The following is a 72,089-nucleotide window of genomic DNA, read 5'->3' as shown; positions in this document are numbered from 1 at the left end:
TACCCTGTGATTTGCCTCCTGACCCTGCAGGTTCCTTATAATTGGGTCAATTGCTATGTTAAATAGGAGGCCACTGATGGGGCACCCTTGCTTTATGTCTGTTTCTATACATATGTCACTGGTTGGTTCATTGCCTGTCAATATTCTGGTCTTCGTGTCACGGTACATGCTCTTAATTAAGTTTACAAACTTTGCACCAGCTTTCATCCTGTTGAGGCCCGCAAAGATGGCGTCATGCGGAACGGAGCCAAATGCATTGGAGAAGTCGAGCCAGGTAGCTATAAATTCGCCTTTGTCTGTCCTGGCCTTATCAAACATTCTCCTTAAGGCGTAGTTGTGTTCGAAGACTCCGTCATGTGGCAGGAATCCCTTCTGCGCCGGTGATAGTACCGCGTTACTCTCCAGCCAGGCAGTCAATCTTCTGGCTAGCACGCCTGCGAATAGTTTGTATATGGTTCGCAGTATTGCTATTGGGCGCCAATTGGTGATGTCATTATGGTCGCCCTTCTTATGAATCAAGACTGTGACCGACGTCTTCCAGTCGTCTGGTATGGTCTCGTATTTCATACATATATTGAATATTGTAGCGAGAGCTGTACATGCTGGATCGACCGTCTTCCAGTGTTTATATGTGATGCGGTCGTCACCAGGAGCTGTATTTTCACATTTCTTCAGCTTCCTCGCTACTTCGTCAGGTGTAATCCTGGAGGTCGGTATGCAGTTCCTTTCCTCCGGAGCGTCAACATTCTCATAGAGAGTCTGGTCACAAGTCTTGCGTGCTGCCGTCTCCTTAAAGTGGTTTTCTACCACTTGTCTATCAATTGAGCACCGCCTACCGTCCTCTCCCAGAATGGTCCGGATGGCCTTTCTTCTGTTTCGTTTGTAGAGTTTTTGTATATACTTTGGATCTTCTGGGTTTATATTAAGTATCCTCACTGTGCTGTGATGGACTGGGATCTTCACTATTGCCTTGACCCTTTCTGTTACTTCTCGTAGGGTCTCTTGAAACCTTTCCCAGTTCACATCGGAGGTTCCACTTGTTAGGACGTCTTGTAGCCTTGGGAGGAATTCGTGTATCTTAGATCTATCGTTTACGTCGATACCGATATCCTCCTCTTCGTGCCTCGATGGTGTTTCTATATCCTCGTCTCTCCTTGAGTGTTCTGATATGGAGGCTGAGGAGTCGCCCTCTTGATTTTGTGGAGTGGCGACGTCGGGCACTAAGGCACTTGTACTTGGCGGTGTCACTGTGTGTCTTGTATCGGTGTCAGCTTGGTGTCTGTGGCCTGTATTCTCCAACGATGCAATGGTATGTGGAGTTTGAACTGAACTATCAGGCTCACCTGTTGTAGACACCAAGCTGTCCGTTGCGGGCACAGCTCGAACCTCAGCCCGTTCTGATGCGGGCGCAGCTAGCACGTCAGCCCGATCCGCCACGGCACCGGGGGAGTTGCCTCCGACCGCTGCCGCCGGGACGGGCGAGTCGCCAGCCGTAGCCGCACTTCGTGGTGGTTGGTCTCGTCCTTGTCTCCTACTCCTTCCAGTCTGAGGGCGCGGCAACGTGACAGTGCACTGGGCTCGCCGTGCCTGGTCTCGATGCCACTGCTGATGGTTTTGCAGCCCACGCTTCGTAGGGTAGGTTTCCTCACATTCCTCACACCGGTAGGCGAAGACGACCGGCGCCGCCGGCCGCATCCCCTGCGGTGAGGGATAAGAGCATGCATGGTAAGTAGGTCTCAAGCCCAAAGCGGAGTTGCACTTACAACATATGTTGGCGGTGGCCCGGATCCTGATGTTATGGTCCTTCTCTAGGTGGCGCTCTAGCGATCTCCTCGTTGCTGTCCAGGATGCAGCTCTGAAGGTCGACCTGCAGCCCTGCTCCGTACATTCAAAATGGTCAGCTACCGGAAATCGAACTATCAGCGTCTCTCCCTGCCTCTCCACTGGTGGTCTTAGCGGTCGCTCTTCCGCCATGGACCTGGAACTCAAAGAATATCATTGATTCGCTTGAAATAGAGAAACAATAAAAAAAAATAGTAATAATAAAAAAGTATAAAAAAACAATTAATAAATTAAGCGAAGTTTAATATGCTGGTGCTGCGATGCAGTACGTATCAGATATTAAGCTGATAAGAGAACAGATATTGATCTTAGCCAAAAGGCCGAGAAGCGAGAAGCGGGGCCATACGCCTATCGCTAAATGATAAGGAATAACATATTGTAGATTAAGCTGATAAGAACAGATTAACTTTATTTAGAAAATGCTTAGAAACATAAATAAATACAATAATTGGTAATATCACTTAGGTGGAACATATCTCCACCTTCCTCTAATACATAAATAAATACAATAATTGGGAATATAAATTAGGTGGTACATATCGCCACCTTCCTCTACACACTCTTGAGGGCTCTGAGGGGGAGACTTGCGGTCTCACCTCCGTTGTTCGTAAACACTTACAGTGTGGAGCACGTAATATTTCGCTGGCAGAGCATAGTAGACACAGAACAAGGGGTGGGGGTTACCGCTCCCCGCCAGAGAAGTGCACATCCACATCGTGCGCACCGTCAGGGATGGCTCGGCCTTCGGCGTATTGCCTGACCCCTGTCACGTGCTCGACATAGATGTCCCTACTCCAGCGGATAGCGTCCGTGCACATTAGGCGCCGCATAAGATGGCAGTAGCGGTGCCCAAGGCGCAACTGGCTGATGAGCCGCTCGTTCGCCGGATCCCATCCACCCAGCGTCCCAACAAGGAATGCATCTACGACCACATCGTAGCCCTGCTGACGCAGGTGGCTCGCAATGTGGTCGTATTTGACCTTCTTGCCATTCCGCGCGGCTTCAAATGCGGCGTACCGATTTTCAAACGGCGTAGCCACATCGATTATCGCGGCGGTCTTCTCCGCCTCGTTAAGAATAAAGAGGTCGGACCGAAGACCGTCGTTGAAACCTGGCACGGTCTGGTTCACGCGGACCGTGGTCCCGCTCGAAGGCTTGAGCGCCTTGACGAGCCGACCAAGGACCGCGTTGTGGCGGCGGGTGATGGTGGCGAAGTGTGGCTTGCAGTGGTTCAAGACGTGCGGCAGGGTCTCGTTCTCATACCCACACCTGCGGCACGCCTTCACCCCGTTCCCCAGCGCCGGGACCCGTTCAGGGGCACACAGTCGAGGCGGGCTCGGTGCACGAACCGCCACTCCGCGAAGCGAGTAAAATTCCCGGTCCGCATAAAATGGTTTGGCGGCGTCGAGGCACTCGTCACCGCGTAGACCTTGCCCTGATCAGGTTTGCTCAGCAGGCGCTGCCGGAAATGGCCCCTGATGGCATGCGTCAGGGCGGTCTCCGCATCCTTCACTCGCAGGGCAGAAGCGTTGAGTTGCAGCTGCGGGTGCTGGTCGGCGTCGAGGGTCCACCCCACAGCCATCTTCGGCCTGATGCGCCTGGTGGCGGTTCGAAGGCGCGTCCAGACGTTGGTGACCTCGACACTTTCACTGGCGAAGTCTCCGTCCAGGCGGCCGTTGAGGTAGTCCACCAGGTCGCATGGCTGCACAGCACGGCGCACGCGCCGCCCCACCACGGCCCGCAGCATCGCGCCACAGAGCGGCCGCAGCGTGGCCGACCGCAGCAGGCGGAAGCCGTGGACCAGCTGGCTCACATCAGCGAGGAGACTCGTGGGAAGGAGGTTGACTCCTCCCATTTGGTGGCTGAGGTAGAGGGGTTCGGCTCCCGCGCGTTGCGGGAGGTTCAGCCACCTTTTCCCCACGGCCTTGAGGTGTTTGTCCAGGTCCGCGAGCGACTTCTTCTTCACCACCCCGTTTCTCAGATGGAAGGAGAGGCAGGGCAGGATGAAAGTGTTGACGGCGTCGAACTTCTGCCACGGGGCGAGGAGTGAAGCGTCCACCTTCGTGATGTTGGCCCTCATCTCCGCTATGGCCTCCTCCGCCGATGGGGCAACGTGGTACCCTGTCGGGACCCCGAGATGCTGATACAGGTCGGGCTCGGCCAGGACCTCAGGCGTTTCCCCCTGGATTCGGAAAGTGGATGGGACCGCCTCTTTCTTCTTACCATCGATGTGGAGGGTGGCGCACTTGCGGGCGTTGAACCGCAGCCCCGCCCAGTCGGCCACGTCGAGGAGCCGCTGCAGGTCGACGGGAGTCCGGGCGACGAGTGCCAAGTCGTCCGCGTACGCGAGTGAGTGGACCGCTTTCTGGTGCAGCTGATATCCAGTGTTTAGGTTGGACAGGGCACGAAGGATGGGCTCGAAGGCCAGGTTGAAGATGATGGGGCTCAACGGGCATCCCTGCTTCACCCCCGCCCCGATGTCCACCGCCGGTGTGTAGCCGGCACAGCTGCGGATGGTCGTGGTGTTGCCGGCGTACAGCCTGCGAACGACCTCTATCGCCTCGCTGTCCAGGCCGGCCCACTGCAAGGCGGTAAAGATGGTCTCATGCGGTACTGAGTTGAATGCATTGGTCAGGTCCAGCCACGCAATGCAACACTGCTTGCGGTTCTGGCGGGCGTCCGTGACGACCGACTGCAGCACGAAGTTGTGTTCAGCACACCCGTCCATCGGCAGGAACCCCTTCTGACTGGAACTGATGCGCTGGTTGCGGGCCGCCCAGGCGCCCAATCGCTCCGCCAACACTGATGCATACACCTTCGCGCTGGTGTTGCTTAGGGCGATCGGCCGCCAGTTGGTGATGTCGGTCTTGTCCCCCTTTTTATACAAGAGGATCGTTTGTGAGGTCGTCCACGTCCGCGGAATGTGAGCCAGCCGCGTTACACCGTTGAAGACGCAGTACGTATCAGATATTAAGCTGATAAGAGAACAGATATTGATCTTAGCCAAAAGGCCGAGAAGCGAGGCCATACGCCTATCGCTAAATGATAAGGAATAACATATTGTAGATTAAGCTGATAAGAACACTTTGATCTTAGCCAAAAGGCCGAGAAGCGATGCACTAATCAGGCGTCGCGACGCTGAAATACATTATCTGACGCATGGCGTCCGCGAGTACCGCGAGATATACTTGTAACTTCAAAAACATTTTTGCTGTCATCCGGCATTTTGACGCTACGGAACGCAAGGCAAGGGCTAGTTGTACCGTTCTGAGAGGGATGCGACTCAATAATATCTTATTTTTATCAATTATGTAAATATTCTTAATCCTAGTATACACTTTCACCCGTTCTGCCATCTAGTAGGGATTCGTGTACTTCTCTCTCTCTCTCTCTCTCTGTCGCACACCAGCTCCGCCGCGTGACAACAGAACTCCAAGGTTCAATAACAGATGGTACAACTAAAGCTGAAAGAAAGAGAAAACCTCATCCACACAATTATTACGCTAATACACGTACTTAAGATCGTTCTGCCATCGTCACCACAGACATTTAGCAGGTCAGTACAGTGGCAACGGTTGGCAGTTGGCGGATTCCAACCATCATCAGGCTATCATCACTCAGCGGTTTTCCTCAGTAACTACAGAGTGCCTCTCTATCTCGTCATCTACTTCATCACCGAGCGTCGTTTAATAACTTAATAACTAGACTCGTATTTTGGATGTTCCAGAAGCTGCACATTTTTCTTGGTGCCCTCGTCGGAGGTGCAAACCCATTCCATTGTAACTTCCTAGTTGTAAAAACGGCGAAATTTCCCTACACTCTGTTGTCCACTTAATCTAATCATCGCATCTGTCCACACTAAATACCTAATCACGCAGCGGGAGATTGGGTAACATCATAGAAGGCTTATATCTTAATTGCATCCTGCTTGTGTTCCTCAATACAATACTTTTATTTTCCGTCGTTTCACAAGCTTATTGTTAAAATCACATAAAATTTCACATAAAATTGTTACATTTTTAAAATTGACGACATGTTTCGATATACAATTCTATCATCGTCAGGTCTATCAAAATTAAAATTAAAATCTGGTGTATCTGTTGCTCTGCTTATATTGATTTTGTTTTTACCCGTTTTTGATTTTATTACATCTCCATTCAATAACAACGGACACGCACATCACACACAACCCGGTATGTTATAATACTTTATATTTTGTGATTGCATTTCTTTTGCTTGTAATACGATATATTTGAGTAATTCCTTAAAATAAATATAAAATTAGAGTAAAATTATTCCATTTCCTATGTCGGTAGCCAGAATCACGATATGAAAATTAAAATTGATTTTACAGATATAGGCACCCAGGCGCAGTCTCCAAAATTAAATGGAAGAAGCCTGGAGATGTAATAAAATCAAAAACGGGTAAAAACAAAATCAATATAAGCAGAGCAACAGATACACCAGATTTTAATTTTAATTTTGATAGACCTGACGATGATAGAATTGTATATCGAAACATGTCGTCAATTTTAAAAATGTAACAATTTTATGTGAAATTTTATGTGATTTTAACAATAAGCTTGTGAAACGACGGAAAATAAAAGTATTGTATCATAGAAGGCATTGTTAAAAATTGTCACATTTAAGAAGTGTAGTGTAACAGTCCAAATTACATCTTCTGCTGATGTAGACTTAATCATACTGTTTAATTTCTTATTATTCATTAACCTGAATTTATTTTAGTTTCCTTTTCAAAATTGTAACTTTGTGTGGTGTTTGGAGTGTTGTACTGGGACAGATACTTCCATTTCGTGGCATCTACCCAAGTGATTAAGACACAGATGTGCGAGGACCTTCGAGGCCTGGAAGTTTTGGTTTTGACTTTAATGGATAGTAATTTATCGTGACTTTGGTGTAGCCCCATGTGTCACACTCTGACATTTATGGTTTCAGTATGCCAAAAGTCAGTTTGGACATAAAAGTTCATTGTCACTCACCGGACTGTGCATTTTAAGGAGTGTCAATGAGGCAATTTGAAAGAACCGATTAGACGCAAGAGTTGCATGTAAGGTTTGAATGTTTCGAACCAGGGACATGCCGCTTCCATCAGCGCGTCGGTTTGGCATTTGGCTACAAATTTTGAACATGGTCACACGCGTAACATTTGAGTCTATAACAATTTAGCAAGAAACTTTAAATCTACATAACATCCATAGTTACTCTAACGCTGTAACAAGTTACCATTATACCAAAGTCATAAATCTTCTCTATTCATGTTAGTAAGTACTATTCTAGAAGGCTGGCGTCATCCGCCTACAGGATGTACTTAAATTAAACCACTTACTTAATTGATTAATTTCAATCAGAGGTATACAACATCTAGGAATACACGTGACATGGTGTTTGATACCTTCAATCGACCTCTGCATGTTTGGAGTCGTTTGTTAAGTTTACCAATTTCGCCTTGCGACATGTTCAGGATATGAGTACGGTAACCAGCTCTACTCTTGCATCCGAGCACTCACTTCTGGTATAGTCCTCGTCCTAGTCAGTTCGGGTGCACTCATATGTCACACTTCGTATGGTTGGCTCACCCACACACGTCACAAAAGGCGCTCCATCTGTCCTTTGAATGAGTTTATCCACCTGACTGATCTCCTTCAACGTTTACCTGTCTTTTGCTAGATCCTCGGCAATTACATCATAGAATTCGTGCAGACTCATCCATTGACAAACCACACACACAATCTCTACAACTTACGTACTATGCTCTGTGCCCTTAATTTACAAGGAGTTCACCGATTGAACCAGCGATGCCACTCATAACAGGGAAAGCGAAAATAGTTCGCGAGATGGCGACAAAGAAAAGCATTTATTTAACCAAAAAAGTACCATGATCCTAAGATCGTCACCGCCTCTCAATCATCATTCGTAAGCGAAGACTCCGTTTATGGTTTCTCTTACAACAATTTATGTCATCTTTAATTTGTCAACAAATCGTAGTACTTCTTCAGTTAACACCTTCCCGGTTGTGTAGTAAAAGAATTCTTGTACTTTATCAGCATCCTAAACTACCTCTCCCTTTCGTCCTTACACAGACCTGCAGCAGTTCCTGGACCGAAACAGATCTAGCATCGCCCTGCTCTGTATCCCAACCGTGGTCGCTTTCCTGAAGCGCCGAGCCATAACTCGAAGTCTCATCACAATTATGACGCTGGACTACAGCATCTGATCCTTCCTCAGGACTCTCGTAATTCCTACTAATATTTAAAGTGTCAGGGAACCACGCCCCACTATCTTCAACATTTACGTCTTCACGACGAACTCCAAGCAACAAAGGGTTTACTGTCCACAGACCAGGAGAAAAGCCCTGCGGGGAGAAGTCGTTCCTGGGGCGGTGCAGGAGGAATGTTTACTATCAAGTGGACTAGAGCAGTGGTTTTCAACCTGGGGTACGCGTACCCCCGGGGGTACGTGAAATTTAACAAAATATATATATTGTTTTGTGATAAACACTGAATAATCAGGGCCAGAATTAGGGTTAGCCACAGGAGAACAGGACCTAAGGACATTCGATTTGGGAGGGCCATTTTTTTCTCGCTCTCTCCTTAATGTAATTCTTATCTGGGCGGCAGAAACAAGCTCAATCATCTCATTAACAGGTCTGAACCGCATAATTAATAATTGATAAAATATTTAAACATATTATTTTGCTTTGCTAAAATACCTTTGTTCCTTTATTAATTTTTATATGATAGACAATAATGTATTTGTTGTTTAATAGCATGATTTTCCTTTTTTTAAAAAACTTATTATTTAATACATTATTTTGGATGTAATTTATTTAATTTATTTTGGATGTAGATTATATACTATGTATAACTTGAATTATACAAATTATACTTTAGGGGTACAATGTTGAAGAGAAATTATATCTGGGGGTACGCGAACAAAAAAGGTTGAATATCACTGCCCTTGGTGGGAAGTGTGACACGCCAGAGTTTTACACTACTACACACAAACTGAAAACATCGAGCAGTTAAGAGTAGCGTGTAGTGAGTCCACCTGTAATGTGTTCTGTGGGTGTTGTCATAATATTATAGATTAAATCACTGTGCCAGTGAGAGGCAATCTTAAGGGTGGCCACACACGCTACGGCTTACCGGAAGGCCTACGTCTGTGAAGGCAAACCGGAGCGTGTGTGGTGAATTTGGCCGGAAACCGAGCCTCCGATAAATCTGCAGTCTCTTGATTTTTTGCCTCTAGACTTACTGATGTTTACAAGTCGCAACGTGTGTGGGCAGAGACGAGGGTAAAGGCAAGGCTTGTAGCATTTAGTCATCTCAACCAGCCACCGAGAACTTCAAATCCTAAGTTTAACAGTTCCAAATATGTGTCCTCATCCATTCCAGTCCGTCGGCTCTAATCGAGTTTCATTCAACAAATTTAAGTGAGAATGTTTTGATCCATCTAACCAACTTAGAACGTTTCAACTTTCTTTTATTTTTCAACATTAAAGTAACAGCAAGACCGATTAAAAATGGCATCGTCTTCACTGAACATTTTGTAGCACCGACTGAAGAATAAAAAGACTGAGCACAAAGTCTGTACGTGTGTGGACTCTCAGAGGTTTGAGGCTTACCTTCTGACTTTAACTTGGAAGGCAGGCCTTCCGGCAAGCCGGAGCGTGTGTGGCCACCCTAAAGCTATACACATCAGAACACATGAAAGCCTGTTGTCTGTTGTTCGTTCAGTGGTTGTGGAACGAATGCTTTTAGGATGGGTCGTCGTCACTCACCGCGAAATCTTGCGCATGCGCGTATATCGCATTCCTAGTTGGGCTTTTCTTCTTGTCTGTGGACTGTACCTCCCCCTGCTCATCATACGATTCATCACAAACTTCACTACTACGTCGCCTCTGGTCGCCTCGGCTATCGGGAATATCAGAATCCCGAACGTCAGTGCCTTTAACACTCACGCCAGGTTGAGATCGGTCTTGATCTAATGTTTACAGCGACTGAGGAAAATCTGCTAAGTTGTTCGGGTTCGATACCGCCCTCCCCCTGCCATCGCATTGACAAAGAATTTGTGTCTGGTTACAATACCCTCTTTCTTCATTGAAAAACTTCTATTAGCAAAATCCATTATCACCTGGAACTCATCCTAAAAATTTGATCCCGATATTGCTTCTGTCGTCATGAAGTCCAGCTCAAATAGGTCACGCCCTAATCCGAATTCAAGCCAAGCTTGCTCTTGACCTTGATTGCCATGCCGATGACAACACACAATTTGCTAAGAATAAACAGGAACTTTAAGCCTCTCTCTCTCTCAGACATCACGCCTACTTCTGTTCTGCTGTCAATCAGAAAACTTTTTCTCTACTTCCTATCTTTATCTTTACGTGAGGACAACCTTGAAGATTTCCCTCATTAATGTAATATACAGTGACGTTATCTGCGTCTCCTCCAAACTCCAAATTAAAATTTTCACTTGCGCGATTCACGTCAGGCACTCCCAATTTTTCATCTCTTAGCCTCAGAACGTGGGTGCCTACCCTCATAACTGGATAATGTTTGGCCCTCTACATCATCCTGCGGTCGTTTCCGAATGATTTCGGCCGTTGTTTTGATCATTGTCCGGCCTCCGCCCTCCGCCGGGGTCGAAAGTGTGGTCAGAGTCTGTCGAGACCTCGTACACTGGGGTCAACCACTGCCTAGAATACAAATCACTAATCGCCTTTACCGCGACTTGTAACTTCAATGATTCTGGGGCGGACATCAAACGACAGTAATCATCCAGCTCCTGCAAGAGTTGCACCACGTTCTGTTTATGGCAATCGAAAAATTTTGCTAACACAATGTCGTTCAAAACGTGGCTGGGGCATTGGGGATGGGTTAGCTCGGCAAGTTCACGCGGTCTGTGCGCCTCACCGTCAGCGTTGCCAATAGTGACTGACACAACTGGCATCATGGTCGCTACCGCTATTAACCTCTCACTCTCTGGCCGGGTTTCATCATTCGCTACAGGGGTAGAAGACAATCTCTGAACTGAGCTACTGCTCGAATCACCATGTCCTAGTATTACTTTCTGCCTCTGACATGTGTGATGTTAACCTCTCACTCACATTCCCATTCACGCTCTCTGTTACATCAACTAATTTCTCATTCATTCTCTCAATTTCTTGCCGCTGGGCAGCCACAGACTCCTTAAACTTACTGGTTTCATCTCTCATTTTTGTAAAAACCTGCTCGCTATTTGGGACCTGAACTGTTTCGACAACTGCTCTGGAATTTGTGCAATGTCATTTTGCAATTTATCTCGTCTTTCTCTATTTTCCTTCCTTTCCTGCTTTCTTCTCTTTCGAGTTTTTCCCTTTCCTCCTTCTCCCGTTTCCTAATTTCCTCAGTTTTTCTTTCGTTTTCTAATATCATTCTATCACTTTCCTCTTTGTCTCTTTTCCTTTCTGCCCTGTTTCTTGGATGGCCTGCCAAATAAGGGATAACAAGTGGCTACCTAAGTGGTCTCCAATAGGTTTAGCACTGACTGTACTAGCAATTACAGTCACTTCTGAGGGGGACTTGCATTACTTTACCGCGCATATATTCTCAATAGAAAGCGTCGTCTCGTCCTCTTCGAAATTCCTGTCAAGCAAGTGTTGGGCGCACTGTAAAGGTACAATTTGGTTGCACGCGACAGAGACAAGCGACCGAGGCAGGCGACAGAGACGGGAGACGGACACATCGCAGCTTGTCGCCGCACACTTTTGAGGTGACGACCGAGACATGCGGCAAAGTGTTTGTTTTCTTTGTTTTGTTGAGACATACGTGCACATATTCTGTAAAAAATGACTACCAAAATGCTTCTAAAAAGGTTACTCGAAGAAGAAGAAGAAAATGATGTGTTGCTGTGTTATTTGTTGCGAAAGAAACAAAGAAAACCTATGAGTTCAATATTCAAAACCAGACGCGAAGAAGGATCTTTCTGTCGGTGGTCAGTGGTCGGTTTTCTGCTACTAATTCTACCAATTGCTCATCTTGGTCACCAGTAAATTTAATTTCTGCCATTATTTTACTCAACAACACACATGCTGCCTGAGCCCGTCGCGAGACACTACTGGTCCGAGAGCGGTCTCCTGTGCTTTGTCTCTGTCGCCTGTCTTTGTCTCGCGCTCGTAATAGTACTTCATACGATTGTACAGAGAGCAGACAGGAAGCGACCAGTCTCGGTCTCGTAACTCTGTCGCCTGCCTCGGTCGCTTGTCTCTGTCGCGTGCAGCCAAATTGTACCTTCAGGCTGGGCGCAGACCAATGTAGCAAAGCGCGTGTGCTCTATGCAGAAGCGTTCTTGCTTCCACTGAAAGCAATTTGCTACATCTTGCTTCTAGTCAAAGCAAAAGCATTTCTGCTCATTGTACTTCAGTCGTCGTCATGGCTGAAGATGACGATCCGATTCGTCCCTCAACAGTCACCTCATGACGTCGGAAAGGCGCCGGAAAGCCCCATTCCTTTTTCATAGGTGCCCGTCTGCGAGGCAACGGTTGTCGGGTTATTCCCACATCTTAAATGGGCCTAGGTTTTCCCCGCGTAACGACCTTTGCGAGCGCAAAAGCTTTGTTTACGTCTCGTTCCCGTTAGACGCAATGTCGGTAGGAGATACTTTTACACGACTGAGCGTCGCCACTCTTTACCAATTTAATACATTTAAAATTGCCAAAATTAATAAAATGACTTAAATTTGGATGAAGTAAGGCGCACTAAAATATCATATAATCACACCTTTTTCGTTTATATAAACCAGATTAATATGCCAAATCCTGGTTTACCCTTCATCTCAAGATTCAGCCCGTTCGGGAATTGAACCACGGACCTGGACTGGCACAAATTACAGCCCTCTGCGCTAACAAAAGATCGGTTCCCGTTACCAGGCCGGTGACGACACACTGCAGTTACCTGTTCCTGAATTTTGTCTAACCTGCTCGAAGATTCTCCTAATTTCTTTACGCTGTCCCTGCTAGCAGCCTTCACTTGCTCCCGAAACAGGTTTATTTTTTCCTCCGTCACTCCCTCCTTAAGACTCGAAATTTGCTTATGAATATTCCTCATATTCGGCCCTGAGTTCCTTTCCTACCTTTCGTGGTTCGCCTTGGCTTCGGACACTTGCGTTCTTAATTTTTCATTCATACTTTCATTCACTTGGTCCACTTTATCATTCATACTGTTAATTTGTTGCTGAGTGTCCTTTCTCAGAGAGATTACAGCTCGCTTTAATCTATTATTTGCATCTGCTATTCTCTTATTAATACTTTCATTTAGTTTACTAATCTCGGTCTTCAATTTTTCAGATAACAGATAATACTATCCTGCAATGTCCCTAAAGTTTCCTTCCTGATCCTTTCACATTCTTCTTTGTCCTGTTTTCTGTTTTCTCTGTCTACCTGCAGAGGCTGCCATATAACGTTTATTAGATTTGTCTGCACATTTTGATCTGCTGCTCCCCCTTCTTGCTATTCACATCAACTGAACCTACAGATCTTACGTTTTCTCCTCCTGTTGTATTACATTCTAATACTTCCTCAACCTCAGCTACTGGATTCCCCACTAATTGTTCGTCTTCGGTTTCGCCGCACGCCCTCTCACTTCGTGGCACCCTAGAAGCCATGTTGCTTCTCACTAACCTGAATAGGTAAGTCGTCGAAGATTGTAGTCCTCGCTTCGAACGTCTGTCGCTGCGAAAGTTGTAGCAACTTGTTCACAGCTCCACCGCTTCTTCGGGCCCCACGTTGTACGCGCCACTTCCGCACACGTCGCCGAACTGAAGTAGCCGCGGGTTCAAACCCAGTAGCGGGCCCTGTTCGCGTGCGGTTACAACTTGAGACATATTTTTGGGTATGCGGAAGGACGTAAAAGAATATCTGGTGCGGGGTTTGTCGGTGAGCGAGGGCCTCCGAGTCTCAGGGAATGTACGGGGAAGCCGATGGTTGGAGCGGCATTTGCGCGAAGGAACCGAAATCTCTGGGCTTGAGCAACTGAAGACGACACTGACTTTATCTTCGAGATGTCCACTTTTATTGAGTCTTGAGACACACTGATGTACAACCAATTACACTTACTGCGAGGCAGCGCGATGATTCGGCTGTTTGTCTTTGTACTGAAATTTAAAGGTACAAGCAGAACGTGTGTGCGCGATTTGATGAACCAAAACTTAACAAGTCCAACCAACCAACCGAAAAGCTAACTAAGGGCGGAGTCCTGCGCAAGCGCAAGACATCGTCCCTTGCTAGATAACATCATTCCTGCGTACGAAACGCATTGCTGGAAATGGGAATAGTCCAACATCACAAGCGAGGCCAAAAATACCCCCGCAACCGGTAGTTGTTCAGAATTTTGAATTGAATACGGCGATCCGATTCGTCCCCCAAAAGGCAAACCCCTGACGTCGGAAAAGCGCCGAAAAGCCATATTCGAATTTCATTGGTCCCAGTCACCTCACCGCGACTTTCCTAGGCAACCGTCATTCCACATCTGGAAGGGCTTAACTTTTACGAGTGCGAAATCTTTGTATAAAGCCTTGTATCGACTGCGCGCGGCTGCCTCGCGAGGCAATGTTCTTTGCTTTGCCTCGCAAAGTCGATACCATGTTGCCACGCGTGGCAGAACGAACAATGCCGCGCTCGAACTTGGCGCGGGTCGAGCCAAATCTGAGCGGTTCTTTGTCCCGCGGCAAAGGGATTTCACTGTGCTGTATTCATGGTGATCTTGCGAGAACTGACGAACAGCGTCGATCACAGCCGAACACGGCTGCCGCGCTCGATGCTGGTAACCACGAGCACAATGAGCGAACGAACGAGTTTGCCGCGCACGAACAGGTGCGCGAGGCAGCCGCGCGCAGTCGATACAAGGCTTTAGTCACGTCGCCGCTAGACGGAAAGTCTGGAAGAAACGACTGAGTGTCGCCTCTCTCTTCAAATTTAATACATTAAACAATGCCAAAATTAAAGAAATCAATCAAATTTGGATCAAGTAAGGCGGACCAAATACTATCTAATCACGCCTCCTTCTTTTGTATAACTGGGATACTGGGAACGACCCGTTCTTCAAGTGGCTGAGCACTGCGGGTCCCAACTTTTCGTTGGCTTGATCTATAGACATTTCGTAGGACTCCTTGGACGAGGGATCGGCCCGTCGCAAGGCCTCTGCCTGTACACAGGACAGCACAACACAGAAAAACATTCATGGTTTGAGTGGGATTTTGGATGGAACACACCATTTATTTAGGACCTACGTGATCGTTGATCTAAATATGCTGATCCCACGTCACGCAGTCCAATTCTTCATATTTTACACTTCGTTAAATTTCACAATTCTCTCAAATGCACCGCTACCTCCGCACAGTCGTACCACTCTCCGCAGCTCACAGCTCGGTCCCCCTTCACACACACTGACTTCTCAATCACCTCCTTTCTTAATACTGTAACTTTTAATGCAATGTAATCTTGTAAAAATCCTCTGCGTTCCCATGTACTTCACTCAGAATCGGCTGTCCAATTCGGATCGCAAGCTTACAATATTCCAGAATATAAAGGAATACAAAGAAATCATAAACTAACAAAGGAAAGCAGGACAATAAGTGACGAATACAAATCCTTATGACCTTGCAAAGAAAAGTTGGGTTTCTTACACTGTAGCATACACCAGTACAGGGATTGATGAGCGGTTACAGTGAGCCTTTCGGCCAATGAATGTGAAATGTCAATGCTACAAGCAATCCGGTTGGTCGTCAAAACCAGCACTCAAAGGATCGCAGAATTAAAGGAAACACTATGGACACCCCTCAAAGAAAATTCTTGGATTTACGCTGCACCCTCGTTGAACCTGATGACTGTATTGTGTCCTGACCAAGGGTAGCGGAATATTAACATTCCTGATTGATTGCACTGGTTACAGCGATAAAATGATGATGATGATGAGATCAATTACATCTCACTGTGTAAATCGCACGCAGTGGGACATCATTCCACCGCTACACTTACCCTTCGACTGCTGTGAAAAGCGTAGAAACAAAATTACTTTAGACGAGTTCCATTAGAAGTGCTCCTCAAGAACATACTCGCCCACAACGACGAATTATTATTGGCAATCCATAAAGTTAAGGATGCCCAGAAGCTTATCGAAGAACAAGAATGGAAATTGAAACAGGCAAATAACAAGCACCAACCTTCAGGGCTGTCCTCTGTAGGCGCAGCCACATTAGCTGCCGTTGTTCCAGAAACTGATGGCCTAAATTTGTGAATTGGAAATAAATGCAGTTCTGTCGTGTTCAGGCCTAGGATAACAAACAACATTCACACGTTAAGTGACGGCTTGCACGGGCAACAGAAATGGCCCCAGTGAATGGGTCTCCCGGAACAAGGTCCACCAGTAAGAGTTTAGCAGTCGGAAGAAGGTAACCTGATCGGTTGTGCTTCTGGAAACTACAAATGAAGTTAGTGTTGAGCCAAGGCAGATCTGTCGTTTTCGAGACGGCAGAACTGTTTTTAGGAATAAATAAGATAGATGAATTACAAACCGACCTGAGGGAAGCTGCCAGGAGGGTTTCGAGGTCCATCTCTGTCCTCGTCCTCAGGGTACTGAAGTGGTGGTCATCCACCAGTCACACGGGGCTGGAGCAAGTATATATAAGTTACGGCGGAGAGCCCCAACCACTTCAGTACCCTGAAGACGAGGACAGAGATGGACCTCGAAACGTTGGTCTCCTCATGTTTTAAACACTTGACACGGCTGATAGCCCGAGAAGATTTTATTGTACGTAGTCGACGTGAAGGCTCAAGATCATACATTCATTTTCCTACTTTACGGTTTTAGTCAATAATATGTAACAGACACGCTCGTCCTCTTAAGCGCACAGGGTATGTCTGATTTGTATATACAATTCCTAAAAGTCTGTCCATCGTAGTCCTTTTATCTCAAATGAAGTATTCTAGAGAAGTTTTATACTGGGCAAATGTGTTGATCTTTTTGTAGTCCAGGAAACATTTCGGCACTGAACAAGTTAAAAGATGTTTATTTCAACATCTTAAGAGGGACTCGAACCCAGGATATGTGTCGGGTCTGTGACCTTAGATCCTGTAATTTGCTCGGCGAAATGAAAGCATTTTGCTTTGGCGTCGATATTTTATCGCGGTTACGTTCCTGTCGACAGAAACAATCCTCGTCAGGGACTCCAATTTAGTGTCGAGGCTTTTGCTTCTGTAATCTTCGAAGCAAAACACTTTGATCCTCGCGCCGTTGTTCTATCTCGCTTAATTTTGCGGTTAAAGGAAGCGCCCTTGCCGACAATCGAACTCAGGACAATTTTCCCTGTGTCCTGACCTTCCTGTATTCTCTTATTTGACTTGACGAATAATCACGCCAGGGTAGGAGCATGCCAGGTTTCTCGTTCACGAGCCGTAGAATCACATTAACTAAGGGGAAATACAACAGTTTCTTGCAAATTTATCGTATGGAACACAGGGCAGTTTTCTGTAAAGTGACCACGCTCACTGTGACAAATCCTATGAGAGGTAAAGTTGTCTCTGGTGCTTAATAAGCATCACGCCATGAAGACTGATGGCAGTAGATCCAGAGCGTGGGCAATGGATGAGAGGCTGGGTGGGATACATTACTGGTCTGGCCGCAGTGGCGAGGAGGGAAATGTGTATTCCAGCTGCCAAGAATTGAACCATGGTTGTCCAGTCTATAGTGTAGCCACTGCCCTGCAGTGACTGAGCTACTCTTTAATCTCTTTTAGGACATACACAGAATTTTACTGGCATTTGGTTTCCTGTATTTGATAATGTTGTAGTAAACATATTCTATTTAGTCTCTGATATGTGAATCTACAGAAAACCGTATACATTCACTGTTATCATTAGGACATAACACATCCGCACACTACATTCAGGTTTATTTTTTTAAGCTTCTTTTGCGTATGTTGGAGGCCTCATAACCTTGACATTGCTTTGACACCGAGGTGATTAAAGTGCTGCTGTGTCTACGTCCATACTCACATTTCATTAATTAAGTTGTGAATTAAAAATTAAACCGCTATTACAAATGCTCAGTGTAAACAAACGTTACACATCGAATATGCAAGGTCACAGTACAAGCAAATCATTCTCCCAATGTCCGTACTTCATTCCTAACATTACCATACAATGTTTCTGTGACATGCGATTAATAATGCAAAGATGACAATATGGCGACCAAAAAGTAACTAAGCATAATGTGATTGCACAGAATCAAATCATTATTCAAGGCTAAAATACATTTCTATAGGTACAAGAAAACAAAGGACTTGCGTATTTTTGATTTTGTTTTTGAATTTAATTTGTACAGATCTTAAAATTAATATGGGCTCCTGTCTAACACATGTGACTGCCATGAAACTAACCAAACTAATTCCTCATTTCGCCACAAGAGGACTCGGCTTTTTTCACATTGTTTGGCGCAATAATAGTGTAGACTTTTTGACATTGTTGTTGAGTGTAATACACGTCAGACGTTTTGGCCTCTCGTCCGCACAGACGAGGAGTCAGTCTCTCGTTTCTGAGGCTGAGTGAGAATCTCGTACTTGACGAGAAGACGGAGTCCGGAGGTTTCTGACTCGTACTTTATTAAATGAAAGGCGTCTGGACATCAGTTAATTTAATATATATATATATATATATATATATATATATATATATATATATATATATATATATATATATCAAGCTTAAGCTTGGAATTAGTAAATTTGTGATGGTTCCAGGAACTAGCTTCTTTTCACTCGTCCTCTAGTCCTCGTCACACTGAGTACATTTTCGGTGTACAAACTAGGTGACTCTCCTTGCCACCGCGCGCAGATTGGTTCTGAAGTCAACCCACCGTTCAATCCACTGGGTACCCGAGACGCTTTCCAGGTGGTAAAGCGGATGGAACGTGTATCTTTTGCTACTGACATTCGTCTAATGCCGGGATTAATAATATGCGAAGGTATACCTCCGCTTTCCATACGCCGCAATGTCTTTGTGCTTAATTAATTACAGAGAGAATTTCACCTTCGCGTACAGCGTGCTGGCTACCATTGTTAGTAGAAACATTCGTTAAGAGTAAGACAAACGTAAGAAAGTCTCTAAACTTACTGTAGCGAGCCAACAAGACTTCGAGAGAAGTGACCCCTGCAATCAGAGGCACAGCTGCAAATTTTCCAGAGTCCAGCATTTCTCCCGGACTCGGTGTCGGTCGTGGGCAGGGACGGGAATCCGAACAGCAACGGCTTTGACACCAACAGACGCAAATGTGACCGACTTTTGCACGAACGGACAACAATGATCGTGAATTACCTTGAAGAAAGTGCACGTCAAACGTCTGTTCAAAAGCACGAGAGAACAAGCTCTAATAAATGTACACGTTTTAACGCTCTCTTAATTACTTAATTATTATCGCGGATAATATAAAACTCTTCGTCCATTTTAAGAAATATCAACGCAATTAAATCATACTTAAGGCTCACACAATCTGCTACCTGTAAAACTGACTGTGTCGTAGCCGTTCATGAAAACTGGCGTGGCCCTGTGTAGCGCGTAACCTCCTCTCTAGGAATGAATGTTTCAAAAGCAAAATTGCGTAAAATTTGGTTTAATATTTCCCCTTAATTCTCGAACATTTTTACGTTCACATTGGCGTGCAATTTAAATGGGCCGCGCCGTAGCTCAGGCGGTTAGTTGTCGTGTGGGATCTGCGGCGGACAAATTGACACTGGGACGCGTTCTCCTACGAGTCCGTCAGTTTTTCCCTGTTAATGTCAATCCGCCACTGTTCGTCCGTTTTCTCTGACGTATCATAAACGGAACGGGCAATGAACGTAGAAAGGGGCCAAGTTTTACAGACAGACTTACTCTACTGTAGCAATGGCATTACAGATACGATAAGAAGGCAAAAATTTGACGATAGTTACTTTATTTTCTTAAATGTTATGACTAAAGGCGGATATTATTGCTTTGTAATTATCCCTCGACTTGGACTTCAAGGTAATAAACACGGTATTTGCCGCTGCTGATCAGACTTCACTCGACCGCATTCCCTATTAATTGCTGTGTATGTAAGACACGTGACTACTCACAGATCACAGATTTGAATTGAGCGCGCTCTGTTCGCGTTGACATCTCTGGTGAGAGCATACAAACAGTCTAGAGCTATTATGGCGGCTATAGTGGCGTTGTTCATTTATGTTGAAGAAATATTTCGTTGTAGGCGCTTATCTTCGAAGTTTTAAAGTTAGCAGATTGCACGGTAAGTATAACTGAGTGTTCGTTATTCATAATACAACAGATAAGATTTGAAAGTACAAATATATATGTGTATCCTGAATCTGCAGTCTTGTAACATACTGGGTACAGGCGGGAATAAATAATGTGTTATCAATAAAATCTCGGGCAATTAGCCGCGTTAAATGGTTACCGTAGTAATTTGTTATGTTAAGCACGGCTGAAGTAAATGTATTTTCTGGTGCTGCATTGGCCAGGTAACAGGCAGTGTGACGGCAGAAACTCTTCATTCAGCCCTGCTTATGGTTTATTAAGCAGTTTCTGTAGGTGATCTTATCTGGGAAATATGCTGTGAGTTCCCCATGTTATCAGAGCTAGCATATTTTTCTTTTTCTCTGTACGTAATAAATGCAAGTTCCTAGTTACGCGTATTTTGTGGTTTTGTTTTTTACTTACACATTAAAATACTTAAAATTACCATACAAAATATGGCGAATAAATAAATGCATCTGTTAAGTAAAAGCTGCTTATACAGTACAGTACAGTACAGTACAGTATTAGCTGTAATTTTTTTATGTTGGCTCCATTATTCTTCAAAACATAGAGGAAGATATTAATATCTAAGACACAAATTGAAATTTAAATGTTAAATATAGTGTGACATTCACCTCTTGTATTAAAGTATACAACAAAATTTGCAACAACTTCTTTTGATAAGAAATGTAATTAAGCTTGCAGCAATGGAATAAGTACATACCAGAGTCATCAATCATAGCACGTCAACAACTCAAATTTTAAAAAATACTCCTGTTAGCTCTTTTGTTTGTGTTACTTGGCCGTCTGTCCGACCTCATTGAAGAACCCTGGATCGGATTTTCATTATATTTGTTTATTAATGCGGTCTCATTTGCTGAGGGCATCAATGTCAAATGTAAATACAGAATGATTTTGTAATATTAATTAAAAAGTAAAGTTAAGAAAGCGACTTTTAAGTTACAAATAAAAAGATTTACAAGGAAAACCATAAAAAACTCAGCATGGTTTATGTCTGGCTACAATTACAATGTCATCTTGATTTACGAAGAAAGCAACTGTTTGTTCTTAGAAATGTTCCACTTAAAATCGGATGCACGAAATAAACAACTCTGTTTGTTCATATTCTTAATTTTTCTGTTTCTGGAGGCCATTGTGAGCGTCTGCGATGGAAGGAGTGAAGAAATAAAAATGACTAATTTCAGCTGTTGTCCTAATTTGAATTCTTGCAGGCAACTGATTGGTGGAGCTGCGCGGTTTTGACGCACAAGATGCTGTCAAGAGCTATGCCTTTTGGAGCAGAAGGAGAGATCAACCAGCAGATGATATTTGAGTGAGTCTTGGCATTTAGAAACAGAATGGATATCCATGTTCCGTGTGAACTGCAAGTTTTTTAAACAAGTTCTAAACAAATTAGTTTGCCCCTAACAAAGACTCTGTTAATATATATTGTCTGTTGTAATGCCACTGAAGTAGGTGCATTTACAAAATCCAGGCAGAAAACTACCTGATGGCCAGCAGGAAATAAGTAATTATGTTTTTAAGGGAATAAACAATGTGAAGGACAGGGAAGGAAATTATTCCCAAAGCGAAAAACACTAAGATTTTATTGTAGGAGAACAATATTTGCTAATCCAGAAACCTAAATTAAAATAGCCATTTATCATAAAAGTTTCAAAAATGAGAAACATTCTTTGGAATATAATTTGAGATGTAACTTTCTAATGGGAGAGAAATGAATTAAATCTTCTCTTGCAGTCTAATTCTGAAAACAGATGTGATTGTGCTCGAACACTTCCTACCAGGAGTGCCAAATCTCGTAGTGAGTGACACCAAATTACGTTCAGACGAGGGAAAAACGTGCAGAACCCCACATTTTGACATTATGAAGCATGATATATTTCATGCTGAGAGCCAAATTAAGCGCCTTATATATAGAAAATAAACAGAGCATATTAGTTTAATTGTAATCATAGGATAGAGACAGGAATACATGTACAGTTTAAGTAAAGTAAAACTTACAGATGTTGATCTTATGGAATGGACTCACAGAGACTGCTTTACCCAGGCCCTGTGCCCCTCTGGGAATGGCTGCTCCTAATGAAACATCTCATGTGCAATAATTCTGGAAGCATTGGCAGTAGTTACATAATAAAATATATTAACAGGCTTAGGAAGATACTGCAAAACTTGCTGGGAGGTCAGAATTTCAGAAGAAACCTCACAGTACATGAGCAGACAACTTGAAACTTCCGTCCCAGTAAATGCGACATTGCAAAACACTTACAAAGAGCACAGTTTGTATTTACACAGAAGACTTCATTTCATGATCCTTGTACATGCTCGCTTGATAATTGAAGGGTCTTTTAAACTGAGGTGCTCTCGTGTCTGCTTTGTCAGGCTTCAGTCTGCAATAAGCTCGCTGTTCCATACCATTAAAGCTTGTGATTTGTACTACAGGACACCATGTGGGATGACATCAGGGCAAAGGCGGTACTTCTGCCGTTCTTCCTGCTTCTCGATGATAACATTGTCGATGATCATGAAGAACAGTTTGGTGTGGATGCTCACCCTCAGTTACTAGGCACTCAGCCTCACTTTCAAGGTCAGTACAAAAATTTGCAACATTTTAGTTTGTGTTGCATGGGAATAATGTTTAATTTTTTACGTTCTATTACTTTTAGAAAAGGTGCTGAACCTGAGGGCCATGTTGCCTTCAAATAACATAATAATATAAGTGTTGCTGTTTTGATTAGGCCTTCGCTGATATTTGTGCACTGTAACTCTGGTATGATTCAACATTCACATTGCCTTATTCTTTAACTTGTTTAATGCTTGCTAAATGGCAGGTATTAGTAAAATAATGGTCATGACTGTGAACTGCAGACTGATATCAGTAACATAATGGGTTGTTAACTTCTTGAAGTACAGTCTCTTCTAGAAGCTGAGTATTTACTCAGCTAGTCCAGACATTAGCCACGTGTGACATTTTGTAACGTACTAGAACTTTTCCAGTGAGGCGCTTCTAGCACCCCACCTGCCTTCCAATATATTTCCAGCTATTTGATGTCTGGACATCCTTTCATTCTGCAGGGGACGGGCCACTTAAACTGTTGAAAATTTTTAAAGTACCATTTAAAAAGGTGGCTGTCCTGTGGGGACGTAATGCCATCATATGGTGGAAGATTACAGATGTTTCAGAGGTGCATGGTACCTCCATTATCAGGGAGATTATGATGTAGCAGCAAGCACCTCTGAAATGTGGGTAAACTTCCACCACATGATGGCATGACAGCCCACAAGAAACACATCTTCATATTCATCACTGTGAGGTCCTGAAATTATACATTAATAAATTTATGTTGATAATGTGGATTACGCCGAGTTGAGTGACGTCTGATGATGGACACTGAGATAGGCTGTACAGTCAAACCTCGGTTCACGAACGCCCCGGATCGCTAACAATTCAGTTTACGAACAAATTTTCCGAACACGAAGCGTCTCGGATGACGTACTGTGTCTCGAGTTACAAACACGCAAGCCGTCAACATCATGGAGCGATAAGCTCGGAATATCAGCGTCGGCAGTATTCGTAGAAGAATGATCCAGCATGGGGCCAAAGAAAGACAATGATAGCAGCAAAGTGAAAAGAAAAAATACCAATATCATGATGGATCTTAAGAAAGAAATCATAGCCAAACATGAAAGTGTTCGTGTAGCAGTAGCAATTTGCAGCATAAACATTTTCAATGATAATGCCATGTGCCACTTTAGAAACATTTTAAAACGTAGACAAAAACAAATCACACTGGACAACTTTTTAGTGAGACAAAGGCCCAGTGAGTCTGATGCAGAGTCGAGTGGTGCCAAGAGACAGAAAAAAGAAAAAGAATCCCCTTCCAAACAATAACATTTCACTTCCTCACCACCTTCCACTTACGCCGTCAACTCTCCTCCATACAGGTACGGTAAAACTAAATTAAGTTTTCGTCTATATTTGATGTGCTTAGTGTTGTGTTTATCTTTTTTGTGATAGATTTAATGGTTTCCATTGATTTTGTGTTAAGAACTTGTGCACAAAGTACTGTTGTAAAATTTTAAATTAGCAATTATCTGGGATCCAGGAACGGATTAATCCATTTTACATTAATTCTTATGGGGAAAATAGTTTCGGTTTACGAACGACCTTCAGGAACGAATTAAGTTCGTGAACCGAGGTTTGACTGTATTGAACATTCAGAGTCAGACACAACACAAAGAGCTGTTTAATTTTCTTGAGCTTAGTCTTTGTTTTACAGTGAAGGTACAATTTTATTATCATGTTTTCAGAGAGAACATTTGTCTTGCCTTATAAACACTGCAGTAAGGGCATATCGGTACATATTAATTTGCCTGCTTGCATGTGACTTCTGTAATATGTATTGCAATTTCTCATTTGTTTCACCTCCTCTGGACGAAATCCACAAGTAGCGCCCAACCAAAGTGATAACAACCTCCATTGGTTTTTAAGCTTGTATCTGATAGATGCATTGCAAATTATAAAGTTAAGGATTGGTGCTTTTTGTTTTTGCCTCACACAATCAGTGATATTTTATTACTAGTGTTTGAAAAATTGACAAGAAAATAACAAGCTACTTAGTAGACAAATGGCTACAGGCGTCAACCTTATTTAACCAGTTTTAGGCTCTCCCAAAAAAATATTATTGTGGAATGGATTATGTGTTGTCTGTCACAATAATATACATCAATGAACAAAATTATGTGATGTTAAATATATTACATTACAATAAAATCCTGTCGGGCTGTCAGCCGCATCAAGTGGCACTTGACGTGGCTGATAGCCCGAGAGGATTTTATTGTACACAGCCACCATGAAAGCTCAAGATCATATATATATTACATTACATTTACAGATTGAGATTAAAGATACACTTGGGTCATATTTGCAACCTTGAATTTATTCCCAAAAGTATAATTCCATCATGGCAGGCTGTATTCATCAACTGACCTTCGACAAAGTCCACAGCTTGTGGTTAGTTGCCGGGGTTGAAACCCAAGGCAGTCCATGTAGGATTTATGATGGGCAAAATGACACTCTCATCTCAGAGATCTTTGGTTCACTCAGACACTAGATTAATATTGTCCATTGCTTCGCATCATTTGTGGGCTGTAATATCAGGTTTCTATTGGACGCATTTTCAGACAGGCAGTTGCTTCCCTTCACGAAAATAACAGTAATGCGGAATGTTGCTCTAGTTAAAATAAAAACGATACACAATTAAAATCAATAATTTAAAATATAGAATGGTCTGTGGATTGTATAAAATCTATTGTTGCTGTGTTAAATGTGGTTCTGCTGTTTCACCTTTATCAATGCTAAAAGAAAACTTGGGACCAGCTGTACATGGAGAATTAAACTTTTATTATTATGGGGTGGCCATTTATTATTTCTTAACGTAATATGTGTTTAGTGTTTGCTCATATAATCTTGTACCACTGGTCCAGTATGTGATGTGATCATCAGTGGTGTACCGATATCCTAGTTTTGTGTTAATGACAGTTGTATTCTGTGATAACGGGCCAGTTCCTGGTTTCCTGACTTACGTTCTACCATAATCCTATAAAATTATTGCAATAATCATTTGACGGTGTCCATAACAGAATATTAACCAACCATGTGGAGGGTCACACCAGTGCACTGATAAATATAATTCTGCAAACCCTCCCTCACTGGGAGAGCTTGCAGTTTGAATGCACCCAGGAAGATGTTGAGCAGTTTACCCAAAGTCGTATTAGTGTTGTCATAAACTACAGTGAACTAAGGGAGTGCATAAAAGCTGTGTTGCCATGTATATTTTGTTAGATTCTTGTGTTCCATTTTCTTACTTGAAAGTCACTTCTGATTGGTGTTTAGTATCTAGGTAGTGTTCGCACTGAAGTAATTGAAACTCAACCAAAATAGGTCACACTGGACTTGAAATTTCCTGGTAGTCTCGCTGAATGAACTCTTGGTCGCTGAGGTCATCAATAAATTATATTCCAGATTGACTTTTCCTATTGAAGCAGGTGAAATGGCCTCAGGTGTGAGTAGCAGTGAGTTGAAAAAGACTCTAGTTGCACGACTTAACAGCAGGTTAAATCAAAGTCAAGTTGTGACATAACCAGAAGGAACTTGTTATTTCTGTTGATTGTGAAATGCCAGGTGCAAGAAGAGTTGCTTCAAACTTGAGTTGACTTGTCGTTAGCAAACACTCCGTAAGAAGTGTGAAGGTGTTTGTTGAACAAACTGTTGCATGGAACTGATGTCTGGTGTTATTTTGTTTTTCTTCTTTTTGTGAACAGAATGTGAATTGAATGGTGCAAGAGTCAAGTGATGCATTGGCTTCTACACCTAAACGTGAACCTCATGTTGCACCATTCAAAGACCAGGTGAGATATCTTATTTAATTTTAGAAGTAACCTACTTACATCATCCATTAACCAATATTTTTACGATTTCATAAGTGTCCAGACATTGGAACTCTGTGTCGATGTTGGTATTCTAGATAGTGACGCTGTGTAAATGTGCAAGTAGATGCTTACACTTAAGAGAAACTACTGCCTACATCATGAGCCCTGACGATGGAGGGGGTAATCGCTTCTTAGAAGCTTGAGTCTCCCTACAAGTTCTCACAGCGTTTTCTCCATTCTCATTCCAGTCTCTTCCTCACTGTGTCAGATGTCCTTCCAAGGACATCTTGGCTGGTTCAGAGGCCTCTCATTTGTTTCAGTTCCAATTATCTTAAAAGTTTCTGTGGCTTTTCATTAGTTTTATTCTCTTAAAATCATCAGTTCTTAATATTTTTCATTCTCTGTTAATTGTAATCGCCTGTATAACTACTTACAGTTATACCGACAAACACAGTTGCAATACTTATGGTTTCAACAGTCTCAGATCATATTTTTGTTCTCTTCTTAGTATCAGTTGGTGAATATAGTGAGTCCAAAAACAACGTTCATGCCGTCATGCGCTGGAATCACAAAGAAGAGTGGACTTTTTATTTCTCAGTGCTCTTGAGTTTTTACCCAGCAATGTTATTTTGTGTTATATCTGCTTAATTTGTTGGTTTGCCCCATTCAGTGTTATGGCTTATTTTCAACAATATCAACAACTCAGATTATGTGGCGTCATGTGCTGAGCTGATCAGTGAATGATGCACTGTAAATATGTATAAGGAAGAACATTTTGCATCACTTGGGATAATATCCAATATTTTCATTGACTAACTGATGAAAACCTGAATGAGTGTAGCTGTTGTGTGGACTGAGGTTTCTTCAGTGTAGTATTCAGACACATTTAGTTTAAATGAGATTTTAATATTGAACTTACATACAATGTTATGTTGGCATGAAGGACACAGATATATGATATGAGTACCTGCACTCATAAATGCATTAACTCCCCCATAAAGATAATCACTAAGCAGGTTTACTTTGTTATTTTTGCCCTGAATGTTTTCTCAGTATCTCTCAGCCTTTGCTCTGGAAATTTTACTTACAGAATTGGTTTCTGTTCACAGAATTTCTAGTTTCAGGTTACATAATGAACATAAAGTTTTGTGAATTAAGGTACAGTTTGACATAAATGTAGTTTATTTACTCAAATAATGAGAAATTTATTATGTAAGACTTGAGGTTCTCACAGCGGTGAGTATGAAGATTTCTGTCTTCTGGGTTATTGCGCTGTGTAGTCTGGTCGATGTTAACCAACGTTTCAGAGGTCATACTGCCTCCGTCATCAGGGCGATGAATATTCATCGCCCTGATGACGGAGGCAGTATGACCTCTGAAACGTTGGTTAACATCGACCAGACTACACAGCGCAATAACCCAGAAGACAGAAATCTTCAGAAATTTATTACTTTCTACTGTAAAGACTTATGTTCAGATATTTTGTCCACACTGAATTTCTTAATCCAAGTTTGAGTATTTTCATTTATAAAACTGTGCATGAAGTATGTGGCGCTGGCTTCCATCACTAGTGCAATAAATTCTCCAGGTATTTGCGACCGCCTCACATACTTCTAGCATAATTTATACAAAATTCTTTTGTGTTAAAATAATAATAATTAGTGTGTATGTTACCCTAACAAAGAATATGATTTTGAATTTGTCACTAGTAGCCTCTGCATGTACTGACAGTGACCACTTCCTGAAATCTCAGAAGCTCTTCCTGAGGATCGTGGTGGTGTTCAACACAGTGACAGGAGTGGAAAATCTAGTAGGAATTACAGCACCTCAAGTTGACAAGAAGACAAAGGCATCAGTTCAGAAGACTGCAGAGGGCCAGTGAATTAACGCCAAAAAACATCTTCTGAATGGATGAAGAGATCAGAGTGGTGAAGAAGAATCATCTTCAAGGCCTCTCCTGAAAGTGCTTGCAGGAACTCACAGCCTGTCCATGGATTCTCCACCGCAGTAACGTATAATTGGACTTTACAATTTGTAACTTTGGCTTACAGGAATAAGCAGTGTAGAATGTTGAAGGAAAAATTTACAGTGGTACTGGGCTCAGAACTTAAAATACTTTTCCATGAAAGCGCCACATAATCTGTGAAATATAACTCATCTCAATTTAATTATTTCAAAAATTACAAACTATGGCAATTCAATTTGGCTTTCACAGTATTAACTCTGTTTGTATCTGTGCAGGAACTATGCTAACATATTACTTGCTTAGTCTACAAATCTGTGCCCTGACTTCCCTTATGCAGTGCCCTCTTATACCCATATACCACCTTCAGTGTCCTGTGCATAAATTTTGTAACCATTCCTTTGTCAGTACCATTCTTCTGTCTGAGTTTCATATCTCAATATTTACAACTAATCTCCCTAAATTTACCATAATTACAAGTCCTGTCCTATTTTACTTCTATCCTGCTACTGAACATCACAGGATTGAAGGGCTGAAAATGCCATTGGGTCTCAGGTTTGTCCTTTGTAAGAGGGTTGTGCATTTCCTATAGTTTGCCATTACTTTCTGGCCCTTTGTCATCTTAAATAGCACAGCAGTATTACAGTTTGCTTGCTTCATAAAGACTTGTTATAACCACCTCAAAAGGGGAGGGCAGTGCAAAGGAGTCTTGGGGATCAAGTGGTTGTGAAGGGACATGACAAAGCAACTGCTTATTAGGATAACAGGTACATATCCAGTGTTTACTGAAACCTTTAACATTGTATGCTGCTTGTTCTCCACAGAAGTTATTCTTTGAGCTCAGATGAACTTTAGGCCTGGAGATGGATATTCACAAACTAAAGGAGAGTACACCATAATTTTATGATGAGCGCTGAAAATAGTAGAGAAACAATCAGGCTAAATTACAGTGGTTTCAAAACCCAAGGCAAAATAGTGGAGACAATCTGCAAAATCTAAGATGTGAAACATTTAGGGAGAAGAAAAGGAGTTACCTAAAGACAAAACATGAACTTGAATCTAATTATAGAAACAGAAATATTAGAGATTTATACAGATTCATAAATGATTTTAGAAAGGTTACCAACCTAGCATTAATGATATTGTAGAGTTCATGCTGCCACCATCAGTAAGGTCTTTTAGTCACAGTGGTCCTAGGTCATGAGTCTAGAAATGGGCAGAGTCAAGTCCAAAACGTGGTGGTTGTGTCCAGTTTTGTCAGGGCTGTAATAGTGAGGAATTGGCCTTCCTCACAGCAGAAGCGCTGCTCGCTGTGCACTGCTAGAATAACTTTCCTTGCTTCTGTCTTACGATCACTTAACTAGTAATTGGTGTTCTATACTAATTTATTCTGCTAAGTGCACACACTAAATTTTTGGAAGCTATCATACTTAAACTATTTGAAACAAATTTCTCTTAACTTCCAACTGATCAATGTTGCACCAGTTTTTCAGTTATTTTGTGAAAAATTAGCTGTTCCAAATTTTAAACAATTTTACAACCAAGAGGCACAAACAATTCTAAATTGTTTCCTTAAGCTCCAAGCAATCGCTACCTGTAATGAACAGAAGGGGGAGCCAGTTCTTCATTGTGCTTTTCTCCTGGGATCCTGGCTTTAAAGTGACGATTGCTTGGGTATCAAAATTCAGATTATCACGTCAGCATCTGCAGGTGTCAAGGGGATGTGAAACTGCTTACACTGCTGATACTACAATCTGTTGTGCACAAATGACCAGCTGTTTCACCTTATCTTTATTATAATATTCCCGTTGTTTCAAAACAAAGCGTCCTTGCTTTGTATCTCCTAACTAAATTTAACTGGGGGGGGGGGGGGGGGGCAAGCAAGGAAACAGACTAATAAAGAAACAAGCACAAAAGTTCTTCTGCTCCTTTTACTTACAAAGCTCAAACAAAGTTATCTTAATTTTTACATTACATATCATATATGCAACAAATTGTTCATGTTGTGACAGTGGCAAAACTTCGTTTTTCATTTTCTGAATGTCCACTTAATTGTGAGCGTTTTTTCTTGACACACTGTATTTGGCAGAAATCTTTATCTTGTTCAGAGCTCTGTAGGTGCATCATTCACAAGGGAATGGTCCGATTGGTCAGGTCAAAACCTCACCTCAGATTTTCTCGTTTACAGAGCCCATTTAGTAATGATTGTACACAAAATTTCAGCTGCTGATATGCTGTGCAAGGGTGTGAAAAAATTGCTCAAAGTTTGAATGTACAGTTAAAATTCATGCCCCACGCACACACGTGACAGCAGCTCACCAAACAGTGGCACGGTATTCACCGTGCAATGGCGTGCATGGCCCAGGCGACGAGAGGGCAGTGAAAGACTTCAGAAATGTCACACATACACATACGTGGTTTATTGAATAAGTACATGCATGGGAACCTTCTATCTATATAATATACAGGTGTTTTATATTGTAACCGTTCCTCTTCTTCTTATCTTTGTTATCCTTGATTCTGCTCTTGGTAAACGAGACACGAGACTCTTATGCTGGATTTACTGGGTTTAAATTAAGATCGCCTCAGCTGTGTTTTAGGTCTTTATTGCAGGCAATTGTTAATTTAATTTCTCCCCGCGATACTGGCAGATTATGCAAATTTGTTTGTGAACAGAGTAAAGTGAATACATGTATGTGTCCGTGATAACCGATTAAATTTAAGTCAAAATAACCTTTCTCTGATTGGTTGGTTCAATACCCAGGGCCAACTTTGACAGTTTACATCGCATGGTGACGGTAGGTCATTTATGCCTACTTTTGCATAAACCCAATAATAGGAGTTGGACCTCCTAGGGGTGAAATACTGCAATGGCCTGTCAAAGTATCCAGTTACAAGAAGTTTTGAACTTCTCGAATGTGGATTTTTCGAAAGGATAGCTGACAGTGTCAAATGTAGGTCTTTGTTCCGCTGACCCTTGGCGACATGTGCGGGTGTGAATGTATTGAAAACGGAAACATTGCTTCATCTTGGATGGGTGGTCTTAGTCTGAGCTCGACCTCCTGACTAGACGATTACAATATGCTGCTTTGTGGAAACTATGCACTGAAACAAAAGACTGAGATAATGACTGGCAGGTTTGGTGTTAAAATGTACCATGGCCATTGTTCTTGTTTCTGCTCTCGTAGGCAGGTTTTGTGGAGTTCCAACACCGTCCACATAGCCTTGTTGAAGTGGGCTTTAGCCATAGATGATATGTGGTCTAGTTGGCTGACGTCTTCCTTGTTTTGCCAGTTGTAGTTTTTGAAGTTTATTAACTGTTACCCGCTCAAAGGGTTCTGGTAGGTTGGAGAATTCATGGTGATGGACTGAGTTTGCTGTACTGCCGTGTATAGATACATAAACTTGGAAACTCTCGCCCAGTATGTAACAGGAGCTTGCATTGTGCAAAATTCCATTTCCTCCAAAAATTAACCGGTGACTGTGTCTAATGCCATTTGTGAAACATTTCGCTTGAACACGCTGTTCTGAGCGGAGACTAAAAATCCAGTGGGTGTGTCAAATCATGATAGGTGCGTAATGAGGAGGCAATAATCGTGTTTTACATAAAGCCATGGCTGCTTCTGCCTTTTGAGATTTAAACTGGATTTGTATCTTGGTGTTGTGGTGCTGTGGGTAACATAGTCAGCTGGGCATAAGGCAAAAGAATTATCTTCACTTAATGAAACATCTGTTTCTATCCTTCTAAGATAGCATTGCTTGGAATCATCCAATATAAAGTAAGGAAAGTCTACTTCAAATTGTACAATTTTTGTGAATTCACAATTTGAATCGGAACAGTGATCAGTTAATACAAAGAATACTGTGTATCAGAATTTATAAATGGGAAAAAAAATAAGTAAGTGCAAATCGTGGCAATTTTGGTAAATTATAACCTTCATATATTTATAATACCAATACATATTGCTGTCAAGAAAACTTGAAAATAAAGTGTACACATCAGCGAGAAGACATGATACATCCTTCAAAATTATACATCAATTAACAGATGATTTTCCTTCAAAAGCATGTTCAAGTTCTCAGATTTCTTTAGGATTTGAGGTTTTCACAGCTATGAGTACGAAGATTTCCGTCTTCTGCGTTGTTATGCCATGTAGTATGTTAGATGTTATCAGTGTATCAGAGGTCATACTGCCTCTGTCATCAGGGTGATGAATGAACCAATTGAGTGTAGAGGGCTAGGTTTATAGGGACCAGACAGTGAGTGGAGTAGCCTAATTCTAGCCAGGTGTCAAGTGAGGCGTGGGTGGGGACCAGTAGGAGAGCGTTGGCGTGTCGAGTGTGTGAGAGAGAAGGAAAGAGAGGGGTAGAAGAACAGCCCTTGAGAGGGTCTCAGGGAGTGCGTCTGGTGAGACATCGGGAGTTAGGGGGAGAATGTGATTGGGGCCCTGAAAAGGGCCAGGCAAAAGAAAACTGGGAATCTTCTTCGGCAGAGGCCTTCGGACTTAATGTTGTGCCTGGCCAGCAGTCTGCTGATGCGGTTGAAAGTCGTTCTGACGTGGAGCAGGAAGGCAACTGAGGCTGGTTTCTCCGGGGGGCGGTGACACCCTTGCTGGTGGATTGAGGGCTCGCTGGATCTGTTGGTCATTGTAACTGTTTTCCTTGAAAGTGGTTCTGGGTACCTCCAGTTTACCCCGCAGACTTTCCTGGTCACAAAGGGCTCTAGCTCTGTGCACCAGGGTGGAAAGTATGGCCTGTTTGTTGGAAAGATGGTGTTGAGAATCGGAATTCAGGTATAGGTTGTTGTGGGTTGGTTTTCGATAAACCTTGTGGCCCAGTGAGCCGTCAGGCTTGCGGTGGATGTGAATGTCGAGGAATGGAAGATGGGCGTCCGTTTCTGTCTCCTTGGTGTACTGGATGCTCTTATGAACACTGTTCAGGTGGTCGAAGAACTCCGACTGCTTGCCAGGATCATGGGGCCAGATGACAAATGTGTCATCAACGTAAAGGAACCAACAGAGGGGCTTGAGGGTTGCCCCATCAAAAGCCATTTCTTTAAATTGCTCCATGAAGAAATTGGTGATGACATGTGGTAGTGGAGAACCCATAGCCACACCGTCGATCTGTTCGTTTGAACAAACCGCCGAACTTGAAGAAAGACAAGGTTAATATATGCTTGAAAAGTCTCAATATGTCTCCAAAACCACAACTGGTAGTAGAACGATAATTTATCAACCGCACAATTGAGGTACGCTACGGCAATCAGTGGGTTCATAAAACTTAAGATAAGCATGTAAATGATAATTACCTGACAATTTATGTTTCTGTAGTCCTACAAAATACGTTTCGACCCCTTTGAAGTAGTACACAAAATCTTCCCTAACACAATCGTACACTTCAATAGGAATCAACGTAATACAGAACGACCGCCCTCGACAACCAGCCATAAAAGTCTGATAAGACACTTAGAAAAATCCTACAAGTCCTATCCCGTATGCATGCCTAAGTCTCTTTAGGGCGTGCGTGAGAAAAGTTCGTTATCTAATCTCGGCCACCTTTCAGGGTGATGGATGTCTTCCACTTGAGCTATCTTATCAGATAATGATGCAAAACAAGCCGCACTATAGTTGCTATAATCCACAAACCGACCAGGTACACCATCCTTACGAACACCATTCAAATCTTCAACCTGTAAATTTTCTACATTATAATACGTACGCCCCAGGAGTCGCAGGGCTCACCAATGGGCACCAAGTTGGAAAGAGACACGACATCGAAGCTGATCATGATGTCCCCAGGGCCCACACAGAGGGACTTGATGGTGTCGATAAATTCCGTGGAGTTCTTTACGTGACGTGGAGAGTGCCCCACCAATCCACCATGTAGTCCCGCAAGATATTGGGCTAGCCGGTAGGCTGGGGCACTGATGGTGCTTACGATGGGCCTGAGTGGAGCTCTTTCCTTGGGGATCTTTGGGAGTCCATACAGTCTAGGGGGCCCTGAACCCCGGGGCCGCGGCTGTTGTAGTCTGCAGTGTCGAGGACGACTGTCGGGCTGCCCTTATCAGCAGGAAGAACTGTGAGGTCCACATTATTCTGGAGGGCTCTCCTCTCAGCCAGACCTCATCGACCATTTCCTCAGGCAGGAAGCAAATAGACCTCTCCACACCGCTTAGGAAGTCTTCAATGGGCAGCACCGTAGGGGCCACTACATATATTAGGCCTTTTGCCCAGGGCTTAGTAGGCAGCATCCTCCAGTGGCCTCTCACTCAGGTTTATCACCGTTTTCTTGATGTCGGTTCGCGGGCCTGGATGTTGAGCTCCGCACAGTCATAATTTGTTGCACTGCCTGACTTTGTCATCCGCTGCAGCAAGTGATGCCTTTTCAAAGGTGATGCGATCGATTAGGTCTCAGTCTTCTTTGGACAGCTCCACAATTAGGCGACGGTGCATGCCCAACAGGGCACAGGAGATTCATTTAACTCGTGCCATCTTTGGTGGATGCGCTCCCATTGTAAGCAGAAACTGGTCCTCCGATAGATCCTCTTGGTGGCCTCGGAGTGGATGTGATGATGGAATTCCAGAAAGTGTGGGACCGTCCTTTGGTCCTTGCATCATAGTAAGAAGGAGAGGGAGCAGAGTCATTTGGCCCTCTCCACTCAAATGGCTCATTCATTGCCCTGATGACGGAGGCAGTATGACCTCTGAAACGTTGTTAAACATATACCATACTACACGGGGCAACTACCTAGAAGACAGCCATCTTCTGTGATAATCATTTTTTGCTAGAGCTTATAATATGTTGAAACGTAGAAGTTAGGCCGTTTGCAAGAGATGCAGAGCAATTTATAGTATTTTTCAAAAGGAATTTAGTTCCATGATTCAGAGTGGATCTGGCGATAACCGCTCACGGTTACATCGGACATCCAAATGTATGATAGAGAGTTATCAGAAAATCTTATTGGGGCCAGTCTTAACGGTGAGTGAAATTCTGTGTCAATATCCAGGTCCATGTTAGAGGATTCTGGAACATTAACTACACCGTCAGATGTATCAGTTTTGTTATGTGAAGTAAAGAAATCCAGATTATAATAATCGAAAAGCTGAATGGTTGGAGATCTTTCTTCCTAGTAATTGCAGTGGAAGGCAGACCATTTCATGGTTCCATAAAAAGGAAATAGCCATAATTCTGGTGAAACGCGTTGTAAAGAGAGGGTACAATGTATCTTAATATTAACATATATTCTCCTTTCCGAATTAGCAGTTATTTTTCGTGGTGAATCTTCTCCAGGAAGAAATGGTCCCTGCCAACGATTAGTTGGCGCATGCACAGGTATATCGATCTCAGCTCTTCGCTCCACTGATTGGGTTGAGCATGAGATGAGGGTAGGCAATTGAACCACGTGGAAGGCATCCTGTAAGAAACACAAACACAGATTAAACAATTGTGCCGTGTTCAGTGCAGGGAATTGAACTGGGTGCAAAATTCCAGCGACTTTCGGCTACGTCACACGTAGAGGTCAAGGGGGACGAAGGCGCCATGTGCTCGGTTACCTTCGCCTCTGACACCCCAACCCAGATTTCTGGATTCTAACAAAATTTCTTTGTCTGTTTGTTTGTAACTGCAACAAAGCTCGGTGATGTTTTGCGACATTCAAGCTCAGGCCAAGCATGAGTCAGAGGTCCGCTGTCCAAGAATTTTCAAATGACAAATGTTATGATTGTATGTAACCACACTCTGACATCGGGAGGCTCCCACCTAGCAGAATCTGAACCCTCGAGGCCAGTGGGTTATTGTATGTGTCAGGCCCAGACATCACCATATGCTATTCAAGATTACAGGACCTCATAACCTGATAAAGCGTTGCAAAATACCCAAAGGACGTCCCTCAGACCTCACACATAAAAGTGCATGAACAACGATTTTCCCCCCCAACAGATTCTTAATATGCCAAATTTACCAAAGTCCTTTCAGGGAATCAGATTTACAAAATGAAGACAGAAATATATATATATATAAAAACACACACACACACATAATTACTAGTTTCATTTTGAAAGAACAGTTGAATTCAACCAATGTATAGTCCAAGAAGTTTCATGTACCCAGGTTGGGACAGTGTGATGAAGTTGTTCCAAATCAACTACAGTGACTGTTCCGAATAAAACTTTGAAAAGTGATCCTGCTATGTCCAGCATGACTCACATCCCACTGGGATGAGGTAGTGTTGCCTTAAATGAAGAATCTCTGCTTCCAACAATTTTAAAAAAAATTCCAACTCTTTTAATTTGTTAACGGGTGCAAAATGTGATCTAAGTCTGGTAATTTCATCCAGGTGTGCTCTTAAAATTTCAAGTGTGTTCTCTAATGCAACAAATCAAAATTGACTATAATTTTCCATATGTTGTTTATCAGAATTTAGTCTTTCTGCTTAATAAAAGTCATGTTGTGAGTGAGGTTAGTGACATTGATAGCATTTCCCAATTCACACGTCATAAGACCTGGAAGAAAGAAAAAGTTTGTTGGTATTTCTTTCCACAGGTGCATTGTGGCTTTTGTCTATCGTTACATGTGTTCTTGTTTACATTCATCATCACTCTACTTGAGTGACGTCACAAGGTATCAAGCGCAGTGTCAGAGCTCGGCCGTCGTGTTTGTACATAGGATCGTACTTCTTAGGCTTGTAAATTTTAACCTTTTGCCATCGTATCTTTCGGTCTTAGGTTATGTCAGGTCATCAGAACTTACATTGTCGTTAGCTGAAAAGGAATTTATGTAACATTAGTTGTCCCCCTTAAATATTGTTGCTCCTACTTATTGTCATTCGTTAACGTCACATGGTAGCTGAATTCTTGCGCGAGTACAGGCCATTGGTGGTCTGTACGGAGTAGTCTGTAGTTAACGTCTGGAGCGAGGCGATTTTGGTGGTACATAATCTCGATCTTGCTGATCGGATTCGGATTTGTCCAAAACTGTACCCTTTCTGACGCAGGGGTGTGCAATATCCTCAGTTGCTCTGGCCTTGGAAGAGAGGGCTGATTCAGTAGGTTATCTTCTTGTGGTTTGGGTACCTCATCATGTAGAGGTCTGGACAGAATGATGACTTTGTCTCGGCAGACTGATCTCGAATGGGATAGGCTCCCACATATTATGAGAAATGATGTCTGAATATTAACAAGTATTTGTTCCTTCTCAGGGTTAGTAGATATGGTCCCATCATGTCCATGCTGGTAACTTGGAATGGTTCCGTAGGCTCATCCCATCTCCCAAAGTTGCTCTGTATTCTCTCCCTCCGCTGGCAAGGGTCACAGTTTGTCACAAATTCGTCAACCGATTGTCGCATTCTTTGCCACCACTAAGTGCAAGTAGGTCATAAATACTGTTTTTGTCTGGGGTGGGCTGCAAACAGTGGGTCATGGTTCATACCTTTTGGGCCAACATATGTGGGAAAACTAGCGGGGCTGTCTAGCATGCTGTCATCTATACAGGACTACATCCAAGTCCAAGAAAAATTCATGTTTACATGTGTCTTATGGCCTTTTAGAAGGCTATATCAAAAAGCATACAGGAGAGTGAGTCTCCTTGTCTAAGACCTTGTCCAGTCTCAAAAGCCTCCGATTGCTGATTCATTATTATGACTGCTTTTCACATGTTCTAGTGGTTGCACCTAGAGGCGACAAAGAACATGCGAGAGAAGGGACACCACAAAGCCCAATCACATTCTTGTTTGGTGTTATGTACTGTATGAAAAGAAAAATGTATCTTTAATAACACATATGACATTTACTTTCAATGCACAAAGTATACAGTTTTCAATTTCAATCTAAAGCAACAAGATAATGGCTGTCATCAGAGTTGTAGAGCCATGTAGTCTCGATGAACTTTACCAATGTTGCAAATGTGCTTCCTGCCTCCATCACCAGGGCCATGAGCAGATGTGATGATGGAACTAGAGGAGGCGTGGGACCATGTCTTAGTCTCTCCAAAGTCGTTAAGTTTCCTACATTAAAGGGTTTTGAATCTGGAAATATAGTGACCAATAGCTTTCCCATACAGTTTCATAAATGAGACTACAGGTTCTCATGGCATTGAATATAAAGATGGTTGTCTTTTGGGTTCTTGCATTACAAAGTCCAGAAGAAGTTAACCGACATCATTTCAGAGGTACTTACTCTCGCTGTCATCAGGGTGATCTTCATACTCGCCCTTGTGAGAATCTCAAATCTCACTAAATCAACACACATACCTAAAATCTGTCAACTTTGTTTTCACATAACTCATTCATTTCCGCTTTGTCAAAATTACAACAGTGCCCCTAAATAGAAGCAACACGGAAATCTACCCAACATCCTTTAACATCCTTGTAGAAGCATGACAATACGAGGTGCGATCGGAAAGTTTCAAGACTGTGTCAATAGAGGGCGAACCGGATGTAGTACGAGCTTCTGCCGCTAGGGGGTGCGGCCTACATTCATAGTGAATCAGTGTGCCAGCCGGCATCATCGAATTAGCATTTGTTTCTTAGTTACGGGAGTTTTGGTAGTGCATTACACCGACCCTCCTGCGATTTCGGAATGGCGGATTTTCATGAACAAAGAGTGTGCATCAAATTTTGCCAAAGACTCGCCAAAACGGCTACGGAAACCTATGAAATGCTAAAGCAAGCATTTGGGGAGTCCGCAATGGGCCGTGCACAAACTTTTGTGTGGCATTCACGTTTTAAAAATGGCCGAACCTCTGTCGATGATGACGAGCGTTCTGGACGACCATCTTCGAGCACAACGCCCGAAAATGTTATGAAGATTCGGCAGGCCATTCACGAAGATCGACGTCGTACCATCAACGACTTGTGCGACATTGTTGGGATAGGCTATGGGACCTGTCAGCTGATTCTAAAGGAAGAACTCCACATGCGACGCCTCGCAGCCAAGTTTGTGCCAAGGCTCCTGTCTGAGGACCAGAAGCAGAATCGACTTCTCGTTTGTCAGGAGCTCAAAGATCTTGCAAGAACCGACCCCAAATTCCTTACTAAGGTTATCACAGCTGGGTTTACGGGTACGATCCGGAAACGAAGCAGCAATCTTCACAATGGAAGAGCCCATCGTCACCACGACCGAAGAAGGCAAGACAGGTCAAGAGCAATGTGAATTCAATGCTGATCTGTTTTTCGACCAGGAGGGGATCGTCCATAGGGAGTTTCTTCCTGCAGGTCAGACGTTCAATGCTGAATTTTACTGTGGGGTCCTGAGGCGGTTGCGTGAAGATGTGAGACGGAAGCGGCCGGCAAAGTGTCGCAACCACAACTGGCTGCTGCATCATGACAACGCGCCAGCGCACACCGCCCTCAAAGTTCGGCAGTTTTTGGCCTCAAACACCATGGCCGTCATCCCGCACCCTCCTTATTCGCCGGATTTAGCTCCGTGTGACTTCTTCCTCTTCACAAAGATGAAAATTCAGCTAAAGGGAATGAGATTTGAGACGATAGAAGAGATTCAGGCAGAATCTCAGATGGTGCTTGACAGGCTGACAAAGAAAGATTTCCAGGGATGCTTCCAGGCTTCGCAGCGGCGCTGGGATTGTTGTGTTCACTCCCAGGGGAACTACTTCGAGGGTGATGGATGAATTTAATACCTGAGATAAGTGTACGGGTTTTTATACGCGCAGTCTTGAAACTTTCCGATCGCACCTCGTATCTTTGACCATTTTAAAAAGTCATTTGAATAAAAATTTTCTTGGATATATCTATCGTCTAGTAAATAAAAATATAAAACGTAAAACGACGTTTCGGAGATGGGGCTCTATCTCCGTCTTCGGGTTCCCACTCAGTTGGGCCCACTAGATAGAGCTAATCCCTATCTCCGGACAAAGTAAAAAAGAATGAAAGTCCCGGAATACAAAAACATCACCACACCATCCATCCGTGGGATGGAATAAATACATATGACCATTAATTTGAAACTTGATGCACAACTTGGACTTCTTCAGAGATGACCGGAATCCAAATACGAGATAAATCCAAACTAGGCTGGCTGATAGGATTGGCAAGTAGTGCCATGTGTGCCGCCTCCTTGTATTTCCTGTAGACGGTATTAGGTTCTGTTAATAACACCCTGGCTCCATCCCAACAGACAATATGATCTTCTTCATACGCATGTTGGGCCAATCTGGATTTCTCCAGCAGGCCCTGTCTGAAGTTATATTTACGTTCCTTAATGCGTACCTCCAGAGGTCTGCTAGTTTCGCCGATATACCATCTACCGCAATCACAAGGGATCCCGTACACACACTGCCTAGTCTGTCTCTCGACTGTTCTGGGTCTCATGGACATCAATAAACCACGGAGAGTGTGGCTAGTTTTAAAAATCGTCATGATATTATAACGGTTCCCAATTCATCTAATTTTTTCTGAAACACCTCTGGCATATTAATCTGGTTTATATAAACGAAAAAGGTGTGATTAGATGATGTTTTAGTGCGCCTTACTTCATCCAAATTTAAGTCATTTTATTAATTTTGGCAATTTTAAATGTATTAAATTGGGAAAGAGTGGCGACGCTCAGTCGTGTGAAAGTATCTCCTACCGACATTCCGTGTAAACGGTGTCGTCTGGATGTCGGAGCGGTACTGGCACAAACTTTCATCCTTCCTCTTCAGAACGAGACTAAGATGGCGGCGCTATGTCTATTTTTAGCCGAGTTATTTAAGTTTGAAATTACTTCGACAGAAACTGTCTGTCATTTGGGCGCGATTGCCTCCCCACACCCGGCATCGATTTTAAAGACGTTTTCACGTCAAAAACATGGCTATCTCCAATGTACCTGACCCTGCAGAACACATAATTTTCTGTTTTTTCTGAAGAGTTACAGACATATGAAGCTTAAGTAATAAAATATGCTGTGTTAACGTATCTGAATGTGGTTGTATGTAAAGAAGGGGTGAGGTTTCAGTAACATCAGTATAAGAGAGAACATGTGAATTTTGAATAAGAAACGCACAGTTTTGTGTTTCAAATGACACTGCGAATAAAAGTATCTACCATGGAACAGCAATACATGTATTCTAACTGGTCAGTTTCTCAGCCATAACGAATATATATGGGTTTTTTTCCTCTATTTGAGAAGAACTTATTTTTAAGTGCGCATTCTGAACACAAGAAATTTCTCAAATATAATTTTACAGGTTCGCACCGTCGCCATGTTTATAATCGTTACCTTGCGTACAATGATCAAACATGCCCGCTGAATTCCAATATGTTTGAAGACAATCTGTCATTGGCATGGCATGGGACCGCCGGCTTTAATTCCCCTCCGAAGGAAGTTGTGCTATGGATTTTTATCATCCCTTAAAAATCCATCGACCTCTTCCGGTTTGAACCCGCGTACCTTGAATCCTGTGGCGACTATATTAACCACAGTGCACTGAGGGCGACAAGATCATTAAAATATTACTTTGCCAAAATAACAAGAGGAAAGTTTATGAACATGTTTTTTATTTAATATTCTTAAATATATAATTCATATTTAATTAGAAACTATTTAACAATTTAAGTGTTTAACAAAATCTAAACAATTTAACTATTTAAAAACAACTATTTTACAAAAAATTAATAATTTAACTATTTAACAAAAACTAAACAATTTAACTATTTAAAATTACTAAACTACTTAACAAACGCGATTAAACTATTTTACTAAAACGATTTAACAAAAAACTTTGTAACAAATTTTCAAAAAACAATTTAACTATTTAAGTACTAAACTATTCTAAATTGGAATTTTAATGATTTCTTCCCAAATAGATACATATAGAGTTCGTCCATTTCTGGGATCTGGAAAGGAAGTAAACATTTTAATCAGAATAGCAACTGGAATAATGGGTAACAAGTATGGAAACACATGCGGCGAATATCTCGTGGTACGCGATCTCTTAGGATGCAGGTTGTGAAGAAATGTGTGACGAAGCTCACGGTGAAAGACACTGGACTTATTCTAGTTGCGTGGACTTTTATATAAATTACAGACTTCAACCTGATTCAGCAGTTTTTGAGGTAACTTCTTTTTGACCGCCTGTTTCATCTACCTGTCATAACCTGACATGGTGTCGTAACTTTTATGTCATGTGATTTCGAACTGCACGAAATGTACGAGTCGGAGGGAGGGCTGGAAATAGGTCAAATGCTTTCATGAATCAGTGTTGGGCCCACGTATTTGTTGCAATCCAAAGGAGAGTTGACACTGACCTCATCGTTAATAAACTGCTGAAGGTCGACCTTTTGAGTGGCGTTCAGAAATTCTTCATCACAATAAGGCTCGTGTTCTGTAGAAGCAGAATCTGTGTCAGAAGGCAGTTGATAGTCACTGCTTCTGTTTTGTCCCTGAAATTCAGAAAGTGGTGGATTAGTGGGCTGCAACCAATGAAACACAGTAGTGATACAACATGCGATATAATAGTACGATGGACATTAATATGGATACTTTGCAGATGCACTCTTTCCAAATGGGATCTGGAGAAAATGTGACAAAGAATTTTGATGTAAACCCAACAGAAATGGCTAACAGGAATAAAAGTTTAATTATAGGAGATTTCAGTGCTCAAGTAGGAAATGACGTAATATTCGTAGGTCAAGAAAAGTGGTGGCGTGTGCATAATTAATGTCCTTATAAATATAAACTATTTGTAACATATCTTTCCTGTCCACAGCCAGTTTATTTTTAAAGAAACAGAAAGCAGATAAATTAATGTTTAAAACTTAGAGCAGAGTTTCAGGGATTTAAATAGTGGAATCTCCTAAATAAATTCCACTGCAATGCGCTCTTACAAACAGGGGCAGACATGCTTCCCAACAAACAGCGGCAATCGGGAGTTTACTCTTTTCATCTTTCGCCTCTGACATTCCACTCTTGTTCGTTTTCCATGTGAAAGCGACAGATGGCAGGCGAGTGAGTTCGTCCAAATAGTAATGACGACGACTTACCTCTGACGAAACGACGTCTTGTGTGGCTGGGAATCCTCCCCATTGATGTTCCTGGACAGGGACGGGAAGGGCGCTGCTGTTCTGCGCGGTATTGGGGCGTCGCTTCCCTGACTGGCGTCTAGGGCGTCTCAATTTCCTATTTCGGGCCCGCTCCCGGAGGCGCTTTTGTTTGCGGACCTCATTTGGGTTGTAGATGTAATCTGAAATCGGAAAGAAGGACATTCAGGTCACAGCATTCCGTTAACGGTCGCTTCTGATCGCGTGATTTGACATGAGAGAAGGAAAATCAGCGACATTCATAAATCATATACGAGGCGCGTCCCAAAAGTAAGTTTCCCTGGGGCCGTTTACAGAAACAAAACACAATTTCATGGAAATATTTATTGCAACAGATACAGCAAGTGTCCAGCTATTTTTCAACATATTCGCCACCGGAATTGAGACATTTGTCATACCGTGGGACCAACTTTTGAATACCTGTGTCGTAGAAGTCTGCCGCCTGGGATTGGAACCACTGTGTGACAACCATCTCCGCCTCTCTGTCATTCTCAAAACGCTGACCGGACAGGAATTTCTTGAGGTGTAGGAAAAGATGGAAATCACTGGGAGCGAGGTCCGGGCTGTAGGGTGAATGATTAAACACCTTCCAGCTGAACTCCTGCAGGAGACTTGCTGTCCGTCGAGCCGTGTGCGGCCTAGCGTTATCACTGACCGCACTTCACAGTCGGCGGGAGCTGGAATAAGAACCTCCATCTTCAACAGCTGCAACGATGCTAATGTGAGAACGCGGGAAGTACCGTTAGTGCATGCGCCATGCTACGTCATTGCTCTATCACGTACGCACAGTCGCTTCGCGCAATATAAGGTTTGCTAGCTGTGGGACGAGTGGGAAACTTACTTTTGGGACGCGCCTCGTATTACAGAAAGACAGGAACAGTACAATGTATCTTTCTTCGAAACGTTGGCATCGAATTAGTCGCTGTGAAAGCTCCTGATAATACAAAATTAATATTTCCATTGCGATTATTAAAACGAAGCAAAAATTAATGACACTGAAGTGGCTTCAAAGGGAGGTCTTCTGGGTAAAGTACTGCCTCTGTATCGAGGTTGAAGTCACTTTAAGACTTTGATGGGTTTTCGCGGTGGTGAGGCTGAGGATGATGGTTAAATTCTGGATTTTGGTGCAGTGTAGACTTGGCAGGAAATGAACTCGAAATATAAGGAAAAAAATACACCTTCTGTACTTTTGTTGACTTTTGCCACTCCAGCTCTGATCGACTCAAATCTTAAAATATGTTAATAAAGAATAAAGCCTCGTCAATAGTTCTCTTACTTAAAATCGCTAGCAGTCAATCCCAAATAAATCTGAATCTGTGATTTTCCTCATAATTCTCGGGTACAATTTTTGGAAGCTTTCTGCTGCTTTTTGATGTTAAAAGAGAATTAATTACTTACCGGGATATTTCTTCTTATGCTCCGCGTCCGCCTGGCGTGCGCGGTCAAAATACTCGTCCTTGTGCACACCTACTGTCTTACACATACAGCCAAGTCTGCAAATAGAAAAGCAGAAGTTGTAAGAACACAGGCAGGTTGTAGGTCGCACCGGAGGACCATCATCCAAGGGCTGCAGCTGGCTAAAGGCAAAATATTTCACCTGTTCTCAACGTAGTAGTCTTGGAGTTGGTCGACCGGGAATTGGCAGAAGGGCGGCTCCGCTTCGGTCACCTCACAGAATGCACGCGGTCGGCACTGACGGTACAATTTTTGGATTCGAGCGGCTGCTGTTCACGTCTGAGTTGTTGTCGGTCGCGTTGCCGCTGCGATTGGCGACTCGGCTGGAAGGCACGCCATTGCTGTTCAACGGTTTGGTTCTTCGACTTTGCTTCCTCGATGAGTTAGTCCAGGAGTCGGTCTAGTTCGGAAGCGTCGTTGATGTTGTCGAAGCGTTGAGCCCAAGCGATTTGACGGGCTTCGGCGGCGATGAGCCGTTCTATGGGGGGCTTGAGCATTCGCGGCCGGGAATGTGTCTTGCGATTGCACCGGCGGCACATCTTCGGTGTTCTCAGGCGCAGGTGTTGCCGCTGCTGGCGAGTGGGACCCTACCTCCGGTCGCGGGCGGGTTGGCACCGGGACATCCGCTAGGGGGCGACGGGGGGCTCGTTGGCCTTCGCGTTGTGGCGTGTCGTGGTAGCGGCCTCCAGCTCCGGCGTACTAGAGGGCACCCCCGGTGACGTCCGGAGCGGGTGGCTTTTAGTGCGGCGCCTTCCTCTGGTGGAGCTTGCACGCCTTCAGCGAGTCAAACACGATCCTGCACCCGTGGCACCGGAACACGAGCCTGTGGAGGTGATACCGACGGACGTGCTTGGAAAGATCCCCATGCCGCTTATAGATCTTCGGTATTGGTGCGTAGATGCGGCAGTGGAATGTAGCCAGCAGCGGGACGTCCAGCTCGTAGTTGGCCGGGCAGACTTATGCGGGTTCTGGGGCCAGCAATGATCCATCCATTGCAGGAGCCTAGCATCTCGGCGGCGCCGTAGTATCTGGGCTGCGCATTAAACTGAACACCGATGGCGCACCTATTAAGCTGGTATGAACAGAACTTTTATTTATCAAAAAGTAAGATCAAATTAAATGTTTTCAGATATATAATTTAATTAGAGATACAAATGATATGTCATTTTTCTACATAATCACCCTCCTTTTCAATACACTTCTCACACCGTTACACCAACTTCTTTATTCCATCAGAAAAAATGTTTTTGGTTCTGCCTTCAGCCAGGAATGCACCGCTTCTTTGACCTCGTCGTCATTCCCAAATCAAAGCGTCCTTCAGGGGTCCAAACACATGATAATAAGAGGGAGCAAGGTCAGGGCTGTATGGGGGATACTGTAAGATCTGAAATCTCACTCTCCGAATGGTGTCAAGAGTTGCAGCAGCTGTGTGAGGGCGTGCGTTATCATGGACGACCTGATTGATGTTCGCCCATTTTTAAACGCATCTACCCACTCGTACACTCTTCTCTCGCCAATGCAGGCATCTCCATACTGTTGTAGCATTCTTCTATGAATTTCACGAGGTTTCACACCCTCCGACCACAAAAATCTGATGATTGCTCGCTGCTCCTCTACGGTGCAAACAGCTAAGGGCGCGGCCATTTTGTACATGCATCCCTAATTAAACATCTATGGAGTAGTGTCAAAACCTTTCATAAGAATGTATATTCCCTGTGCGCTAGTTTTTAATGCCTGGGATATTCGTTTCGTGAAGTGTTCTCAATTTGCTGTTACGTTTTGAAACGCCCTCGTAGTAACAAAACAATTATATATAATATGTCATGCAAAAACTCAGCATTTAACACAATTGTCCAATGGAATTTTGTAGCTTGCAGACACCGTGGCCTTGAGCTATTACCACGGCATTAGCCTTGCGAGACTGAGGGACCCCCCCCCCCCCCAGTCAGGATACTTGCTCATTGTTGTCGGAATCCTGTAATGTGCTCAACGTATATGTCCCTGGAGTAACGAATGACGTCCGACACACAGAGTTTCTTAAATGAGTTCATATACTTACGCGAGCACATCGTCTTCATAACCTTATCGTTCTCGGGGTCCCAGGATCCCAACGAACCGAGAACGATTGCGTCAACTTTAATTTCATCAAATCGCCCACTCAGGGCCCTCGCTAGATCCTGATATTTCTCTATTTTTCTTGTTCTAGCCTCCTTTATGGCTTCCATCCTGTTCTCGAACGGGATTGTGATGTCAATGATCATTGCCTTATTGTCCTTCGCAATGATCAAGTCTGGACTCAGATGTCCCTGTACGGCCTCATTTTCAGTCACAATCGAGAACTTACCCTCAGCTGCTTTCCTGACCCTGCTTACCACTGCGTTATGTCTTCTGGTGATCATATCAGAGTATCTCATGCAGTGGTTGATGACGTGTGGCAGGGTCTCCCTTTCATAACCACATCTTCTGCAGCTTTTGTCACTGTTGGGTTCATTGTAACTCCTTCCGTTCAGCGGCAGTAGATTCTCCAGTCTGCAAATCTGGTGTAGAGGCCCGTTCGGAAGAAGTGAGAGCTCGCTGGGTCGGCCGCAACACATTCCATCGCCTTCCCCTGGCTTGGCAACTCACACAGTCGCTTCATGTGCTTCTCCCTTTGGCTTATTCTGAGTGAGATGAGCACTTTCTGCCTGTGTTTGTCGTGCAGGGTTTTACCGTCGAAGGTCAATGAGGGTTTCGAGTTTTCGAATGCCCACTCCACTTCTTTTCTCGCATTCGTCCATGCACTCGAGATGGCGTTGGTGTTTCGCCTGAAATCGCCCTCATTCTCTCCGGTTAAATAGGCGGCTAGGTCCTGCTAATCTACCTGGCGTCCAACCCTCTTCTGCAGGTGGTCTGCAGATCTTCTAATGCTAGCTCCTTAATCGCCTTATCTTTAGATGTCAGGAACTTAAAAGCATTATCTATCAGATAGTTGTCAGAATCATCTGCTGCCTCCGGTATTCCTGCACTTCCGGTCTTGACTGGGCCGTATATGTAGTCGTTAGACGCCTCTTGAGCTACATTCAAGGTCTTCTTGATGCTGGCCCTAAGATAGTCTTCCAACTTTGTCCAGTCGCCTTTTTGTATCCTTCCTGTTCTCAAGGGAAAGGCGAGCGACGGAAAGAAGAATGCCTTGAGAGCGTCCGTGGTCCCACTCGGAGGTTTCAGCGCCTTCACAGGTCGACCAAGGACCGCGTTGTGGCGGCGAGGTGTGGTTTACAGTGATTCAAGACATGCGGCAAGGTCTCGTACTTGTCTCCGTTCCCCCAGTGGCGGGACACGTTGAACGGTACGCAGTCGAGGCGGGCTGGATGTGTGGACCGCCACTCCGCAAAACGAGTGAAGTCCCCGCTCCGCATGAAATGATTTGACTGCGTCGGGGCACTTCTCACCGCGTAGACCTTGCCCTAGTCCGGCTTACTTAGGCCTCGGATGGCGTTCATGAGTGCGGTCTCCGCGTCGCTCTCGCGCAGGGCAGTTCCGTTGAGCTGTAGCTGGGGCCGCTGGTCGGCCTGATGCTCCTGGTGGCAGTCCGAAGGCGAATCCAGGTGTTGGTCACCTTGGCGCTTTCGCGGGCGAGGTCTCCGTCCATGCGACCGTTGAGATAGTCAACCAGGTCGCATGGCGCATGCGCCGCTCCACCACAATCTGTAACCTTGACGCAAAGTGGCTGCAGCGTGGTTGACCGCAGCAGGCGGAAGCCGTGGACTAGTTGACTTACCTCGGCAAGGAAATTCGTAGGCAGGAGGTTGACTCCTCCCATGTGATTGCTGAAGTAGAGGTGTTCGGCTCCCGCGCGTTGCGGGAGGTTCAGCCACCTTTTCCCCACGGCTTTGAGTTGTTTGTCGAGGCCCGGGAGCGCCTTCTTCTGGACCACCCCGTTTTTCAGGTGGAAGGAGAGGCAGGGCAGGATGAAAGTGTTGACCGCGTCGAACTTCTGCCACGGGGCGAGGAGTGATGCGTCCACCTTGGCAATGTTCGCACCCATCTCCGCGATGGCTTCCTCCGCCGATGGGGCCACGTGATACCCCGTCGGGACGCCGAGATGTTAAGTAATTTTGTTTCTGCCCGTTTGACAACAGTCGAAGGGTACGTGTAGCTGTGGAATGATGTCCCTCTGCGTGCGATTTACACAGTGAGATGTAATTGATCTTATCATCTTAATTTTATTGCCGTAACCCGTGCAATCAGTCAGGAATGTTAATATTCCGCCACTCTTGGTCTCTACATCTGTTGGTTCTTGGTCAGGACACAATACAGTCGTCTGGTTCGACGTAAATCCAAGAATTTCCTTTTTGAGGGGTGTCCATAGTGTTTCCTTTAATTCTACGATCCGTTGGGTGCAAGTTTTAGGGACCAACCGGATTGGTTGTAGCATTGGCATTTCAGAGTCACTGGCCGAATGGCTCGCTAGCAGGGGAAAGTCTAAAATTCATAAATTATAAAATTGTGTCCTCTTTATGTCATTTCATTTTCAATTATCAAACATGCATATATTTGTATTCTTGTAACAATACTCTCTGTATTATATTGAGTCAGGGCACAACTGGTTACAGTATTACCATGTAATATATATTTTCTGTTTTGTTTTTAAGTTTTATTAAATGAAGAGTTATGTTTTGTTCTCCTGATGTTAGATTATGGAACAGTTTTGTTGGGGTCTTTTAGTGGTGGTGTCCGCTTGATGCAGCTCAACAAGTGGCACTTCCTTCACAACCAGTTCTTGGAGTTGATGTATTATTGGAGTTTGACAGTAGATTCTGCATTTTCCCCCCGTCATTTGGGGATGCCTGTCCATTACTTTCTGCTGTTTGAATGCCATTTTGTTTAAGAATATCATTAGTGGTGGGATTTGCCTTCTCTTTTGGCGTTGGCTGTTGCTTTTGTAAAATGTATACAATAGTCGTATTTGTGTATAAATAAGCAAAGAAACAACTATTAACACTATTAAAAAGACACTATTGCCATACGCGTTTCAACCTCAAGAGGTCATCATCAGTGGCATCAGGGAAATTAATTCATTTAATCAAATGGTTTAAAATGGATTTAGAAAATAAATAATGAATAGGGTATTTCAAGTGACACTGCACTAGATGTTGTTATTCACAGGAGTTGAACTCTGCACTTAGCTATGTTATGAATGGGTACTCTTGGCTCTTATGTCTTTCAGAATAGACTGCAGATCTTGAATAAAAGTAGGTGTAATTTTTGATGTTTTCTGTTTGGTGATTAGTGTTTGAGTAATGATGGTAGTGCAATGTTTATTTGAACTTTATGTCTGGTTTTCCAGTGATGTGGCTTTGGAATTGTACTTTTGTGTTATATGTTTTCGGATGTGCTGTATTGTTTTGTACATTGGGAATGCTGTTTCCACTTTGTTCATTTGCCTTTGACTAGTATTCATGTAGCAAGTCTGGATGATTTTTCTCCTGTTGCATCATGTTTTCAGGTACAAGATGGCTTACTTCCTCTAACAGTATGTGCTTGTCAGGTTCTCACTTTGCTGCAGTGTGCACTGTGAGGCCAGTTTTACAGCTGTTAGTCTTAAAATTCTGAACTCTCTTCACACTCCGTAGTATCAGGACAACCCTTGTCCTTTTTGTTTGAAGTATTGGGTTTTTTCTTAAATTGTACATGGTACGGGAATTCACATCTTGCGTTCCAGTACTTGTTATACTGATTGTGTCGTCATATGCCCTGCCATTTGTTCCACACATGTCCAATCTAAATTTCGCTTTTTTCCGACTATTGTCTCTGGCTTTAGGCTCAGCACTGATTGGTGCAGAAGTCATGTCATTCGGATTTGTCAATAGTTCTTTGCCGATCTTTAACATATTACATTGAAACCTTGTGACAATGGACAAATTTGACATGTTTTTATTAAAGTTTTTGCTGCGGGGATAGACACGTTCTTGTTTGCTTGTCACATTGTGATTCCAGTCGTGTGGCAATTGGAACGAGGCGCCTTTAGCTGAAATAAAATACGAAACAATGATTAGGTATGAAATACATACTCTTAGATTATTAGTACAGTATGGATCCTGTTATGAACACTTCAGAGTGGGGTATAGTCAACACAGAGCTGTTCAGGCCAGTGTGCTGGTTGCTTCTTTGTTGGCAATGTTTTAAAGACAGTAAAGTCAAACATAGGCCGGGGGTTGGGTGTTTAAACTCCAACCCTTAAAATCACCTGTATGATATGGAGATCCATCTAAAACATGAATAAATTGTGCAGAATGAAGTCCAACAGAACTTGTGAGTTTTTTAAGGCGAGACCGCCAGTCTCTTTAAGTATGTGTGTTTCCTGGTCTGTTATCGTTTAGTTCTATATGCAACGTATTAAATATTGCGTCAATTAAGCAACAAGGGAAAGAACGGCCTCATCTCATGATTCATTACCATTTGACCAACGTTTTGCCAGTCCGCTGCCCTAGTACTTTTATTTCTAATACTGCTAGGTTTGTGACCTTAAGTGCTTTCAACTTCGAAACGAATCTGTCAAGAAGCTAGAGCTTTTAGCGAAACGAAATAGTGAAATAACGTAACTTCGGACATTGTGTTTTGATACTTGTATATCGATTCTTGGTTTATCTAACACTTATTAAATAAACATATAATAGAAATATGGCGACAGAATTTTTCACAATACAAAGAAACATCAGTCAAAATGTTGACCTCAAGCCTCACACTTAAAATAAAATGCATTTCGGCGAAGTCGTCATATTTCTTAATCTGAGAGTAAACCATATTTATATTTTTTACTTATCTTGGTCGATATCATCAAACCCCTAATATTTCCATGTAACATCTCCAACGGTATCATCCGATGAATTGTATTTTCAATACCTGTGCACTATTCCAAGACTACACATTAAGACAGGACTACGATATTGTAGCCAATTAATTTTAGTTAACACATTGTAAAATTAGAAATGTAGAAATTTTAAGTTGCATAGAATTAAGTATAGCAGATATTTTAATTGAGCTAAAATGTAAGAATGTGTAAATGTCATTTCCTTGCATTGTGTAAAATAGCAAAGGCTAGCTTACCTTTCTCTAAGGGGGACAGAAAAAACAATTAACGGAAATGCAGACGTAGCCATTAGGCAGTCGGCAGAAATATTGGAAACACGAATGAAAAAGTTTAGGAGACAGATCGCGGTCAGAACCGGCGGAACTTTCATGAAGGAAAGAGGTCACTGAAGCCATGGGCAAGGGGACTCTGATCGGGCTACTGATTACAGGTAAGCGCTGAGGCGATGACTCCGAGTATAGTGCGGGTAGATTATTAAATCTTCAAAATTTACGTAACAAAACTGTTGTTGAGATAAAGTGAACTAGCCTAAGTTAGGAATGTAATGTTCAACACAAATGTAAAATTTATGTATTATTTAGTCTTAGAAATAAATGTTGTAAAGTCAAATATCATATCAGCTGAGTATGTTTAAGCTGACGACAGCATCCTTGAGAACTTGCCTTGCTCCATTCCAAGCCACGCTACCAACATTAGTAGGACTAAACCTATCCACAAATCCTCTTTACATAGTTTTCTTGTAACATTATAATAGTGCAGACATATAAATCCGTCTTTCAATACAGTTTACAGAAATAAATGTTTATCTCCACATCTTGTTAATACAAGCAGGATTTTTATATATCAGTGGATTTAGTATAGGAATAACACTAGGGATGTGCTGTTCGTAAGTCTATTGGATTTAACATTAACAACAATAAGTTGTCTCACTTGAATTGTTATCCAAGTTTTCGAGTCCCCTTCCTGACACGACCATCCCTTCCTCCATGGTTTGTCTAGAACTGTGGTTAAAGCCATTATTACTAACTTAAAAGTGTGTGTGAATTGCTGTTAAGAATTAATGTGAATTAAAGGTAAATCTAATAATAAATGTGTGAATTGTGTGCGCATTTGTCGAAAACTATTTAACACGTCAACGAATTGCTGAAGCAAGGAATATGTTTTATCTGAGATCTATGTTTATGTTAAATAATATAATAATGCTTTTGCTTATCAGAATCATGCTGGTGTCTTCTATAAGGCGAATATTGAACATATTTCATTAAAACATAGCCCTTTTTGGCTAATTCAAATTCTGACAAAAGTTTGCTCTGCAATGCAATCAAATCACGAACAGTCTGGCGTAAGTTCGCTGCAATTGTTTTATTGTTACGTAGTCCAGTGTTACCACATTACTTCATCGTGTATCTCTTTACTGAAATTGATATAAAATACTACAATTTTTACTACAAGAACTTTGATCTTTATATGTTTTTATGGTATGTTCTGTAAAAATTAGCCTTTTCAGGGATAAGATAATAAATCACTGAAAATCAGGAATTTACGCAAAAAGTAGCTAATCATTTCCACGTATGGTTATAATGTTGCCTGGAAGTTTGATTAAGTATGTGAATAAAAACAAACTACACGTCTACGTCTACTTGAGCATGGGGGAATGAATGTATACACAAAAGCGATTTTTTAAAAGGAGATTCTGTGCGTGGCACGTTATAAATTCCACATTGGCCTTAAATTGAAGAGCCTTCATATCCCTGAATTTGCGGTGCTTTTATTATACACGGGCCAAGGTACAGTAAAACCTCTCTAACTCGGGGTTCCACGAAAATGTGTCCAACTTACAGAGGTGTCCAGGATAGAGGGAAAGAGAGAAATCATCGTTTCAAATTGTGGTGCAATGACAGTGTGGTAATTATAGAGTATTATGGAGCCCTTCCCAAAATGGAAATTATTGATAAGAAAAATCAAAAGGGTATATTAAATTTTTACAAATTTTGTTTTCACTAAATTAAACTTGCATGGATAAGCTCAAAGGGAAGGGCACCGATACTTTACGTTTACCGACAATGCAATCTATTTACTTACATAATCTAACTACTGTAGGCTTGCTCGAATTAAGAATTAATGACAACAATAATAATCTTTTGAAACCCACTCTCATGGTTGCACATTACACCCCAGCCTCAATGAAATTTTAAATGTTCAGAATGTATTTTTTTTAATTGTACTTACGGCATTAGCTCAACATATGATGTCACTTATTTATTGTAAAAACGTCCATCACAAGACACTGCTTTTTTGCTTTTATCTTTGAATTTGTCCATCCTCTTTCTAATTTTCGCCGCAATTAGAATAAAGTTTCAACCACTACTGGTTGATTATGAGCGAAAGAACACCGTTCCAATTTCTGTTAACACTGTTTAGCTCAGTTGCAAGCACAGTACTGACAAAGTTAAAACTCCAGTGAGGGGTTTAACAAAAGAATAACTATACACTTTCACTGCATTACATTGATGTGCTCAAAGTCTCACACCCTCAATCATAAGCTAATCCTCAGGTAGAAGGCATTCATCCATCAGAAATTCAAAATAACAAAATACCAACTGTAAACGTTTAACATAAAAGCACTGAAGCTAAGTGCATGCATGCACCTGTCCAACTTACAACAAAAGGGGTGACCAAGTTCCAGGATAAGGAGTGTCCAAGATATAGGGTATTGTGGACATGTAAAATTATAGGATATTCGCCGGTTCCAATTAAAAGTGTCAAATATAGAGGAGTATCCAACTTGAGGGGTTTTACTGTACTTACTTTTAGACGTGTAACGTTCCTTTGTGCAATTTGTCTTGCCTTGCTGTACGATCGTGTCGCCCTTTTCCGGGTGTTATTCTGTGCATGCAAAAGTCTTGCAATGGCCTGATCCCACATCCAAAGTATCTTACCCCTTGTCTTCATAAGGATTTAGGAAGGAAGCCATGGTTATTATTGGCCTATAATGATAGCTTTGTTTTAAAGTTGACAAATTAATAGGATTTATAACATTTTGTTTCTTAAGTATAATTAAAGACGTATTTAATAAATGCGAGTATTAACTAACATTGGTATTCTCAGCAGATATAATATTAATTTTTATTTATTGTCAAATAACAGCTGGTTCATTTGTTTTGTATACAATATGTTTCTAACCATTACACCGTTGTATAATTATTATCGAATTCGCGTTCAACATGTGAATAACTATGAAAAATTTAGTAGTGTAAAACTGTGTGGTTTATTTGACTGTTCGTAACGAGAGAGTTTAGGAATGTTATTTAACATTAACATTATAAATGCCATTGTTCCGGTTTTATAAAAATTCTTTTAGCAGATACTGGAAATTGTCAATTCATAATAACTTAAAGCAGGTCTCGATTGTTTCCTTCTATACCCTTCGTCAATCACTATTCATTATAATTTCCGATCTCACTCGAGGCTTCGAAAACCTGCAAAGAATCAGTCACGAATATAAAATAACATAAGAAACTTAGTCTGTGATGTCACGACAGTAGTTCTATATTGTCAAAGTAAGCGGCCGACAAAAAAATTGACAAATACTGGGCAATAATTATGTTGTTTGTTATATTCCTTGCTTTCAGTTTTTAAGTTTCTGATCCGCTTAAGTGTGGACAGACTTGATCTTGTAGCCACTACACACTTCTTCAGTACCTAAATCGAGTTAAATTGTATCGGAACGCAGAATGAGTTCGACCGGATTTCAGCTATAAAGATTCCACAGCTAACTCATGCCGTATTCTTGATAGCTTGTTAAGTTATTTAACAATAAATACTACTTAAACTGCAGCCTATATCTGGTTGGATGATAGTTCACCTCTGCTTAGGCATGTGAACGTGAGGCCAGTAGTCAAGCTAGGCGGCTTTGGCTATCAGAGGGCTTTTACGCCACGGACAGACATCATCTGCCTATACCGTTAGGGGATGTCGAGGTAAGCGGTCGTAAGGCCCGATGCACACGAGCGAGTTATTTTGGCGAGCTCGCCGCGTCATTTTCTAGCGCGTTTTAGCAGTACATTGAAGCAATGGAGCCACGTACACTTTGGCGGTGACACCGCGAGATATCTGCGCTCGCCAACCACTGCTGCTGCCCAGCGAGTTCGTTGATCGCCGCGAAGCAGCAGTCTGTGTGAGAGCATTGGGCAGTGCACACGTGCTTCGCAAACCTCATAACAGCTACCGCCTTCCAGTCATGGATGCATCCGGTTTGGATGTGGAATTGTTTATAGAAGAGGTAAAGAAATATCCTGAAATATGGGATACATCTTGTAAGGAGTATCATGGTAAGATTAAGAAGAGATCCGCGTGGTTTCAAGTGTGTGAAAAGTTTTGTGAGGATTTTGCTGATAAACCGGATCTGGAGAAAAATGAAATAGGTAAGTATTATTGTTTATCTATTTTATGTTTGTGTTCTAGCGGTGGCATTTTGGCTCGAATGTGACATAAATAGTTTTTGGTAAAAGCTTGGTCAGGTTCGTTAGCCAAAACAATTCGTTCACACGTTTCAAAATGGCGGCCGTTCAAAAAATTTAACCCTCCGACCGGCAAATGCATTTTTCTCTGGCGAGAGGCCTTTTTGCTGTGTGTATAAATAGTCTTCAATCAATAATAACAATAATATTCCTAATAATTAACAAAAAATTGTTATAAAAATTCTGTTATTTCAGCAGGATAAATTACCTCCAGACGTTTTAGTACAATCAATGTTTTATTGCATAGCATCCACAAAATAGCCTAACATATAATTACACAGATTTCAGTAGAGCTATACAGTTTGAATTCCAATAGTCTGCCACGTTTGGCGGTAAATTGATTCCGCATTCACTGTGTTTGTTACCAACCAGTTTTAGATATTTAGATTTATACATTTGTCTTGCCACGGTACTCTGCCAGCACTGCTTACAAAGTAATCAGGTAATGCATTTCTTCGACGGTTTAGTGAATTTCCTCCTTGCGTTGACGGAGTTTCATTGCCCAGATCACATAGCCCATGTATACTTAATGTGTCCTGGAAGTTAAAACCATCTCTGGAACGGACGTAATTGTGAAGAACGCAGCAACATTTGATAATGCTAATAGTACAGTTCAACTTAAGATTGATGGGTCTGTGAAAGATTCTCCATTTATTCGCCAGAATTCCAAATGCGCACTCCACATATCTCTGGCCACGACATAAACGGTAGTTAAAAGATCCGTTTTTTGTAGGGGAGGAACGTTCCATTGTATGGTCTCATGACAAAATCAGACAGAGAAAATGCTTCATCCCCCAAGAAAGTGTACGGCATCGAAGGTCCTGTAGTTTCTGGCAGAGGTTGTCCTTTTGGGATACTTGCCTGGCCATTTTCTAACATTTTGTACAGCTTAGAGTTTTCAAAGATAGTGCTATCCGATTCTCTGCCACGAGACCCAACTTCTACGTAGTTGAACAGATAGTTTGCATCTGCAAACACAAACAGCACTACAGAATGGAATTTCTTGTAGTTAAAGAACTGAGAACTACTGAAATCTGGTTTAACGATTCTGACGTGCTTGCCATCCAAGGCACCCAGGCAGTTGGGGAAGTTTGCACGCTTTTCAAAAACTTTAGCATTTTCCAGCCACCTTTTGTCTGTGAATTTCGGTATGCATTCTTTGCGCAAGATCTCCCACACAGCCTTACAAACTCTTCTTACTATTTTGTGTGGCCGATTCTGTATTGATAATGCAGATAAATTAGAGTGCAGCCGCTACCCACGTATCTGGAAAAGAAGAACATTACTTTAGTGTTAATAATAATTTTCATTATGAGCCGGGATAGCTCAGTCAGTATAGTGACTAGCTACGGGATGAACGACCGGGGTTCGATCCCCGACGGGGACAGAGGATTTTTCCTCTAGCCTCTGCGTCCAGACCGGCTCTGGGACCCACCCAGCCTCCTCTACAAGGGGTACCGGGGCGTGATGCTGACCACTCACCCCAAACGCCTACATGGCGTATAGTGGGACAAACTTTACTTTTAATAATTTTCATTACCCTAGTAAGTTCTGGGCCCGGGCTGTCTGGTTTATGGGCCTACAGGGCCTCCGGACTCTGTAGTCCTCTGGAATAACTGGGCCTCTGGTTTTCCTGGGCCCTCGGAATCCCTGAACTTGTTAGTTGAGACCATAGGCCAAAGTCATCTTTTACTACCGTAGCAAATTCACGCTCAGGACGCGAAGTGGTAGGGTGTGCCCTAGTTGTGAGCTTAAATTTTATGTATATATATTTTTTGGTTGTTGTAGTGCTTCATCAAAATAAAATATCTTTACAAAATGAATCGTATACTATAGTTTGTGTTTGATTTCAGGTTCAAAATTCATTAAGAGGTGGAAGGGCATTAAAGATACTTTCACAAAACGTGAAAAGAAACAAACAAAATCAGAGCAAGGGGCAAATTCTGCCAGACGGTCGTTCCTGTTAAAGACAGTGGATCCAGGTCCCACGCAAACTAGTGTCAATGACGAAGTCGTGGAAGAGATGGATACTACAGCAGAAACATCAACAGCTGGAAATGACCCCTCCCCGACCGTACACCTGCTTCCAAACGGCGCAAGATAATTGAAAATAACTTATTAAAGTTTATGAATACTCCTATGCCAAAAGCTACACGCGAAGTACCGGACGATGATAAATCGTTTTTTGAATCATTGCTTCCAGCTGTTAAAACCTTGCCGTTGGACATCAAATTGGAGTTTAGATGCGAAGTTATTAGGTTACTGGACCATGAATGAACATCCCCAATACATCGCCCCACGAAGTTCTCAGCAATTACAACCCACCGATCGCTTTCGAGAGTTCAATAATCAATTTCATGCATCGTTTACAGATTCACCTACTCAACCTCATTTATCTGTCAATTCACAACAACCACCCTATACCATGGCCACTCCTCCATACAGCAGCAGCAACTACACGGTAACAGATGGTGAAGATTCTATGGACCTTTTTCGTAACAGTACATATTAACAATAGAATGGAGCAGTTTATAAGGGTTTCCAAATGGACTATAATTGGTAACTTACAATAAATAATTGATTTTTGTACTTAAACTTGAAATAAAGATTTCGTTTTCTTCATTTATAGTCCCACAAGTATTTCATTGTTTTTATCTTTAACTTATACCAAAACAACAATAATGTTAATTAAAAACAATATATATTGCCATATACTAAAATTGTAGGTTTACTAAACACTAAATAACAACTAAAATTTATGTTACATTTACTACAGCTTACTACAGTAGATACCAAAGTAGGGGTTAGTAAATTAGTTTTAACATATAGATACTGTCGCGTATTACATTAAAGCACTTGCTTTACTGATTACAACAAAATTATATCGGGGCAAGGATATCATTTATCCATTTTTTAAATAAACTATATCGTAGTTGCTTATTTATTAAAATAACACATAGGATATGAATACTTAAATACTCCCTCCTTACCTCAGAGTCACAACCAGCATTTCTAGAGGAGATACGATGTGCGATCAGAAAGTTTCAAGACTGCGCTTATAAAAACCCGTACACTTATCTCAGGTATTAAATTCATCCATCACCCTCGAAGTAGTTCCCCTGGGAGTGAACACAACGATCCCAGCGCCGCTGCCAAGCCTGGAAGCATCCCTGGAAATCTTTCTTTGTCAGCCTGTCAAGCACCATCTGCGATTCTGCCTGAATCTCTTCTATCGTCTCAAATCTCCTTCCCTTTAGCTGAATTTTCATCTTTGGGAAGAGGAAGAAGTTACACGGAGCTAAATCCGGCGAATAAGGAGGGTGCGGGATGACGGCCATGGTGTTTGAGGCCAAAAACTGGCGAACTTTGAGGGCGGTGTGCGCTGGCGCGTTGTATGATGCGTCGCATGTGGAGTTCTTCCTTTAGAATCAGCTGACAGGTCCCATAGCCTATCCCAACAATGTCGCACAAGTCGTTGATGGTACGACGTCGATCTTCGTGAATGGCCTGCCGAATCTTCATAACATTTTCGGGCGTTGTGCTCGAAGATGGTCGTCCAGAACGCTCGTCATCATCGACAGAGGTTCGGCCATTTTTAAAACGTGAATGCCACACAAAAGTTTGTGCACGGCCCATTGCGGACTCCCCAAATGCTTGCTTTAGCATTTCATAGGTTTCCGTAGCCGTTTTGGCGAGTCTTTGGCAAAATTTGATGCACACTCTTTGTTCATGAAAATCCGCCATTCCGAAATCGCAGGAGGGTCGGTGTAATGCACTACCAAAACTCCCGTAACTAAGAAACAAATGCTAATTCGATGATGCCGGCTGGCACACTGATTCACTATGAATGTAGGCCGCACCCCCTAGCGGCAGAAGCTCGTACTACATCCGGTTCGCCCTCTATTGACACAGTCTTGAAACTTTCCGATCGCACCTCGTATTGTCATGCTTCTACAAGGATGTTAAAGGATGTTGGGTAGATTTCCGTGTTGCTTCTATTTAGGGGCACTGTTGTAATTTTGACAAAGCGGAAATGAATGAGTTATGTGAAAACAAAGTTGACAGATTTTAGGTATGTGTGTTGATTTAGTGAGATTTGAGATTCTCACAAGGGCGAGTATGAAGATCACCCTGATGACAGCGAGAGTAAGTACCTCTGAAATGATGTCGGTTAACTTCTTCTGGACTTTGTAATGCAAGAACCCAAAAGACAACCATCTTTATATTCAATGCCATGAGAACCTGTAATCTCATCGCACCTCGTATTGCAAGCCTCATCGCAGAATCTTTACTTTTGATGGATGCATCCAGTTTTGCTGCTAGCTCATCAAACGACTTTATACTCATACGAAAATAATTGTAAAATTCTTTCGTCTTCTCTGAAATCTGTAAACATTGTCACGAACGCCCCTTTTAACAGCCGTGAACTAAAGAACGGGTGTGTCCAGTACTTCCTATTGCGTTTTTTAAGGATGTATTCATAAACGAAATAGGCAAAACTACACGTTTTCTTCAGTACACATCCATTTTGGTTGCCATCCAATCTAGTACTGGTGAGAGTTTTTCGGCGTGCTCGCAGAGATGACGCTACGTGTGCATCGGGCCTAACTTAGACCTGTTTCAGTTTATTGCTCTAGCATTCTTAGGACTGAGGTAAACCACGAACGCCTCAAGTCATAATAGTATGCTTTACTTTCGAGACTCTAAAGGAGGCATTTTGAGTATTAATCAGGAAATTTAATCACCACAATTAATTTTTCATTATAAAGTAATGTAATATTGACTCGGCTTTCGAAAATTTACATTAATTTGCGGAAGATGATCTGGTTGAAAATCTCTGTCAAAAAATTTGGTATTCTCTCGGATTGTTTCCTGCTTTTTCCTGAGCTCCTCGCTTCGAATGCCTATAAACAGTCAGCAGTATCTTCATTTCACATTCTGTTTTAAGTCGTCATTGATGTCATCCTGTGATTTTTCATTAGATACTCCAGAAACTTCACAGATGATGCAATGCAATCAAGTATAAGCTTTAAATACAGACGTTATTCACAGTCGTTTTCGCAGTGAAATGTGAGTAGTAAATTTTCGATCCAATCTGAATATTTGTGTTGCAAATGATAAAATTGCGGTCTTTTGTGTCGTTTGAGGAAACACTGAGAAGGACCTGTAAGACAGCTATGCTGGGTTACGAGTTATTACGAGCTAAATTAAACAGCCGCTTCCATTAAAATCCTGCCTTATTATACTCACAGATGCTAATTATTTGGCGTAAGAACTGAAGGTCCCTTTCTAATTATAACTTTAAAACTACTACCACTTTGGACCAGTAATTTTTTGACGCCTTCGAAATCGGTGGATAGGTCAGTTCAAACCATCGCTAGACGTTCTTAACACCACGAGACAGAAAGGGGGGGGGGGGGGGGGGGCAAAAGTTAATGCCTAATGCCCTGTGCTGGATTTGAACCTGAGACTCCAAATTGAGCGACCTAAGACTTCATAATTACTGGCTACCGCACTGAAGGCTTGAAATATGTGAAATGTGGGAACAAGGCGAAGACAAAAATAGTAGTGACTCCGTGAATCTTCACGGACTGGTAAGCGTTCCCTTTCTTTTCATGCGTAATATTGGACCGGAGTTTTGTAAAGTTTTGTTTCAGTAAGTAGGCCAAATTCTTTAACCATGTGAGTAAACCTGATCGACATGTTAACTAATAATGTAACATGACGGATGTTTAACATTATAATTAGCTTGGCAACCTTTATTGCAGACGAAATTTTCGACGTCTCGGATAAGAAATGTGAGCTACAGATTTCAATCATTGTGAAATACAATCGATAGAAGATGTGTTAACCAAATATCGAATTGAATTCGTCACATGGGCATTAGTTGCTCTTCGGGACAAACTCATAAGGACAAAGCGTTTCTACAAGATCCGAAGAGGAAGTACGTAGACATTTGTTACAACTGATTACGTTGGTGTGTGCAAGATCTCATTTCTGGAGGTGTTCTGAAAAATCTCTTTACAAACACTACACATATTTTGACAAAATATTAATCAGTGTTACCACATCTTTCCTTTCTAAGTAAAGTAAGTAAAAGGTAAAGCTGTCCCACTACGTATACGCCATGTAGGCCCTTGGAGAGACGTGATATAGCTCCTACTCATTCTTGACCTTGGCACTAGATGGGGTGAGTGGTCAGGATCATGCCCTGGCCGCGCTTTACCCCCGGGAAAGGACCCCGGTACCCATTGGATAGGAGGCTGGGTGGGATCCAGAACCGGTCTGGACACATGCTAGAGGAAACATCCTCTGCCCCCGTCGGGGATCGAACCCCGGTCGTACAGCCCGTAGTTAATCACTGTACTGAAAGCTACGCCGGCTTACTCTATTTCCAAGCAAATTCGCGTAGTCCTCTTGATTCATCTCCCCCAAAATTGATGAATATCTGTTAAATATGCCATGGACGTATGCATTTTTGCCCATATCGATTAGCTGAAGCCCCTTTTTGAATATAACCTAAATCGATCACATCATACTGAAAAAGACGCAGTTTTTCTCAGAAAATGAAAGTTGGAGTAAAACTTCTCATTTCTTCGCTCCAGGAATCTCCACAAAATGCTGAAGTCATAACAATAGTGGGAAGTATGTTAGAACGTTAATCGAAATCCTAAAGAAAGACGAGGAACCCGTTGGGCTGTGTAGCTTTGCTGTCAAAGTAAACTGTGTATACGATTCTAACGCGCATCGCTACTGAGTCACAGTGTTGTAATCAGGATGTCCCGAGTTCAAACCTTTATTTTACAATATTTGAAGACAGGGCAAAGAAATTCACTGACTCACCCAAACACTTCCACCCTCTTACTAAGTAACTACTCTCAGTTCAATTATTTCGAAATAAGAAGGCGGTAAGATTCGGGGTTATTCTTGAAGCCCACTGACGACCTTCAGGCAAGCCATTAGTAGTGAAACGAAACTGCACCACAGACGTCAGCTAGTGATCGAGTAGCTGTGCCAGGCGCACTCGGCGCAACCTCCAGTCGGCAAGCAAGGTGTTCATTTTTACGGAGCTTATATTACATAATTCCAATGCAGTTGAATCAATACAAACTCTTGAACAATAATTTAGGCGAGTCTGTACATTAATAATATTGGTAACATTCGGTATGCAGTGAAGATACTTGCACATAAGTCTGGTGTTTGCAGTATTGGCTGTATAAATCGAAGCCACGATACATCACTCATTTATGTATTTTATTAAATGGGGACATACTTGAGCTTCATTGCTACTGAAGGCTTCCCAATGATTCATATCGTTGAAGTCATTTCCCGCTGCGATGGTGAGTTGTGTTTACGCATTTCTTCCGCGCACTTGAAGCCAGCGTTTGTCAAAGAAGGTTTAGAATTCAGTTCTTACTTCAAGTAAACAACACGTTTCGTATGATTTGAGCGGTGAGTACAAAGAAGGCTGTCTTCTGGGTTGTTGCGCCGTGTGGTCTAGTGATGAGCGATAAACAGTGACCTGTGATTTTGTCACTGTGATCAGAAAATCACGATCACTGGAGTGGTTAAAGTGCTCACTAAACAGTGATCACAGTGATTCTTAATTTCTTATGCATCCTAGCGCATCCTAGTGGGAAAACGGGACACTACAGTATTTTGATAGCTCATTTCTACTGTCTGTAAATATTAAATAAACGATTTCTATACATTTTGTTTCATTTAAAACTTGATTATGTTTTATAATGTATATTAAATAAATTATATTGTCCACATCATCATACATGGAGCATAATAATAATGCATTTGACTATACAGTTGCTGTAGGCCTACCGGTACTGCTATCTTTAAATAATATTATTATACAATATCTATATAATATTTTTTTATATCTTTGCCTCACAAATATTAACCCTCACCCACTCTTCCATTAATATGGCGCAAAGCAAGGCTATAACTTCATAATGATGCTTTACAGTTCTAAATAATTTATTTCAATTGCACACTCATAGCTGCCTATCTACAAAGTTGTGTTACATAATATATTATAGCCTAATTCATTTTTGTAAACCATGACTTCACGCAAGCAAATAAAAATAGATTAACAACGTAACAATGCAACATGTGGGAATCAAATTGAACCGTACGCCAGTGTGATGTGATCACGGCGATCACTATATAAGAACTTAAAACACAGGGGGGTATGTAAGATTTGAGGTTTACACAGCGGGGAGTATGAAGATTTCTGTCTTCTGGATTGTTGCGCTGTGTAGTCTGGTCGATGTTAACCAACGTTTCAGAGGTCATACTGCCTCCGTCATCAGGGCGGGTATATTTAGATGGTCTATTAAAACATTAGACTGTGACTGCGCTGTGATTTACAATCTAACAATTATATTGACGTATCAGTTACAAGAAATACACCAAGAATAGGTACAGCAACATCAAGAGCCATTATAGAGGTAAATCGTTACCTTGAAGAAGCATTTCTTCCAAGGAACGAAGATCCTTTGCAATGGTGGAAAGCGCATCATTCAATTATCCACACCTCAGCATGGTAGTCCGTGAAATATTTTGTGCATTAGGCAGCTCGGTGCCTTGTGAAAGAGTTTTTTAAAAAGCAGGGATGCTGATTACCGAGCGTCGGAATAGACTGAGCAGTAAGAAAGCAAAAATGCTTGTGTTTTTGAATTGTAACGTGGGAAATGTTAGTTAATTCTGTTATTTTCTTGCATGCACATTCATTAACACACACACACATATATGTATATGTATATATATATATATATATATATATATATATATGGGGGTAATTAAAATATTGATTTCTGGTGCCTTAAAATGTATTTATACTAATGTATTTACCTTGTGTTCAGTTTCCAAAATGGCTGATTGCTTGCAACATACAATATTGTATAGGAAATGTTATATTTTGAAAAGAATATTAGTTTAAATAAAGTTAGGCGTACACCTAACCTAACTGTAAACTTTCATTTTAGATACAAAGTATTAAATACAATATTCTTGTAATAAAGTAATTTTATTTTACTTTTTAAATAACCATTATTTCAAATACAACTTACAGATTCTGAATTTTCGACATGTTAATTTCTGTAATTTTAGTATTCATAACATCAGCTGTACTGTAATCACACGTAAACAGAGCAGCAACAGACAGCCAGTCATATTCGCAGTAGCATCACTGTATACCACCACAGTCAATGTTACCAAGGGAGCGATGAGCTAAATCACAGCCGTGACAGAATGCTGATTGCATGCTCGCATCTCGATCACTGTTTAGCTATGTCTACACTCGTGCGCTTTTACGTTCGTCAATGGCATGCGTTATAGCGCAAGGAATATCGCACGTAACGCATGCGTCTACGCATGCCTGAAGAGAGTTGAACGGCAGCAGTTTTAGCAGCGCATGCCTCATTGCACGTGTTCCCAGCCTGAGTGGGTTTTGGTTCAACACTCTGTGCGTCTCGCTTCTCAAGATGGCGTCTTCGGAAGAAGAAACTTTGTTGTTTATCGACATTTACAGGTCGTTTCAACTGTTATGGGACCACAACCATCGAGACTACACTAATAAAACAAAACGTAGCGATGCTTTGACTGAGATGAGCAGCAAGTTAAACATCGACGTGAAGAGTGTGAAAAACAAAATAAAAACTTTGCGTTCATACTTTTCTAAGGAACGCCAAAAATTGTTTAAAAGAAAAAGTGGTTCGGGCGCTGAAGATAACTACTCCTCCACGAGGTTTGCCTATAAGTCTCTGCTGTTCATTACAGAGTCGATAACACCTAGGGGAACTAAGGAAAGTAACGAATCATTGCTGAAACGAATTGCTTGGAAACTTTAAACAAATACATTAAGGACGCAAACGAATCACCTGTAGCTAAAAATCTCAGCGTTATAGCTAACTTGATCGCAACAGGTATCGCTTCTCTGAAGTGAGTGTTCCTTTTTGCGATTTTCGGCGCAACTATTTCCAAAAGCGTGTTAAAGTTTGGTCTGGGCATTCGTGTAAAGTTTCTAAATAGAACCTCTTCATCGACTTCCAAATCCTTCAGAATTCCAAAATTCCGTTTCTTTAAATAATCCTTCATCCATATGCGTCGCCGCCGTTGCTCTTTTCTCTTTCTTTCCCCTGCGATAACTAAATATGCTGCACTTATGCCCATAAGTAAGGTTGCGTCTGCCATGTTCCTCTCTCCTGTTCAGAAGAATTGCCTGACAAATGGCAGCATAGTGTGGACAGGTAGGGGCATGCCTTTGACACATTCAACAAAGGCATGCCCTAAACGAAAGTTGAATTGAATGTTGAAGCGTAAGTTGAATTGAAAGTTGAAAACGAAAGCGCACGAGTGTAGACATAGCTATAGGGTGGAGTGCCAGCAATCAAAGTTTCTGCTCCCGCGCAATGTTTGTCTTGTTGATTCGACTACATGTTTCGGCTATTACGTAACCATCATCAGGTATTTACGAAAGCTACTGCATCATTTATTTGCAACGTACATTGTTATTCTAGTTAGATTTATCAGTTCAATTTAAACATTTTGAAACCCTTTAATATAAGTGTGTCTTGTGGAAATATAGGAGACTGAAATACAGAGTGCGGCATTGGAATATGACGGTTTTCAGAACGCTCCCGCAACTAAACGCGTGACGTGGTGAGGTAAAGTTGTGTTACCACGTGTTCTCCAAGGTTTGCAACTCCTCCCACCAGTACGAGGTGCGATCGGAAAGTTTCAAGACTGTGTCAATAGAGGGCGAACCGGATGTAGTACGAGCTTCTGCCGCTAGGGGGTGCGGCCTATATTCATAGTGAATCAGTGTGCCAGCCGGCATCATCGAATTAGCATTTGTTTCTTAGTTACGGGCGTTTTGGCAGTGCATTACACCGACCCTCCTGCGATTTCGGAATGGCGTGTGCATCAAATTTTGCCAAAGACTCGTCAAAACGGCTACGGAAACCTATGAAATGCTAAAGCAAGCATTTGGGGAGTCCGCAATGGGTCGTGCACAAACTTTTGTGTGGCATTCACGTTTTAAAAATGGCCGAACCTCTGTCGATGATGACGAGCGTTCTGGACGACACAACGCCCGAAAATGTTACGAAGATTCGGCAGGCCATTCACGAAGATCGACGTCGTACCATCAACGACTTGTGCGACATAGTTGGGATAGGTTATGGGACCTGTCAGCTGATTCTAAAGGAAGAACTCCACATGCGACGCATCCTGTCTGAGGACCAGAAGCAGAATCGACTTCTCGTTTGTCAGGAGCTCAAAGATCTTGCAAGAACCGACCCCAACTTCCTTTCTAAGCTCCGTGTGACTTCTTCCTCTTCCCAAAGATGAAAATTCAGCTAAAGGGAAGGATATTTGAGACGATAGAAGAGATTCAGGCAGAATCGCAGTTGGTGCTTGACAGGCTGACAAAGAAAGATTTCCAGGGATGCTTCCAGGCTTAACAGCGGCGCTGGGATCGTTGTGTTCACTCCCAGGGGAACTACTTCGAGGGTGATGGATGTATTTAATACCTGAGATAAGTGTACGGGTTTTTATAGGCGCAGTCTTGAAACCTTTCGATCGCACCTCGTATAGTGAGAGTGAGCATGAGTAAGTGGCCGGTTGCACAACGCGTCTTTGCGGTAAGGACATTTTTTGAGTGTCAATCGGTAGTGGCAGTGCGAAGAAGATTTAGGCGTGAGTTTGGTATTGCACGGCACGGCAGAATTCCCCCTTAACATTATTTTAAAGTGAGTGGGAAAGTTCATTTACAAGGACATCAATGGTGAGATCTGGTTCTAGCAGAATGGCGCACACCACACGAGCATCAAGGTAATATTTGCGAGCCATGTTCCCTGCCCACGTCTTCTACCGATTTAGAGACATCACCTGGCCGCCTATGTCCCCTGATCTCACAGCCGCCTATTTCTTCATATGGGGATACTTAAACTCAAAATTTTATGTCGACAAACCTAGCACCATCATGATACTGAAACAACGCGTCTCTGACGAAATTCGAGCAATTGACGCATTTTTGTTGCGACGGGTTATGGACGATTTAAAGTATAGATTACTGTAACATAGGTTCTCGTTCAACGCATTAAGACTGAGCATGGACAATGTGAGGCGCGTTAAAGTGTGGGTGTGTGGTCCATGCAACTCGCAGCTGTATCTTCAGGGGTAGGTTCTGGTCCCCCGCAGCGAGTCTAAGCAGACGCAATGAGGCGCCTTCAATTGTGCGTCTGACCCATGAAAGTTGCAGCTGGCCTTTAGGGGTGGTACATTTTTTTGTTGCGTTTGAGTAGAATGACATACCTCTTGACCTGACTGTTCACCCATCTCCTTTGATGTTCTATATAAGCTTGTGACCCCAAGGCGCAGCATCAGAAGGTGGTCAAGAAGTCATAACTTCAACTTCGTGTAACCTGCTGTTCATCTTTTCTGTACACTTTCGTTCTTGTCTTGAGTTTGAATAAAAACCCTTCTTATTAGAAAATACGAACTGACTATCTTCTACAATTGGAATACCTAGTTATTTAAACTTATCCGCGAATCCTGAACAATCCCAAACGTATTACACAACATCCAAGGAAGCCGATTAACAACTTTACCTCAGGCACTTCCAAGAGTATTACATTACAATAATGTGCCACTTTGGTGGAGGTCACTTAAAATGTGTTATTTTCAAAACATAAATACATATTACTAACCGTCAGAAAATATGCCAAGTTTACTGTAGAGTTTTGTCAAACGCATGAACGTTCAGATTGGGTAAATTTAACAGAATGCAGGGCTTCGATTAAGCATGTACACAGAAAACTACGTAAAATTGAGTCTATGAAAATTACGTTAACAGAACTGACCCAACGAGTTTCGATTTCAGACCGTTTTAAAAGAAGCTTATTTGGATTCATAGGAACAATATCACATACACTGTTCGGAACGTTGAACGAACAGGATGGAAAATACTATTCAGATAAGATTACTCAGTTAGAGCAGGAACAAGTTAATTTTTTAAATCTTTCAAAGGATCAGATAGTCATCGTTAAAAATGCACTAAAGACAGTAAACAGAACCTTGAGCGATGTATCTCACAATGAACAGATTCTGGCAAGGGGACTGTCAGAGATAAGAAAACACATTATTGAGGAAGACGGACAATTAAATACAGTTTTAGTATATACTTTAATGTTAATTACGTTACGGGAACATGCATTACAATTAGATAGAGCCTTTGATGAATTACAAGACCAATACTCCGTATTGGTAGACGCCGTATTGTACGCGCATAGAGGAATATTACAGCCTCAATTAATTTCACCAGCACAAATTCAACAGATCATGAAAGGTAGTCAGAATGATTTTCCAAGAGACCAGTCTTTCCCCTTACCACTGAGCTCGGAGTATTCTTTTCAACTTCTTAATGTAATCGATTTTGATGTGTTTATCCAAGATACTAATTTTGTGTATATTATTAAGTTGCCTTTATGTTCTCATTTAAACTATGATGTATATCATGTGCACCCTTTCCCAACTAGGATAAATGGCACTACAGCTAAGTTCACATTCATTCAACCTGAAAAGGAGTTTGTATTGATAGACAAAACGAGACAATATTATACTCGTTTAAGCCAAACTGAAATAGGTCAGTGCAGCCTAGCGACTTCAGAACTGCGTGTGTGTAAGCAAAATTTCCCAGTACAAGTAGTACATTCAGTTGCAGTCTGTGAAGTAAGACTTTTGCAATACAGTTCTGGTATTCCAGAATCTTGTTCTCAAAGAATAGTTGAATTGAAGGGAACATTGTGGACACAATTAGGAGATAACGTTTGGTTGTATGTAGCGCCATATGCCGAACACATGACAAATATTTGTCCAGACCACGATCATGTAGATGTAACCATTAACGGGTTAGGCAAATTTACATTCTTGAAACCGTGTTCAGGTTATGGATCTCAAGTTTTAATTCAAGCACATGCTAGCCGAGAAGTGAATCTCACTAATAAAGACGTAATCCCACCCATAACTTTGGAATATGACTGTTGTGAGAAGACAAGTAAGAAACTGAAATTAGATAACATTAATTTAGATACACCAACCAAAACTATTATAACCCATACAGATGAGCTAAAACTGTCAAGCTACAAATTATAAGAAGTAGAAGCAATGATTGAATAACAGCAATGGAAGTTGGAACATTCCGAAAAAACAAGATCTTTATCATTTTTCACCTATGTGGGAATGCGTGTAGTTGGAGTAATTGTATGTATTTTGATGTATGTATATTGTTGTAAGTGCGGAAGGCCAAAGATTAAGAAGTGGTTTGATGGAGAGGAGCCTTGCCACACTATATTGTTTAAACCTAAGATAGTTACGAAAATTCACACTTCGAATGAGAGTCTGTCTGTACCTCCAGGTCGGTTGACCGTGACTAGAAGTCAGGACGCCATAGAAGAAACGGAGTTAATAACCATTTTATCCAACCCTACACCTTCTACACCTCAAGCTAGGAGGGTAGAAAGCGAAGTATTGGCGACCGTTTATCGGTCGCCAATACTTTGCTTACTACCCTCCTAACGCTAGAAAAAAAAATTAATGATCATAGATGGACTGTCCTTAACATTTTTTATTAAAAAACAGGGGGAGGTGTTGTATACCTATGTAGAATAATCTAATTACGGGGGATCATAATAACCACATATAACACATATATAATTAATTATAGGGTAGAGTTATTACGTTACTAAATAAAGTGTAGCAGTCATATTGTAGACCTTGTACAGAAAACGAGACTTTCCATTGCCAGCTGTCGTAGACAGGGGCGACAGGAAGCCATTATTTTCTCTGCTCAAGATAAGTTTATTGAAAATGGATTCCAATTATATTCACAGATAGAGAAGGCTTGCCGAGGTCAGGACGCCCGAACTTTGACGGGGAAAGGGGTCGCGTTCCTAGGGGTTTATCGTGTCCTCTAAATGGATCCAGAACCACGCCTTGGGACGACAGCTTGTTGCATCAGCTTGCATGTAAAAAGCCGTCACTGACGTCACAAGGGTGATATCGAGATTTGCTTATAACCATTGAATTTCCAAGACACATTGGACATTTCACGTTACTCGTCAGGGGGAAACTCTGCTGGTCTACTCATTTATTTCTATCTACATATATTCAGCATTGTGTTTCATACGAACTGTACTCATCGCAATTATTAAATAAATCATCAACCTTCGAACGTCTTCTCGTCAGACTAGGCATTAACCTTAAGCTGTGTATCCAAACCTACCATCGCCGACCATCGTTCCTAGCCGTTCGGGAATATTGCACTCCTGCGGGACTGGCCAATCCCCCGGGATACAACACTGGTTCACACGACACTCACCAAACGGTATCAGAATACGTAATCAGGACTCAACAAGAAAGTTGCATAACGTGAGAGAAATTATGGGCTTACCACTGTTTGCCAAACAGAAAGGATTTCAATGCTTTAAATAAAATGGCTTCAATAAATAAAATATTTCCTTTCTTACATGATGAAAAAAGCATTGATGCACTCCTCCTCTCTAAGTTTCTACACCACCCGGAAGTGTAGCTTAAGTTCTAGAAAGTGGGTGCATCAAGTGCATGAAGTGACTAAATACATA

At 42.3% G+C, this 72,089-nt stretch overlaps 2 protein-coding genes, 1 long non-coding RNA gene and 2 pseudogenes across 3 annotated transcripts in view; 2 read left to right on the top strand and 3 right to left on the bottom strand.

The window, feature by feature from the left end:
- Positions 1-14,747, bottom strand: part of LOC147872164 (uncharacterized) — a 16,747-nt gene extending 2,000 nt beyond the window's left edge. The window contains exons 1-2 of the mRNA XM_087358831.1: positions 13,520-14,747; positions 1-1,978 (exon numbers count right to left, since the gene is read on the bottom strand). The exon at positions 1-1,978 is cut by the window's left edge and continues 2,000 nt beyond it. Of these exons, the coding sequence (XP_087214957.1) occupies positions 1-1,974 (1,974 nt within the window). The 5' untranslated portion in view covers positions 1,975-1,978; positions 13,520-14,747. The remainder of the gene's footprint in view (positions 1,979-13,519) is intronic.
- On the bottom strand, positions 2,068-2,174 carry LOC147872166 (U2 spliceosomal RNA; annotated as a pseudogene).
- Positions 4,761-4,865, bottom strand: LOC147872165 (U2 spliceosomal RNA; annotated as a pseudogene).
- Positions 14,748-20,064: 5,317 nt separating the features above from the next.
- On the top strand, positions 20,065-52,529 carry LOC147872163 (uncharacterized). The gene is made up of 5 exons (XR_015537892.1): positions 20,065-20,156; positions 21,397-21,497; positions 22,625-22,769; positions 26,507-26,593; positions 28,327-52,529. It is a non-coding gene; the product is annotated as an uncharacterized LOC147872163 (long non-coding RNA).
- A 2,448-nt stretch (positions 52,530-54,977) lies between these two features.
- Positions 54,978-59,112, top strand: LOC110834764 (uncharacterized). Its single transcript, XM_087358858.1, has 2 exons — positions 54,978-56,337; positions 58,287-59,112. Exons 1-2 carry the CDS (start codon positions 56,154-56,156, stop codon positions 58,535-58,537), a joined length of 435 nt encoding a protein of 144 aa, XP_087214984.1. The 5' UTR covers positions 54,978-56,153; the 3' UTR covers positions 58,538-59,112.
- The last annotated feature ends 12,977 nt before the right edge of the window (positions 59,113-72,089 follow it).

The sequence above is a fragment of the Zootermopsis nevadensis genome, unplaced genomic scaffold (genome assembly GCF_977971745.1).
Source record: "Zootermopsis nevadensis isolate Lab colony 2312 unplaced genomic scaffold, Znev_1.0 Znev_ptg000030l, whole genome shotgun sequence".
NCBI lineage: Eukaryota > Metazoa > Arthropoda > Insecta > Blattodea > Termopsidae > Zootermopsis > Zootermopsis nevadensis.
Note: the sequence above shows the minus strand (reverse complement) of the source record. Positions and strands in the feature narration are given on the sequence as shown.

Coding starts and splice junctions, on each gene's coding strand:
- LOC110834764 (XM_087358858.1), top strand. CDS start 56,154: ATGGATGCATCCGGTTTGGATGTGGAATTGTTTATAGAAGAGGTAAAG. Junction 56,338..58,286: donor TCTGGAGAAAAATGAAATAG/GTAAGTATTATT, acceptor GTTTGATTTCAG/GTTCAAAATTCATTAAGAGG.